The sequence below is a fragment of the Neopsephotus bourkii genome, unplaced genomic scaffold, assembly GCF_033783945.1.
Source record: "Neopsephotus bourkii isolate Nb327-2 ecotype Australia unplaced genomic scaffold, CSIRO-AGI_Nbou_v1 NB_234, whole genome shotgun sequence".
In the NCBI taxonomy this organism is placed as follows: Eukaryota; Metazoa; Chordata; class Aves; order Psittaciformes; family Psittacidae; genus Neopsephotus; species Neopsephotus bourkii.
The window spans coordinates 4302128-4363075 of NW_026900744.1; the positions used below are offsets into that span (position 1 = coordinate 4302128).

The 60948-nt window shown below is 42.8% G+C and overlaps 2 protein-coding genes across 2 annotated transcripts; one reads left to right on the plus strand and one right to left on the minus strand.

Annotated features, from left to right (window-relative positions):
* Nucleotides 1-26938: 26938 nt before the first annotated feature.
* Nucleotides 26939-40060, minus strand: CMPK1 (cytidine/uridine monophosphate kinase 1). Its single transcript, XM_061344877.1, has 6 exons — nucleotides 39793-40060; nucleotides 31461-31607; nucleotides 30424-30576; nucleotides 28856-28932; nucleotides 28679-28775; nucleotides 26939-28246 (listed from the first exon to the last, which is right to left on the minus strand). Exons 1-6 carry the CDS (start codon nucleotides 39865-39867, stop codon nucleotides 28205-28207), a joined length of 591 nt encoding a protein of 196 aa, XP_061200861.1. The 5' UTR covers nucleotides 39868-40060; the 3' UTR covers nucleotides 26939-28204.
* An 814-nt stretch (nucleotides 40061-40874) lies between these two features.
* On the plus strand, nucleotides 40875-60474 carry STIL (STIL centriolar assembly protein). The gene is made up of 16 exons (XM_061344878.1): nucleotides 40875-40938; nucleotides 41983-42090; nucleotides 43562-43677; nucleotides 43788-43972; nucleotides 44936-45183; nucleotides 45987-46070; nucleotides 46195-46281; nucleotides 47914-48061; nucleotides 49244-49353; nucleotides 50153-50267; nucleotides 51047-52102; nucleotides 53500-53665; nucleotides 54422-54647; nucleotides 56423-56615; nucleotides 57244-57497; nucleotides 59216-60474. The coding sequence occupies exons 1-16, from the start codon at nucleotides 40907-40909 to the stop codon at nucleotides 60033-60035; spliced, it is 3948 nt and encodes a 1315-aa protein (XP_061200862.1). The 5' UTR covers nucleotides 40875-40906; the 3' UTR covers nucleotides 60036-60474.
* The last annotated feature ends 474 nt before the right edge of the window (nucleotides 60475-60948 follow it).

A 60948-nucleotide genomic window follows, 5' to 3' on the forward strand; every position in this document is an offset into this window, starting at 1 on the left:
GCTATTCAAGATGTGGCCTTTGGTGAATTGTTTCTGGATGAGAAACAGTTAATGCCAGTCACCAGCATATTTGGGACAGATCTATGACCTAAGGAGATTGGTTCATGCAAAATCAGCACTCATTCCTCCCGGCCCTCCAAGCAGTGGACTCTGGTCTCTCTCCTGAGGCTCCAAGACCCTCTCATGTATCTTTCTGTTGGCTTTTTGCCTTGGTGCCAGCAGTCCCAGGGCCGTCCTGTCCTGCCCTGCTTATGGTCCTCACCCAGGAACTATGACACAGGTCACTGACAGAGATGGCTTTAGACTCGAAACCTGGCTTGGATCCTTGGTACCCAACTGGATAAGTGCAAACCAGGACACTGACCTCCCTTATCAGCTGAGCATGGAAGAGAGCTCAGCTTGCACTACATCTTGGACTCAAGGGAGGCCCATGAGCATGGACTGGAGACCACATGATGTCAACCTCAAACACCCTTCTTTAAAAACATCCAATACAGTATATTCTTAGGGAAAGGTCAGAAATTATTTTGCCCATTTCCAAATGGGGATAGCAGGTAGAGCATAAGGGACTCATCTGGAGTACAGCAGCAAGCCAGTGCCATAATCAGGACCACAGTCTGAATACTCTCTGATGGAACCAAGAATTTCATTCATGTTGACTTTGCAGGTGTATCTAATCAGCATCTCTGAAAGCTTTTCCCCATACATCTTGTTGGTTTAGTTCCACTGTATATATTGTATGCATTTAGTTTTGGTTGTGTTAAATACAGTTTTTACCATGACTCTATAGGGTGGAGCTAATGGCTTAACTAGACACATAAGTTTCCTCTAAACCTTCAGAACTTAGCTATTGAACAGCAATGGGTGAGTAACAGACTGTGATGGAGTTTCTTGGAAGAAAAACCTGTGGTAAAAGAGCACAAGACCCTTCTTTTTCCATTGCAGGCAGAACATCAGTATTTGTCTCACCTTCTCATCCACCTGCTCTGTCTGATGGACTTGAAAGGAGAGGGCTCAGTAGCAAGAAGGCCATCTGTAAAGCATGGCATGTTTGCTGACACCCAAGATGCCAAGGAAGGGAGGGATTTGTCTCCCAGGGATGACCAAGAGGATGTTTTGCTCTTGCAGAAGAAACACTGAATGATCTTCAGCAGAGCTTCATGATGGGAGCCAGGCTGGGAGGGTGGTGGTGTCACCCAGTGCTATGGGAAGAAAACCTCTTCAAAATGGCATTAAATTCTTCACTAGAAAGCATCAGTTGAAGATCTTCAGGACATAAGAGTGGCAGGCCTGATACAGATTTTGCTTCCTGAAGAAGTCGGAAAGCAACACTGAGCATCAAGCACTTCCTTCCATTTTCTTGGTGAGTTTACTGCATCACATACTACTCTTTAGAAGATGCTCAGATGATTGAATATTACCCATTTTCTTTCCACCAGACTTGGAGTGCACAGGATTTACACAAATGTTCCTGCCTTGTATCTCTCTTAGTAGGCATAGCATATCTTCAAAGACCCAAAAAGATCAAAAACGGGCAGTTTGCTCCCCACCACACAGGAAACCTGTAGCAAGCCTGGGAGAGGGACTAAGAAGAAAAAACTCAGGATCTGGTCATCATTTTTCCAGCATTAATTGTCTGGGCAAGGTTTGTAAGAGCAATTTAGGAACCCAGCTCCCATCCAAACCAATGAGAACTGGCATTTGCATCCTGCCATAAAGTTTTAAGAAAACAAAAGACAACAGCAACAAAAGGCAATCCTAAGATGCACAAACATGTTCAGGCAGAGTGGAAGCCAAAAGAACTGCCTCGAGTCCCAGGTGAAGGGCACATCAGCACAGAGATACAAGATACGTACTTAACCACAGGGCTGAAGGGGTTAAGAGGAGCCCCAGTGAGCAGCCAGCAGCATCCCAAGCACCCACCAGAGAGTCAGCAGCTTCCACCACTGAATTATCTGGTTGTAAACAAGTCCTAAGGAAAAAGGGGGCAGATGCAGCCTCCAGCACCAACAAAATCCCAGCGGATAAAAGATGAGCAAGGGAGGGTGGAAGGCCTTTTCAACAGCCAGGTGTCTGTGCTGTAAACGTCCCGTGGGACCGGGGTTGGCCTCCTTCCCAGGGCTGCCAACCCTTGTGTTTTCATCACAGGTTTCTCAGGATGGGAGGAATTTATTCCCATTGAATTGTTTTGTTTTTCCTTACACCACAGCTGAGGAGTCCCGGTTGCAAAGGACAATGTTAAAACCATTCACATCCCCAGAGGGCAAAGAAACATCCAGCACTGCTGATCGTGATGAAAGCAGGTAGATGGGGGAAAAGGCTTTTTCTTTCTAAGCCAGCCTCAAGAATTTGGCTGGCCTAAGCCCCAAGCCCAAAGTACTTCGGGTCCTCCATCTTCAGCTGCCAGGAACACATCCCAGTGCTCAGCAGACCCCACAGAGAGGATGTCAGCACCAGAAGGGCAACAGTCATTGGTCTCCGGAGTTAGGAAGTCACTTCTCCACCAAAGCCAAGACCAACTGAGAATGTCCCTGGAGAGCAAATCACAGCACACACCCTCTGTCAGCAGGAGCCATTGCCAACTGCTCTGATGGAGCCACCAGGCAAGAGTGAGGCTTGGGATAACTGTATTAAAATTCATTAACCTAATTACTGCTTGTGTAGCCGGGTGGGTGGAGAGGGACTTCAGCAAGCAGAATAAGCATCACAATAGCAGGCGGTACCCCTGCACAGCCAGTGCCAGGACTTGTGAGGAGGCTCCGTCTCTTCCTTCACCATTCCCCATACGTACTCTCAGATTGCAAACTTGGCAACCCCACACTCAGCAAGCACCACGTTCTGCAGACAGAGACTTGATGCCCCAGAGGGCTTCACAAGCCTTGTTCAGGCTGATGTTTGTGAAGAACACCCCCATTCTGGGCAAAACCAATGGCAATGGTTACCTCAGGCTAAGTCTGCCATGGGATGCTCTACACAGGATGTAGAACAGAGCCCTGCATGCTACATATGCCATGGGGATAGAAGTAGAGCAGCTCCGTGCAACCTGGTATCCTTGCCCACCTTCAGAGCACTGCTGCACAAATGTCCCTGCAAAGGAGGAGCTGATGGCAATTTCCCCCCTCTCACAGCTGCCTTCTCAGGATGTCCCATCAGGGGTGGTCATCACAGCCAGGGTGATTCCCATGAGCTTGATGAGAGCAGGCTATGTCCCATATATCCCATACCCAGACTGTGTCTGGATCTCATCTGATCCAGACCAAATGTCCTCCAGATCCCCCACAGAGCAACCAAAATCCCAAACAGAAAGGCAGGACATGCTCGAAACCAGTTTAACCATATGCAGCAAGGCTGGAACAGGCTAGTTTCACCTTTCTGAATGGGGTGTGGGAGATTGTGGGTGGATTTAACAGTTCTCAGCAGTGCTTAGATCTGGATGGGAGCAGAATCAGATCAGTGCTGAGAACATCCCAACACCCTTCTTCCCAGGATGAGACACAACCAGAACACAAAGTCATCATTCCCCTCATGTATCTGGGGAGCTCCCACACACACCATTAGAGGACCAGGACAGAAAAGATTCCTGAGATGTAGGAAACCAACAGAGGATCATTTTTCAGATGGGACATCTTTGCTCAACTACATATAAGAAGCACATCACCAGCCTTAATAACAGGCTGATAGCTGCTGACCGTTGTTCAGCAGAGTTACTTGGAGAAGAAGAGTCAAGAAACACAAGAGGAAAGGTTGGATTTACACCATCTTGCTGGAGCCTCCCCACATTGAAAACAGAGACAACATTCATCACCTGCCTCAGCGGTGTATTGCAAGGGTTAACTCATTAAGCTGTCCATCCAAAATGTCACACAGAGCATGAAGAGCATCCGTGCCTGATGTCAGCACCATTTACTGAATCACACCCAAACTCTTGGACCTGGACTGTGGAAAGCAACATTAAAAACACAACGAGGTACCACTGCCAGCCTATACCACCAGCAGCAGACCAGCGAGCAGCAGTCACATCATCACTGGCCTGGGCTTCACGTGTCACTGATTGACTCAAGTTTTAATTATGCCCCAATATCTCCACATTTCCCCAAACACAAAGCATTCAGCCAGGCAGTTCCTGCCAGCCAAAATTTCATATAAAGAGCAGCTAGTGACTAAGGCAGCCCAACCTTCAAGTCAGATGTTAACAGCTTTGGACAAGTGTGGGATTTTTACACCCCTATCTGCAGGGAAATCTGATGTTTAGTGCCCTGACTGTGAGCAGGTCACTCTTAAAGCCCTGAACATCCCAGCAAAAGAGAAAAAAATAGAAAAAAAAAGAGGGAAAAAAAAAAAAAAAAAGGGGGGGGGAAGCGCCGGAGGGGAATTGTACTGGCTCTAATCCCTTCTGCCATTCTGCATATTCATGGAACATTGTCATAACACATCAGCGGGACAAAAGGTCTGTCGGCACCTCCTCCTCATTCCTTTGATAAACCACGAGACAAATGCTGAGTAAACACTTGGAATCCATTCACAGCACTATTCTCATCGGGATGAGAAAGGGCTCCTCTTTCTTGCAGGCCCAGAGCTGCTCAGCCTAATAAAGTACGGCCCACGGCCCGTGAAAAGAGAGGCCTATGGATGATGAAAACATGGATTATCTCATTTCACCCTCCTTGTATCAGACCCTGCTCACATTCTGAGTGCACTTGGTCTGACACGCAATTACACACACAAAAACATAATAATAATAAAATAACATAAAAAAAAGGCAGCCAGGGAAGGGGGTGTTTAGTGAACGGGGGGGACTGTCCATGAAATTTCACAGATGAACTTTCCCTAGTGGGAAAGTAATTTGTTCCTACCCCAGCCATCACCCGGAGTTCTCTCCTCTATATCAGCATTGCCCTGAATATTGTAGTTGGTGGGAGAAGAAAGAACACTTAAACTTTGCAGATCACTTTAATGGCCCCACTCAAGCTGGTGCTGAGCCCCTGAGAAGTTGATGGGATGTTACTGGGCACCCCATAAACGCTCACAGGCTATGCTGTTGCCTCAGATCTCTGTTGCTTGGTTGGCAGTGGGCGTAGGCAAAGCCCCATGCTTCTCGCACAGCTCTAAATCAAGAGACCTGAGTTCAGACAAGCACTTGAAGGAGGGGTAACTTCTGTACCATTGGAGGGATGCAAGCATCTCCATGGTTTGGTATCTCCAGGCAAAAAGCATGATGCAAAATGAGCAGGTCATGGCATGACATCTCCTGTACTGGAGCTCCAGTATGGAGGTTCATCTGGAGATGAAACTGTTCAGTCCCTTCAGTTAGGCTCAAAGCTCTTTAAGACTTTATTGAAACCCCACAGAAAGGCAGAGACACCAGGGAGACATTGTCAGATAATTAATAATCCCAAAAAAAAACAAACATAAAGGGTTTCCTTACCATTAGGCGTTCAGTGACTTGACCAAGATTACACACAATATTGATCCCCAGTCTCCCTCACAAGTGCTTTCCAACATTTATCACAGCCTCCTCCATTGCCCAACTTTATGGAGCTAAAAATGCCTGCAATAAACCCAAAAAAAAAGCTTTAATAACCCCAAACAGGGCAAGGAACGGGTTCTTTTGAAAACAATCATCTGAAAGAACTATTTTTCCATTTAAATATAATCCTGTATTTGGAAGAATATGAGTGGTTTTCAAAGTGAAAATTAATTTCAGAGATAGTACATGGGGAATGAGCACACTTAATGCAATTGTGCCCATAATAGAAAACAAGACACAGTTATGAACTGCTGTCAAATGATTAAGAAACAATAAATAGGCTGCTCATTAACCAGGGTCTCTGCTCTTTTTAAACTAATAGCTCATAAACCTGTCCATTAACTGAGGGATGAGTATTGGTTGCAAACAGCCTATTCAATGCTTTTGTCTCTGAAGCATCCTTAAGTTCACCCTTAAGTTTCAAACAAGATGGCAAGCACCCTGAGCAGTTGCTGCTCAGCCTGGCACATTGCTCCCGAACTTTGCTACTCAAATACTTGCATTTTACAAGGTGTTTGTTACAAAACCTCCCAGAGGACTTGGCACAGCCTCATAGCAGCTCCAGGCACTCGCTGGGCTGGAGTAAAACCCACATGAGCCCCCAGCCAAGCAAGCGATGCCGGCTGTTTGTTTCCTTCAAGCGGGTGACTCCCTTTCCCTAAGCAACCAAGATGCAAAAGCAAGTGTGAAACTTGCAGGGCTTCCAAGAGGCTGTTTGTTTTGCTGCCTGAAAGCAGTTTTCAGGCTAAACTGTATTTGCACGTGTAATGGACACATTTCTCTGCGCTGGGATGGGTGACAAGCAGGCTGCTGCCTGCCTCCTACAAACACCTACATCCGACTGCAACATAGCACAGCACTTCATTAAAATATTAGACTAATGGAGTGATTTCCTTCCTTAGATGATGCTTTTATTTCCCAGTTGCTGCATTATAAAAAAATTAATTAAAAAGAAGTATCAGCAACGTTGTTGGACCCGCACCCTCTGAGGTTACTTAAAGCACATAACTCCCATTCAAGTCCAAATGAGCTCAACTGCCTTTGGGATATGAGCCTTAGAGAGCTCAGCACCCAATATTTCTCAGAGACACAAGTCTCCGTGTAGTTTACATGCTTGCCCAGCAGCAGTTCCTGCCTGCTGGGCTTTAGGGCTCTAAAGTTCAACCCTGTGGGATAAACATTGGTTTGGGGCATGCAGAGATGGACATCAATCTCCCACTGGTACGAGATGCCCTTGGCTCCCTTCTCTATCAGTCAGGATCCAGATCAGTTTTGACGCAGAGCAGGAACAACCCTCAGCCTGTTCTGGCCACATTTCTGGGGATTCTCCTATACTTTGCACCAGGAACCATGGCTCTTGTGTCATTCCCCAGGGTCAGGATGAAGACAGTTACACTTCAAACAAATCACCTGGTCTTTAAGCCCAAGCTGAAGCTATTCTAAGGATGCTCAGTGCTCTGCAGGGTAGGAGGCTTCATACAACACATTCCAGCCTGCTGTTCTCCATGGTTGCCTCTGATGCCCTTGAGAGCTGCTGGGTCCTGGGGAAGGGTCAGAATTTGACTCTGAAGATTAATGGGGAGTTTTTCCTATCGACTCCTGCAGAAGCAGCTTTGTACCTGTTACATCCTGTCAGCAGCACTCAGGTTGGAGCATCCAGCCTGAAATTGACAACGTTCTCTCAAAACCCGATAAGTAATTGGTGGATCTGCTAATAGGGCTTGTCAAAATCAATTGGGGTTAAACACCTTTAGCTACAATAACAGTCATCTGACTCCAGGCTCCAGAATCTGCCGGGCTCAGAGGAACCCCGGGGGGGGGGGTTATTCCTGGCTTCCCATTGCTTTGAGACAGATAAAAGAGCAGACGATGCAGAGCTGGGTAATCCATTCAGCCCATCCCAGCCATGCACTGAAGTGACAGCTCCCAGAGTTTCTGCAGAGCTGGCTCCTCCTGGGAATTGTGTGCAGAGGGGCCAATTTGCTCAACAAAACCTGGGCAACCAGAGTTTTCTTAAATTCAATTGCCTGAAGGAGAAGGCAAATAGTGTTTAAGCGGAGGAAAGTGCATTAAAACCACATCTTTGATACAATGGCTGATGCACCCCACGCTGCCAACGCCTGAAATGATAATATTTTGTTTCTTAAACAAATAGCTCAGCAGCAGGATCCCACCCTCCCCTGGCATAGGGAGGTTTCACGCTGCAGCAACCACATTTCCAGCCCTCCAGGCTAAACTGCTTTAATGCTTCCCCTCTTTGCTGGGCTCGTTACTGAAGGTGAATCAGCTCAGGAGGGACCCACAGTGGTGCTCATGCTATGTGGATGATCCACGCGTCCAGAGGGCATTTTCAGCTTAGGTTTCCCCACCAGCTCCCAGGAGGGAGGTGTAGCAGCATCATTTAGCATGGGCATCTTTCCCAGCTTGCTAACAAAGGGCTTTTCCTGCCCTTGGGAACTTCTAGAGACTTGGCAGATCTTGATGCAGGGGAAGGCAAAGCAGTGGGTTAGGGAAAAAATAGAAATTCAGGATTTGGGGCACTTGTGTAACCCAATGAGCATTTTGCTGCTTCTGCAGTTATGGGATGCAGCACCACCTCCTCCTCCTCCCCGGGAGTTTCCATCCATACCTTTCTCCCTCCTTCATTTGGGCAGTGCCTGTAACCATAGTGGCATTGGAGACCTCAGGAGAGGGTTTTGGGTGTCCCAGGAGAGGCTCCTTGGGGACCTGAGACCCTGAGCCAGACAAAGCCATGCAGGGGAAGGGAGCCCCAAGCAGGATGCCCACCAGCATGTGACTGCTTGTTGCCCCTTTACAGAGCAGCAGCTAACTTCATCCTTCAGCACAACATGTGATACTTGAATGAAGTCAATCCTATAGTGAGGGATTTCAAATTGTCCCACCAGGTCTCACAATTCCAGTGGAAGTGTGAGGCAATCAAAGAAAAGCACCTTGCCACTGCCTCCATAAACTGCAGAGAAAGCTGCTTCCAGGCTTTCTCCCATGGATATTTCAGTTTCTCTTGCTCCTGTGAGGACCCTAACAGGGTTATCTCTCCCACATTGATCAGAGCATTTTAACACCTCGCCTTGGCTGGGGCCCTAAAGCCCAGTGTCAAGGTGAAAGTGAACAATACAGAGCAAACAATTACCCCAACACTTCCAAACAAGCACATGTGAGAGGTGAGGGAGGATGGCAGCAAAACCTGAGCAGAAAAGGAAATGAAGGGTGTGATTCCAGGGAATACCAGCATGGAAAAAGGGAAGGAATTAGCTAAAGAAAACCTTTCCTTCAGCACCAGGGAAGGGCTTCCATCTGTGAGGGATGGCACAGCATGGACATACATGTTGTTACTAAGAATCAGCTCCAGATTTCCACCAAGCCACCCACTTCCTCTCTTCCGTGAGCCCAGCCCCATCCAGCAGAGACCAGACATCCACATGTAGGATCCCAGCACATCATTTTTCAGGAGTGAAGATGGTCCCAGGGTGGGAAAAGAGGCGTTTTGGAAAGGGAGGGATTGGTAACAATTCAACACAAAAAGCAGCTGAGGAAAATCCTTGGGAAGACCAGCAGCAAAGGTGCATGCCTGATGCTAGAGAACAGCAATACTTGGTCCTCCTTGGGGATGGGATACAGCCAGGACCACCCATGCAGTCATACACACATTGAGAGCCGTTATCTGGCAGCCCCAAAAGAGGGTAAAAATAGTAGTAACCCCAAGGTTTACTACTGCATCCAGAATTATCTCCTCTGGAGCCCAGAGAAGCTGCAGGAGAGATTCACTACCTGCCTAGAGCATGTGCACGCTGGTGTAAATCAGAGGTTGTAGATGAAACGGTTCTGCTGAAATGACTTCATTTCCTGGGAGACATCAGAAAGGAACAGGCTTCAGAAAGCACCCTTTGGAAGCTCCTGGCTGTGTGGACAGGGGTAGAGCACTGGCTGCTGGGTGCCCTTCTTTGCCCATCCTCACTGTGCAGGAGGAGGGCAGCTCAGGCGCTTGGTCCTCTTGTTCTGAACCCACACAAGGGAAGAGGAAGAGCTGCTATTCCCTAGCCCTCTCCTGAGTCACTGCAGCAGGGGAAGCACAACCCCTGCATGGGAATGAAGGGCTTGATGGGTATCAGAGAAAGGGGACACCAGCCACACCGCTGTCTGGGGCAGATCTGAGCTCATCTGTGTCTCATTTTATAAGTGATTCCATCCCATCCAACACACTCCTCCTGGTGCCAGCAGCAAGAACCCTCTGTAAGGACACCAACCTGCCCCTTCAGCCAGGCTCTATTCTTACCCAACCCCCCAAAACATTACATGTGAAAGGAAACTCAGAGCAAGTTGAAGGACTTTGCACAGCTCCACTCGAAGGAGACTCCAGTTTCTAAAGGAAGTCTAAACCAACTGTCATCGGCCAAGGGGCTCATTGTCCCTTGGAGCAGTGCCTGGTGCCACATAGAAGGTATTCAGCCTAAATTAACTCTCCCCCTAATACCTGAGCAAACATTTTCAGCTTGAGACTTAATATCCCTGGACATGTCTGCTGTCTCCCAGGTGAATCCCCAGATAAACAAGGTCAGCTCAGCTCTAATGCGGCTGTAAAAAGCTGTCAGTCAGCCCAGGAGGTCTTGGTTGCAAGGTCAAACCAGTTCTGAAGGTTGCTGGGGCCAAACCTGGCCTGTCACTCATTTTAAGTGCAGGAAGGTTTATTTTCTCATTATAATGTCAGGTATCCCAAATTTAGGATTAGCTGTCGGCCGCCACAACATTGTTCTTTCAAGACCAGGTAAAACAAACACGTGCACACACACATCCCTGACCCTGAATAAATCTGTGCACTGAGTTTGCCTGCAGCTGGGAGGTGAAAAGAAACCTGCCCTTCAAGTAAAGAGAAAAGGGATGTTCCCACACACTGTGTGACAGCTTCTGGCACAAAAGAACTCCCAAAAGCAGAGAGCAACATCCCTCTGTTAAAATATGCACTTGAATTGCGATATCTCCACCAGAATAATCCACTGCTGAAAAGCCTCTTTGTCCACCCTCCATCTCAAGGGGGACATGTGGAAGCTGTCCTGGGCTAGCTGTGAACAAAACAGGTTTGCAAAAGATGGATCCTTGGTTCCACATGTGAAACGAATGCATCATCTTCCCCAAATCCCACCAGCTATTTAAGCATGGGGACTTGTTTGCCTCTCTGCTTCCTTCCTCCCATCTGCACATCACCTGTGACCAGATGATACTTTGGGAGCAAGGACCAAACCAAACAACCCTACAGAGTCCAGTCCAGCCTTGGCTTGGTCCTTCTATTGCCCTTGCAATAACAGCAGCACATCGCAGGGATAACATTCACAGTCTGGGCAATGAAAGGGAATGTACAGATGTTGTCCTCAAGAAAAAGGCCTCTATGGTGCTTCTCTAACCACAACAGTTTAAGGGTGGATGTAGTCTGTTTGGGGTGGATACTGTGGAAATGAGTACACAGGGAGAGATATATTAAAGGGCCTCTTAGAGCAGTTAATCCCTTTTTGAAATGCACCAACTTCCACCGTAAAACTCACTTGAGCTTTTGTCCTCCCACCAGCTCCTATGTTAACTGGCCCCCACGCTTCACTTTGGCTGCTAAAAGTGAAGCGTGTGTGAGCCTAAAAGTAGCGTAAGTCGATCCATGGCCAGTTTATTCCTTTTGTGGGAACCAACATCTTCCCTAAGCAGTGCTCTTCCTCCTTTCCTTTGGAGTTCAGCCACAGCACTGCTCCTGCCTGGGCTTGGATGTGGTGTTTCTGCTGGTGCAGGGGGCTGACTGGCCAGGGACTGGCCAGGGCAGCCCAAGGCATGTTCCAGGGAGCCTGCCTGCAACTGAAGAGGAAGGGAACTTTTCAGCCTGTGTCTGAGGAGAGAAGGATGGGGAGCAGGGACCTGCCCCAGCCCCTCCGAAGGATAAAGAAAAGGCAAACAAGCTCCTTGGAGGAGGAATTATCAGACTGTGCACAAAGAGGCGAGCCTGAAGAGACTTGTGCCAGGAATGCCTGGAGTGAGACAGGCTGACGACTGACAGCAGCACCCTCCCTCTGCGGCAGGTGTTGCGGTGAGCTTGTGGCAAAGAGCAGGAGAGGCACATTCATCTCAGCCCCTGCTGCCTCCATACACCAGTGGAAGCTTGGTGTCCCAGTCCTCAGATTGTGTTGTCATTTCCAGCTCCCTATGGAGGCTAAAGGACCATGTGGAGTTTGTTGTGATACCTCAAAGGGACATACCATCCTCCACCCCACTGCTAAGCAGATACAGCAGAGGTGCCTAAAACCCCACCAAGAACCCAGTCAGCATCTCCAGGGCAGTAGAGAGGACAGGTAACGATTGCCTCTTTGGGGTAAGCATCTTCACTCTCCAAGGCTGTCAAAAGGCCCTGCACTGTATCTCTATGTTTTGCTAGTTCGCAGCTATTTCAGAGCATACATGACTGAGGAAAGCATCTCGGCCACCAGGATGGTTTATGGGGTGAGATCGTATGAATGGATGAATATTCATGTATAACTATATAAAGCCTTGGCTCTCAAGGCAAAACTAGGTTAAGAAATTGACAGCCTTGCTATGCTACGTGCTACAGTTCACTGCCACACCTCCAGCAGGGACTAGATTTTAACCCAGACCACTTGGTTATCCAGCTAACTGCTCAGCCCTATAAAACAGTTATACCTGCATAGCATAAGGGATGGGGTAACTGTAGCATAGCTGGAAGAGCAGGTTGGCCAGGAAAAGCTCATTTTCAGCCCAGATCTGTGACTTCACCAAAATTCAGTTGACACCATCAGCTGCCCATCCTGCAGCAAAGTTCTAAATTGGTATCTCATGTTGAAAGAAACCTCCACAAAGCAAGTAGACTGTAGAATGTTAAGGATGCTCACCAGCTACCACCTGCAGGGGTACAGCATTTCCTCTGGAAACTTCTCCTCCATCATGACCATCACGAAGACATCCCACAGCCAGTTGACAATATCCAAAAATGATCATTTTGTTCTTTCAACTTTGAAGGCATGGTCACAATTTGAAAACAAAGAAACAAGACACTGTGCTGAAACATCCCCAATATTTCAAGTTCAACTTTGTTTCAAGTTCTACTTCGTTTCAACATCCTTAGAACAGCACTTTTTCAACAATTAAACCATGAGTGTTTTTCAGATCCACTCAGGACCTTATCTAGATACAAAATTTCCTGATCTCAAAGCCAAAGAGAATATAAGCATTTCTTTCTCCTGCCCCTATGAGACAATACTGTCGCAACATTCATTGCTGCTTCCAACCCAGGCTATCATACATTCAGACATTAGGCTTTCCTCACATTGCAACACAGGCTAAAGTATCTGCTTCTCAGTTTCATCCCATTACATCATACTCTCAATATCCTAAAAGAAACCCACAAGCCCAACAAGTAAACCAAAACCCCAGCCACTTCACAAAAAATCCACTTCTTGATGGGGGCTGTGAGAAACTCTCCCAAGACTGCCCCAAAGAGGTGTCATGAGCTGCTGCCACCAGAACTTGCACTGCTGGAGATAGCTGCAGCCACTGGAAGAGGGGAATGACCCCCCAGAATAGCCTCTCTTTAGCCTAACTCATCATCACTTCATCATCAGAGCCCTTACTCAGCCCTAAAGCAGCTTACGTGTAGGTGCTGCTCCATCTTCTCCCCTCTCCACTCTTCATGAGTTTCGGCTGAATCAATATCCACTCTCCAACAAAGGCACTGGAGCTAGTCCTGGTATATTACAGTGATAGAGAAACTTTGGCCAAACACCAGTTCCCTTCTTTTTCTCAATAGCTGTCATTCCCCCTTCTGGAGCATAGCTTGATTGATGTTTTCACCACTACCAACAAACACAACACACTACGCAGCACACATGCTCTTACAGTTTACAAAACATGTTCCTCCCCTCTCCTTCTGCCTTGCCTGCTCAAATTCAGAGATGACCAACAACTATTAAACACGTCAATGTAAATGTTAGTAGATTGCTTCTAATAGGAAACAAAAATGTTTTGAGCAAAGCTAATTGCCGGGAAATAAGGTCGTTCCAATATTTCAGCGGGGGGTTATAAATCTCTTGGTTCCTGCCTCCTTCCAGCGCTAAGGTTTTACAGATGTTGCTTGTCAGAATGAAAATGATTTCAGATGCTTGTTTCCACTTTATGTTTAAAAAAAAAAGGCATAAATGCAAGCAGTAAATTGCTGGGTGAGGTTTCTGTCTACAAGAAGACACAAATTTCAACAAAAAAATACATAGAAATCTGCATCGGGGCTCCTAAAATCTTGTAAGGGTACAAAATACTTAACACACCAACAACTGACAAATGTGAACGTGTAATTTGAGTTGGCTTGCTGCACTGACTGCCAAAATGCTTGTTCCAGTCCTCCGCTTCTTTTTACCCTTCTCCATCACCAAATGTTCAGTGTACGTGGAGGGATCCTCTAGCAACACAATCAGGATGAGGAGGAGAAGGGGCTGGAGCAGGTGTGGGGGAGAGAGGTGTTCTCTGCAAAAGCTAGGCTTCAACCCAGATCCTAATGTTAAAAGGACAGGGAGAGGGAAGAAATCCTGTAGTAAGTAGGAGAAGATGGTTAGGGAAGAGACCTGGTGGCTGCCTCTGAGTTGGCTGGACAGAGAAATTCATTCACCCATTGCATGGGAAGTACCCCTCAGCAAAAGGACTGGCCCAGCTCCTTTCCCCTTACACAGAATGGCTGTTAAGCTCCTGGGACTGGGATGAAGGTCCCCTCCTAGCCCTGTGCTAACACCCCACGGTACATGCTGTACATGGACACACAGCGTGCTCTTGTTGGAAACCATTCTTAGTGTACAAAAAACTTGTTCAGAAAAATGTGAGCAATGCCTACCAAAATAAAACACCCAACTGCACAGCTCTGTCCCTGGGGAAGCAGAGGAAGCATGGAGAGGACCAAAGGCAGACTGTTGCAGAGCAGGGGTTAGTCCCTGCAGGAAGGTGCCCATCAAGTTTCTCATCATTGTATCGATTGGGATAACATATGCATTAAACAGGACAATTACACTACGGCTCCTACTTAGCATCACCACAAGCTCTGTCACCTTCCCAGCCTAGCTGGTGTCCACACTGTCAGCAGTGTCTGCACCCAGGCACCAGTCACAAACAAGGACTGGAGCAGGCTTCAGATGCCCATATCCAGAATCACCACCACAGAAGCCAAGGTAGCTCAAATCGTGATGAGGACACGTACACATGAGGACAACAATTTGCTCAGCTTTAACTCAATGAGCTGGTTTAACACTCACAGATGTCTCTATCACACACTGCAGCCTGTTAACGTGACCATTTTTTTCCAGCATAGCATAATCCATTCATTCACCTTCAACTTCACTCACCCTTAACACCATCCAAAAGAGGGGAGGGCTCTGCTTCCTTCATACCCACCACCCCCAGAGACCTCATTGAGGCTTAGTGGCATCCTTCCCAAGGCACTAGGCTTGCTCCAAACACGCCTGATACAAGCCAAGGGGCCAGGACCTCTCACAAGAGACATTTGGGCTGCTTTATTTTTCCAGTGCCTCTCCTGCTGAGAAGCCTGGAGCCAGCTCTGAAGATGATGGGTCTGTTCCAGATTTACATTATTTTTCCTTAAGCCCAGAGATCGCCACTGAGCTGTCTCTCATCCTGCTTTTGGCACTTTCTTGCATTTTAAACTGCAATCGTACCCCCTCCACCCTTCCCACTCCCCCCAGAAACCCAAACAAACCCAAAATCAAGCATATCCAGGCAAGGGAGCATCCAGTTCAGCTCCTCTTACATTCCCAGGACAGCAGTACCACTTCAGCCATGGTGGGGTTACGCTTTGGATCAGATTTCCACAAGACCCAAGTGGCACCCCTAAGACCTAAGCCAAGCCAGAAGTAAGCCACTGGGAGAGCAAAGCTTAAGTCCAAAATCTCCCTTATTCAAGTAGAGTGACTTATATCTCCCTCAGAAACCAGACAACCACCACGTATGAAGAAACAGGTAAATACCCATCTTAAATGTCTTGATACTCATGTCCTGATACTCATACCCTGATGGACCCTGGCAAAGAGGGGGCTGTACTCATGCAGACCTTGTGCTGTGCTTCTCATTTCCCAACACATGGACTACTCTGCGAGACCCAAAGGTGGGGACTGTATTTAGGCCACCTGCAGCTGGGACCAACAACTACATTTGGAGCAGATAAAGAATGCTTGGATGCCCCATTTCAGGATGTTAAATCACAGAGGTGAACCTGGCATCCCCCTACATCAGAGTCAGCACCCCTGGAGCCTTGGGCTCAGGAAACCCACCAGGAAGGACAAGCCCCACCGCCTCCACACATGCGACCATGCCAGCTCCTTGCAGGAGAAGTTGCACAGCTTCCAGGTGTGCACCCTGGGGTGCCCATTTCAGGAAGGCTCCTCCACCCCCGCTATAAATACCAGCCCCAATCACACGTTCCCCAGCAGCTCGCTGCGTTCTTCCAGCAGATATGCCAAAACAAGCCAACGTGAGGCTCCGTAATCAGCAGTTTGTTGGTCTCCTGGGGCCATTGAAAGCCCAGATTAGACTTTACAGCTGACTCAAACGCACAAGCAACCAAGCTCTGTCAGGGCCACAAGCAACTGTGAGATGATTTAAGAGATGGGCCCTTGAAGTTGCCAATTATTTATCTAGTTGATGACTCAGACAAGCAGTTTTACTGTCCAAAACCTTGGGGGAAAACATGTGGAACTAATCAGGCTACACTGAAACTGAAGATCAAATTAATACAAAAGAAATTGAACGACGCACACGCCACCAAACCTGGATTTTCCTTCCACATAGGCACCATATCTAATCGAGATGCTTTTTCTTGCTCATTTATTATTCTCTTGCTTTTAAAGGGCAACATGTGGCAGTAGAAGTCATTTCTGCAAGCACGACAAAACAATCTCTTCCCAAGGAAAGGCAATGGCTGTTTATTCAGCAGGTCCTTTCTATTCACGACGTTGCCATCCAAAAATAAGAATGTCATTGAAAATACTAATAAACCAGTGCATTTTTGTGATTGTCCTAGAAATACACCAATTTCAGTGCTAAACCAATGATTACAAACAATGTTTTAAGCTAACAGGTACTGTGAGTGTGTTGCCTGTTAATGTAAACTAAAGAGGGAAACAAGGTGCTTTGGTAGTCTAACAGTGGCTGTGAGATTTGGGGTCCTTTTTCTTTCAAGCCCCAGGACTCTTGGGAAAGTCACTTCAGCTCAGTTCATCGGGAGCTGGATGCCTAACTCCCAGAGATGCACATTTTGGGATCTTGTGGGATTTGGGACCACCACATAGCAATGATACCCTTGCCCAGCTAGGATCCGTGTCATATTAATCTCTAGTTTCAAAGGTGCTCCTATGGATAAAACCTGAAACTTCTCTTGAAAACTGAAGATTTTGCTGAAATTTCATTCTTGGAGAGGGAGACTCAAGTACCAACCCCATTAAAAAGATATGCCTAGAAATAGGTCTGAAAATCGTTACACCCAGTGTCGAAAAGGACACAGATAAAGCTGAATCAGCATACCAAGACTCAGCCAAACCAGCACTCAGCCTCACGCCAGCTCTCCTCTGACCCCTTGCATCCCATTCCAGCACCAGCAAAGCACATCCCTTCTCCCACCAGGCATCACCCCTCCTTAGGACCCCAGGGCTTCACTCTAAGCCAGAGGCTCCCGCTTGCCTGCCCATTTCACTGCCTCCTCCTCTACATGCAGCCTCCCAGATAACATCAGGCCAGGGCGATTACATCCTCCCTGGGCCAGCAAACCTGATTTTCTGACTGACCTGCCCAGATCACTTCTCATCAGCCTCATGCATTGGTTGGTGCCAGGGCTCTTCCTTTACACAAGTCACCAGGTATTGTCCTGGAGCCAGACTGTTTCAGCCTCCTTGTGTTCACTGCTGTCATTGCTGGAGCCATCTATTTCATGCACGCTCTAGCGATTCATATCCCCATGGTAGCATCGGGTCACTCTGACACTTCCCCTTCCACCATGCCCTTTCCGTTTGCCTTCTCTTCACCTGACTTAAAGACATTCCCATCAATTAGACCGTGATCTGGGGCCAAAAAGGGAGAAGACTACAGGTTAGCAGGAAAGGTATCTGTTGTGAGAGCCTATTTCATCCCTGGAAGAGGCATTATATCTCATCTGAGATGGAAGTCTCCCCATTGGATCAGTATGATGCTCTTCAACCAGGACTCAGCAGTGAGCATCCCACTGCTGTTCATCCCTGACAGCTGCTGGTGGGTTTGTATTACTTCCAATGGGTATTTCAAGCAGTTTCATGGGTATGTTTTCTGATAGAAAGCATCAAGAGCCCGATTTCTGCCTCATCCAGCTCACAGCCATGTTCTTACCCAGGAGGCAAGGGGAAACCATCAGGGGCTCCTTTGACCCACAGCCATCCTAGATGCCTATTGCTCCTCTTACTCAACAAGAGGCAGCCTCAACAGAAGCTCTATTTGCAGGCCTGCAGACCCTGCTATCTCCCCCACTTCCACCAAAACAAACCTATTGTCAGGAATGCACCTTCACTCAGGTCACAAGGCAGAGGAGACCTGGCAAACACTAAAGAGCAAGTGAAAGCACACCTTAAAACAGAGCAATGGCCTCATGCAGCGCCCCAGAGACTTCTTGTTTTTAGTGAATGAGAGGGACAATTGGCATTCAGGCTGACTTGAAAGACTGAGCAGCACGATGGCAGCTCCCATTTCAGGGGAGAAAGGCAGAGGGAGAGGGGATTTGGAATCAGACTAAACCCTTGCGGCAGGTACCCATCAACACGCACCCCAAGGTCACACGTGGCAGGCAGCTTCTTTAAAATAATAGGACAGCTTGGGGCTTTCTTTACCTCCAGAAAGGCTTTTTCACTCTGCTAATGGTGGCTTCACCCCCAGGGACCTCACGAGATGCTGGTAGCATCACCCCTAAAGCAGCAGGTTTGGGGGAATACCAGTGCCTATGTGCGGAGAGATGGGGTGTGCAAAGCCCAGACAGGGGTTCCATGTCTCCATCACACACACCATTACAGACTTAAAAGAACAAAGGATCAAGCCCAGGATTGCAAGTTTGCTGGGGAACAGAGGGTCTGCAACAGCAGGGTAGGGAGCCAGTAGGACCACAGCAGCAGCTCAGCAGCATGGCAAAGTGTTCTCATTTTTATCATGCCTCTCAGGTGGCAAAAACACCTTTTTGAAGCAAAAAAGCCATAATGACATAACCTGCACGAGACAGAGAGGAGGGCTGCAAGGGCAGGGGACAATATGGGGTCACAGTCTTTCTGTCTCACCTCCATCACCTGCAGAGGAGGGATTGGGGTTTACCTGTAGAGCTCACTTGCTCATTGCTTAGAGCTTGCTTTGACTTACAACCAGACCAAGTACCCCAGCTCCTCAGCATCACACATAGAGATCTGCAGGCTGAACTTGCCCCCAGTCTGATAAACCAGGGCAGCTCCTCCAGCAAGTGAGGCTCACTGACGTGCTACAGGTGTACACAACTCATTTAACCTTCAGCATCTCTCTTTCACCTCTCATCCTTTCCTCATTTCCCAGTTTAAGTCTGCAGTACAGAAACAGCACAGAAGTTTTCCCAGTACTACACAGTGAGTGGAGCTAACAGCACTTCTTTAAGGCTCACAGTATGGGAATTAGAGTGTGTCGGGTAGGATTCTTTATTTTCCTTTAAATAAAGCTCCAAGAGATGATCTAGAAATCTGTCTGCTCTAAGAAGGAAAAGCAACTTCCCACCTCCTTGTGGTTATGGGACAGAAACAAACAGACCAAAGAAAGGGAAATCAGAAGGGGAAAAGTATAAGCTTCAGATAGTTTCTTACCAAACATAAAGCTCTCCGAGCGTCTGGCAGGCTTTCCAGTCACATATATACCAAAACCCCCCTGAGTAACACCAAACTCCTTGGCAGCTTGGAGGCTTTGGGCTATTGCTGATGGTGAAAGGTACCAGCAGCACAGGAAAGACCTGTGCCTGATGGAGACCTCCATCCACGGCATCCCAACACTTTGTACTCAGGTACTCTCAGTAACACCAGATGAAATACAAGAAAATTACTCACCCACACTGCTCAAAAACACCTCCAGCAACTTCCAGTCACCCAGCCCCTCTCAGACAGTCCGAGGAAACAGCCTTGCTTTGCCATAATAACTACACCCCGAACTCTCACCTCTGTTCCTTCCCTGGATCCTAAAGCAGGGGCTGCAGGACCGGTGCTTCCCAACCTGAACTCCCATCAGCAATTCTACACTAACTTACAGGGACCAGCAGAAGCCCAGTTAACAAGTGCTTGTTCTCACCCACCTGGGCTGCGTTCCTTAATTAGACCAATTAGTAATACATGAGGGTTACTCTGTGTTTGTACTAAGGACTGTCACATGTAGGTGTTTGCCAAGGACCTCACCCATTTCTGTGACCTTCAGCATCCCCTTGGCTGTTTGGGGGGGGTCTAATCTCCCCAGATTTATCATTTCCCCCCCAGAGCTCACGTTTGCATGGGACTGTGCAGTTCAGATTGGGGACAGCAGCGTAGATAAGGCAGGAGTTAATGAATGGCTTGTGATGGGAGAATAACAACAAAGCTAATTAAAGCTCTTCATATGCCCCCTGTCATTAGCTACTGTGGTGACCCTCTGCCTCCTCAGAGAGTAGAAATCTACCTGCTCTCCCAAAGGGACTCAAAATCTCCCTTTTCCAGAGTAATCCCCATCACAGTATCGGTTAATGGAAGAGTAATTTTTTCACTAATTTTCCCAATTAAGGTTATCATTTTTTATTATTATTATTCTTATTAAGGTCATTTGTGCTTTATCATTTTAATTAACCGACCTTCTTAACTTTTAAAAACACACGTTATCTGAAGCATAATTATCTACTCTTTTATTCTGCAGCAGAGATGGACATTAGCAGGTTGGACACGACTGCTGAGAGAGAGATGGGACATCCTCCACAGAAGTCCAGACTCCCAAACTGCTTTTGGTTCTTAGGCTCTGCCCACAACTGTGTTAACTTGTGATTTGAGCACTTCTCTATGGGCGCCCTAAAATACTGCACTGATGAATTTCCCTGAAGAAACACCTCCTCTCAATACTTTGGACAACAGAACTTGTTTAACACCCTGACCTAAACACCTAGAGTAACTCTGGGGGTAAATGACTCTCAATTAGTTGAACTGATGTGTGAATACTCCTAAGTCTGTCCTTCCTAAGGCACCTTGTCCTGTTAGCCGCACTGAGTTATAGTCTAGTTGGGTCAAATATGAGTAGCTGCTCTTTGCAAGCAAAGGCTATTTCTCCAACCATGGGACTGGAGGTGGGATGCCAACCCCCTCCTGCTTCTTCCCATTCCCCTACCATTAAGTCATTTTGGGAAACATGGGGCTGTTATTGCTGAAGGATGTCCAGGTAGTATCTGCACAGCTGTGGCTGAAGGAGTAAACTAAGTCCATACTTTTCCATCAGAGTCCTTTGGAAGGAATCATAGGATGAAAGAGCAACTAGGAGATTTTGTCAGAAACCATCAATCGACAGACAAAGCAATATAGGTTTTGACTGTGTAGCTACAGTGGTTTCCCTCTCAAATTCCTGTGAAAGGGAATTGGGTGTTTACCACGCATCTTTTCCCAGCAGCTTTGGTTTTAGTGCTCCTTCTGCCAGCACAGGACAGATCTCACTTCTGAGGCACTGAGATGGAAAGACACCAGGAATGCCTCTCTGCTGTGGTGTCAGGTATGTGAGTCCTTCGGTAATGGAAAGTTTCACCCAGGCCAATCTCAGAAAGCCGCCTAGTTGGTCCAGGATGGGACTGACAAACCCATCATGACTGCAGTGGCACAGAACAGCCACAATAATAAGTCAGTTGGCTCCATCTAGTTGTTCTCGTTAGATGCAATTAAATAAACTGACAAAAAAACACTATGTTGCCAAGGCACCAATACAGCAGATATTAGTGCAAGAAAAAAAAAAAAAGTCCCAAAAAAATCTTTTCCTTTAAGGGGAATTTTATTTTTTAAGTTATACTTTAAAAAAATGCAGACTTTTAAAGTAAAAACGAGGTTTTTCAATGTATGGGAACTAGCGTGCAGCCTATGAATGACATTTCCGAAGTGCATCCTGCTCTCTGCGGGCCTTGCACCCCTCCTTGTGGTAGATTGAAGCAATTGTGTGAGCAAAAGGGCTGGGCTGGGCTTCGGCTTCCAAGAAGAGCCCGTCTAAACGCCCAAGACATGCATTTAGCTCTGGCACCGAGCATCGTCTGTGCCAGGTCGTGAACGTCTGCCGGCTAGAGACATAAACAACTTCACCCTCTCGCTTCAAGTCAACTGTGAGCACGAGTTTCAAACATAATTAAACTGGAGGGTGCAGACGTGTGTGACACATTGGAACCGTTACACTACCCAATCTGAATGTTTGTTTAAAGGTTACTTTTGGATGAAAGCTGGTTAGAGAATAAATAACAGATGCTGGAGGCATCCATTATGTATTTTTGCAATTAGCAGAAAATCCTGGTACTTTTCTTAAAGAACATACATAATTTTGTGGGATGTTTATTGCTGGAAGCAATCTGCTCTCGCTGGCAGGAACAGCATCCATGAGCCCAGGGAAGCTCCACAAGAAGTCACACATGGTAATCCAAATGCAATGCTTGCTTCAGGAACAGCACTTAAAATCCTGAGCTCTCTGTCGCAAGGAAGTGGTCAAATGCACTTTCTTTCCGCAGAAAATTTTAAATTAGAAAGAACATGGTAAAATTATCCCTGTTCCTATTTTCCACAGACATTTTGATTATCCAACAAAAATGTGGCTCCAGATTATACTTTCATTTAGAAAATGCATCCAGGATGCTTCATGCCATTGTTGCCTTCTGTGCCCAAGGGCTTCTCCCATGATCCAGCTACCATCTCCCTTCTTGGGATAGGGAGATGTTACGATACCTTGGGAAATCTTGCCCATGCAAGAGGCATGGCCTGGAAAGGAAAATTGAAGTAAGGAAGCCGATACAGCTCCCAGAGAGCATCTCCCTCACAGAAGTTCATGCATGTGGAATATGAGGTGGGGCAGCAGCTTGAGACTGTGCCAGTCCTCCCCCTGAAACAAAGGCGCTAATCATTTCCATCATAGCCAAAAGAAACTGGAGGAGGTATTCAGACAAGGACAGAGGTATGTGGGTTAGAACATAACATGGACCTCAAGGTACTTTTTGACCACATCTGTGGAGTCCAGAGGGTTCTGGTTTAAGGAGAAAACAGTAGTAACATCCCAAACAGCAATCCAAAGAGATAGCTCCATGCTCAGGTTGGAAAGAGGACCAGCCCATGTTACATCATCCAAATACCTTCCTGTACAGATCCTGACAGTCCTTGAAGACCTCCATGACAGATTAAGCTTCACTCCTAAGACTTGATCCAATTGCGAATCTATCCTAAAATCTCTTTCCACACCTTATGGCACTAAAATTCATGCCAAGTACAAAAGTTGTGCAAGATACTATCCCCACGTCCCATCCACGCACCATTACACGTATCGTGTGTGGTATCGCACAGCAATCTTTGCCATTTCTTACACAAAGAAACTGCATTGTGCTAAAAAGCCCTCCAGAATAAAGCAGATAATATCTTTTGGGATGGCGCCTTGTATTTTCCTTGTCTCACTGCAGCAGCTATTACAAGAAACTAACCCAAACCCTCCTATTTCTAAATTTGACAGAAAAAGCACAACTCAAACTGGTATTTGGTTTAGGACTGAATGGTTTGCAGTGCTTAAGACGCATTTTAGACAAAAGCAAGCTTTCTGCCAAGCACTTGAGGGAAAAGAGAAGATTTCTGCTTCGCTGTTTGAATGTAGTTATAAACCAGGGTGACAAAATAGCCTGGCATTGCTGCCTGCAGAGAAATACACTGTGCATCTTGTCCTTTGCAAGCACAGCCCTATTTGTCTTCATCCCACCCTGTTTACCTTCTTACCGCTTTATCCTAAAGACAAGTTCCTGTCTACACATTCCCTGGAATTCAAGGTGGCAGAGTCAGTGCGGGGAGACAGGCAACTTCCAGGCAAGGGAATGCTTTCGCATGAATTTCTATACAGCATAATCATGAAACAGCAAGACTAAATGCAAGCATTGCTGCTGTGAGGAACAGATACGTATCTAAAGCTGAAGCTTGACTAGTGAAGCAGAATTGACTGAGCTTCTTTAAGCATCTTTCCTCCCGTCCTCAATCATCTCACTTGCATCCATTGAAGCATAACAGGTCAGTGGTAGTCTAACATCCAGTGCTTAAGGAGTTTGTTCATGCAACTGCTGCTAAGCACTGTGCTGAAGCAAGACAGACACAGCTGATCTCACTCAGGGGAGAAAGAGCAGAGGAACTACATTGAGACTTTCAGGGGGGACGGAGGGGAAGGAAAGAAAAAGCACAACGTGCATTACATCAGTTTCATAACAAATTATGTACTAAAATCATTGGCAGAAATAGGTTCTGATTGCCTGTTGAAGGTATTTAAAGATTTTGTTTCTTTTGCAAGACACAGACTGTTACAAGCACCCCCTTCCCCATCCCAGGGTACCTGGCAACTCAGAAAGGTAAGGAAAAGACATTAAAAGGCAGAAAGCAAAGAGGATAGAGCATCAGCTGAGCAGAAGACTCAATAAAGGCACATATTGTTACCAACAGAAATACTCTACAGACCACAGGCTGAAACCCACCATCTTAAACTAAGCAATCAATGAAAAATAGCTGAGAGCTGCAAGATTAAATTCCTCTATACCTCCATATCTCTACTGGAAGATTTATGAGGGTCTGCAGATCAAAAGAGTGTAAGAACTGTTGCTATATGAAACCAATGTTCTTAGTATTTTTGTTGCTGTCTCCTTTGTTACCTGATCAGGTGAATCCTCTTTGTGGTGTCTTGCAGTTTTCATTATTAGCTATTAACCCCATGCTCTTTGGGCTGTGACAAGCACCCAGCGCAGTCTCCAAGTCTTCCTGTGTTGTGCCTTGAAGAAATAACCTGATTGAGCCAAGGGGCCAAGTGCTAGACTCTGAGCAGGCGGCCAGCTGGGTAGTCACACACTAGCTTTCAGAGACATCTGTATCGCAGCAGGGACCAAACTGGTACTGAACTTCAAACTAAGAAGAAAAGTAATCCCCTAAGCTGCAACTTCCCTAAAAGCTGGCAGCTAAGAACTGCCAACCAGTAATGACAGTTGGCAGCTCCAGTCTGAGGCTTTTTCCATTTAACTTGCCCATTCTCCCCAGTTCGGCCAGGGCAGCAGCACACAGATGTCTCCATTGTTGTAAGACACAGCATTTTCCACAAGACCTTGGAACTCCCTTGTGAACCATCTCTCCTTATTAAGGAGCAATATTCCTAGTGGGAATTATCTTGCATGGAGGCAGTCCTCAAGCGCATGCTTATGGTCTTCTCCGCCTGTCCCTATTCCATCAAATTGGCACCTTTGGGGCAGGGATTTTCCATTCAAGTTTCCCACTTGCAGGAGCGGGAAGTTTGCTTTAGGGCCAGCTCCCAGAGCCTTGACCCTGTCAGTCAGTCCCTGAGGAGACACTGCAACCTCAGGGTGAGGTTTCAGCAGAACACTTTGGTTTATGTAGTTTTAGCAGCAGAAAGATACCTCCTACTGCCCTGCTTTTCCCACCCCTTTCAAGTCCAGCTGGACAAATCCTTCCAGGATAACCTTTCAAGTTCAACGTGTTGTTTAGTAGAAACCTACAGGTGAATAAACAACCCATTTAGTGACAAACTTTAACACAAAATGTGAAGGCTTATTTTAAAATAAGCCTGGCAACCTCTCAGTTTCCCTTATAAAGAACATTATGCTGTGCTAATCTCCTTCAAGGGCACAGTCTCGAGTACAGCACGTAGGCATGTGCTGCAAAGCAGCAGAATGGCATTCAGGAAATCAGCTGGTGATTGAGCAAGGAAGCATGAGAAATCAAGATCCAAAAAACATCTCCAACAGCAGCTGTGCAATAGGTTTGTGTTTCCTAGCCTGCTTCAAGACCCCTTTCTTTTCTAGATGTGCCAAATGAATTATCACTATACATCTATACGATTAATTTGATAAACCTATATAATCAAGAAAAGATACCAATTCCTCAGGCATTTGCTTGATCTTATCCCGTGCCTAACAGGGTCTTCAGTTTTGATACTGAAAACTGAACTTTTACAAACCTACCTGTGCATATGCGGCCATGAAATGTAACTAACACTAATAAATACCCATTTTACATACATATCTATATGAAAAATATCCCTGGTGACAGGTAACTGTAAGCCAAGCACTTATCTGAAGCCACAGAACAAAGTTTATTGGATCTCCTCAAATTCTTTGTACAGTTTTGTTGCTAAACAGACACAACACGTTGGCATATTGCCTTTAATCTTTATTTCAATCGGAAGACCAACTTGAAAGAATTGGTAACACATTTAATGGCATTTTTCAATAAATAAAATGACAAAAAAAATCTAGTCTTTGCACAGACACATTACAATCCACTCCAAATATTGCCAAAACCATTGGGTTTTTCCTAAAAACTTGCTCCAAAGGGTTTTTTTCTCCCCTTTGTTTCAGCACTTAAATAAACAGAAAAGTATATGATGAGAGAAAACAGATACTCTATTCTGAACAGAACTTGTAAAAGCCAGTAACTTGGAAACAAAAGATAATTAAATCTCTCTTATTAGATTAAAGAATCCTGTTTGAAGTCTTTTGGGGAAAACCCTGATTCTAACTTTCGTATCACAACATGCAGTTTTGCTGGATCCTACCCTGTATCAGCATACTTATATGGTAGGAACTAAATTCCATGATTTCTTGGGTTTTTTTAAGGGGAAATTCACAAAGCGAAAGCTTTATCCTCCCACACTCACAAAAGTAGTCATGGTCCATATATTCTGCAGTAGTAAACAGTTATTTGTGCTCAGTCCATTGTTTGAACCCCTACCAGACTGGGAAGGATGCCGCAGTTTACCCTTTGTTTCTGTACCCATCTCTTCCCCAGTCCAGCAGCCCCAAGACCCTCACCAAGATGAGAATTCATGCAAATGCAAATCTGCCTGCACAGATCAGATTGCAGGATGAAGACCACCATGTCTGATTCTAATTAGAAGCTAGACTTAATTTAAAGCTTTTCCTAAACACAGAGAAAGTCATTGGTAAGGAAAAGCTGAACCCCAAGTTCTCCAAATTGTGATTCCCTGTAATTTACAACATCCATTAGTGTATCACAAACCAACTACAGTGTCAGTTAATGTAAAAAGATCCACTCTATCACTAGAATTAGTTAAAACACTCATCTTCAGTGAAAGCTTAGGGCATGCAAGGAATGCACGGCTGGGCCCCCGCAGGCCTATGCATACTATACAGGGGAGAGAAAAGGTTACTTTAAACAAAAGGCAGAATTACATCACATCTGTGCAAACATTTAAACCAGTTTGTTTCAACTACTTATCTGCTTATCCCAACTATACCTACTGACCATACTTGGCTAATTCAAGAGAACACGATGAAGCAGGACCCAATTTATTTAAGGGAAAGGAACGTTTTCTGCAGGTATCTTCCCTCCCACTGACCCCATCATAAGTGCAATAATTTATAATCTTTCCAAATGAACAGCTACTAAAATTATACAATTTTAGGGTGGAAAAAAATCACTAGTTTAACCATAAAAATATTTCCCCAGGTAACAAACCTTAAAGCATTCAGTAACACAGTATTTCAATAATAATACAGAAAATCCCTTCCATCTGTTACAAAAGAAAGAACTGTTAGAAGATTCTGCTTATTGTACACTATTTAAGAGTTTTGCTGCCTTCTGAGGACCATGTTGTAATTAAGAATGTAACTGTAATTTAAAATGAGTACAGAAATACTGACCTGGCTTAGAAACTATAGTCTTAACTTTCTGCTAATGAAGACAAAGTAAAGCCCAGGGCCATGTCATCAATGTACTCAGGAACAAAAGACAGTTTACATCCAGAGTCATAAGAAAGCACCACTTTCCATAAAGTACTTGGTATGTCTTTTGCTGAACAGCGTAGTAAGTAATTTTGTGAGAACTGCTAAGACAGATTCCCATACTAACTGTAGCTTGACTTACAGAATTCAGGTTTGGGTATAACAGGGAACTTTGTGATGAAATTATACTCTGAAAAAAATACCTGCTAAATTTGGTCCAAGCATCCCAAAACCAAACAAGGGCACAGTTCTCTCATTACTTAATGCTGCTGTTTGGTTGATCCTTAAAATAAATAAATAGGTGTATGGCAATAAGGAATAAGGGCTGCCCATGATAGGCACAGAACTGTGACAATAAATAGTCTCTTCAGAGAGATGTTTTGACTGTGGTTTTACTGTGCGAGTAACTGAACTTGTACTAATGGAGAACCCTGAAATTTATATACTATAGCCACAAGAAATGATTTCCTGTTTAAAAAACATTTGTAATGAACTGCTTTTCCAATCATCAGTAGATCCGTGGAAAACCATTAAAAAGAAAAGAATCTTTTAAAACGATTACAAAGAGTGGACTGCAGTAGCAGCTATTCAAGCAAGATTCAAGCACAAGTTGAAATGAACTTTCAAGCTGGGAATTAGCCTTCTTTGTCGAAAATTTGTACAACTTTTTCAAAAACCTAAAAAGAGAAGGAAGAATATTAATTTTCTCACGTGCCAGTTAAACAGTTACTTCAAGTTAAACCAGTGCACACAATAATTGGGAGTACTTTTAAAAATACATAGGTTTGTCTTAGAACATTCACAGTAATTCTTTAATAGTGAAATTAGCATCAGTTCTGAGAAACTGAGATTGAAGAGTAATACTACTTCAGAAAAGCAAAAGCTCATGGAAGGGAAAAAGATAAGACATTGTCAAACACAAAGTGTGTTTAGTCCAGGTCATGTTCAAGCAGAACTAATTGATCTCTTAAAGTTATTCACATTTTAATCAGTTCTTCAAGAGTCAAAATGAGAGTTCCACAACCTCCCTCAGTAACACCCATCAGAAGAATGCCAAAAATACACACCCTGCCACTGTCACCCCCATGCTTTCTGGCTTTTGTACTTACTTCATCAACAGATTTAGAGGCATCCACTTTTCTGACTTTTCCCATTCTCTCATACAAATCTATTATAGGCTTCGTAGACTGCAGATATGTATGAATTCTAGGAGAAAGCACAGGGGAAAAAAGCATTACACAGTAAAACATAAACAGAAGGGAATGGAAAAGTTCTGAAGATAGTACCTCTTTTCCAGACTCTCCCGATTATCATCACTCCTACCACTGCTCTTGCCTCTTTCAAGACAGCGGCCAATACATATCTATAAAAGACATCAAAAGGATTATCACAACCAGGAACACAAGGTGCAATCTTGAAAGCAGGAGTAAAACAAATCCTGAAAAATCCAAATAGGCCTGACACACAAAATACTGCCCAGATCTGGTGGACGTAACCACAATTCACATGGAATGTTAGATTCTTACAGAGAAAAAAGGAAGGCTTTACACTTTATCATTATTAAAATGGGGACTCTTAAGATAGGACTGAGATCAGTGGAAGTAAAAACAACATCAAACTCAGTGGTTTGACTGGGTCTCCAGTTTGAGACATTTGAAGACGAAAATCACCTGACTTTCAAGAACGTGTTCAGGCTTTCTGAAAAGCAGAATGTCATATTAGACTACTAATACATGCCTGCACTGAAAGTCACTGTATATTCCCTCAACATTTTCATAAGGCTATATACTAAATTACTATGAGTTAAAACGTTACTTGACACTGCTACAATGAAGACTTCAAAATCAAAGTAAAAATCGAAGAATTAACCAGAGTTAAAAGCTGCTCAATGAACGTTTTGAAGTTCTGAAACCTAAAGTTAAGTAAGGAACGCTGACACATGTACACTTCATGAATACACTTATCCTACTCATGCATGACGACAATCGTTAAAAATTAAGTGTTTCCTATAAAGTACACCCACAGTAAAAAACATTCAGAAGATCACATAAGCATTGTTATTGTTAGATCTAGTAAAAAAGTTAGAACCCCCAAATTAATATTCCACCAAGTGAAAAAAGTCATTTAATCTTACTTAAGATTTTAAATAGAAAAAAAATAACCTTTGACTTGTTGAGATTAAAAAAGAACTGCAATTAAGAAAAAAAAAGTAACAAAATTTCTCAGGAAACTGAGGAAAAGGGTAAAAGGAAGAAAGCTTAAGGTACTGGAATCCGCATATGAGTTTTTATGTCTCAAAGGCACTGACATGTTAAAAAGACATCATATCATGGCACTTGTTAAATGAATATAATGTATCACTGTCAAAATGTCCTTGTAATCTAATGACTTGCTGAATAATATGTTGATTAGTGGCTATCCTATAGCACAACTCACAACTGAAAATGAAGTCAGCTCCTACCAGCACACTGGAATTAAAGCAGGCCTTGCTAGCAAGTTAATTTTGGACTAACCAGTTACTAAGAATAAACAGTGTAATGCTTTCTGAAAATTAACCAAGTAATTTTGTACAATGTATTTAAAGATTTTATACATTTTCCTTAAGAATGCAACTGGCTGAAGAACTTCAATATAATTTACTAGCACATGATTATACCAGGCGCAATGAGCTGCCATTTCAAAACCATAGTTTTTCATCTGCAAAAACAAGTTGCCAACATATCCTCAAAACTCATATACCAAGTTTCCCTTCCACTCTTACACTTGTCCATTCACTACCTGACATCTTTCTTGCTCTTGAATGATTCCAACAATATAGCAAGAAAGGAAGTTAAAGAATAACACACTTCATTACCTCATTGTCACAATCAAAAAAGAGAACAAAAGAAACATCTGCCTTTCCATCCATAGTCTTATTCCAGCCTTGAAGATTATCTTCATTCCTGGGAAATCCATCAATTAAGAACTTGTTCTTCTGGGAATTGGTAGCCATTGTTTGATCCATGGCCTGATAAAAGAGAATCCAATTAATGATCTCCTGCACATACAACCATTAATCTAATTATTAAATTACCCCCAAAATGTTGGCATGGTGAATTGAGCTGCATTTATTTTAGGATTATTGAAGAATTACAAAATGTATTTTTGTTTCACCTTCAATACATGATAATTAATCCACCCACACACCAGTATTGCTTTCTTTCAAACTCAATTCACTGTTTGATAAAGCTCAATCTTGTAACACTCAGCCTCAGTTTTAAAGGCAATTTTCTACAAGACACTGGAAAGTACTGTTACACAGTAAGATGCCAAAACACCCTTGACCTAGACTTAATTTTAATAGGAAAACTAAGATAAATATAGTGCCATGAGCAACAGAAGCCTTTTTTGTCTTCAAGAAGATACTCTGGTTGTTTTCTTGGGCTGTAATAGGAATAAAGCTGGAGTTTTTCCTGACACAGGAATACTACAGGTGCTCTCCCTCCATCTGGCCACCACTTTTGATAAAACTTACAGAAATGTAGTGCCTTTAAGGCCTCCGCTCTCAAGTCAAATACAACTGAGCTGACCAAGAGGTGTACAAGCTAGTTAAGGGAAATGAAAAAATGCAGAGTCTCACTGATTTCCCTAGAGCTAATAAAATAATAAAATAAAATTAAAATTACCCATTCTCACAGATCCCCAGGTATCAGAAGCCAACACCTACTGCCCTCCAACCAGTCAGAAAGAAACATGAGCAATTGCCAAGAAAAGCCCAGTACATGATGTGCACCTATGTGTCTGCCATTTCATATTACTCACACACAGGAAACACAATTCTTCTAGAACGCAGCCACTGCTTTGTTGCTTAGTCTGCATGAGTGAATCAGTAGGAAATAGCTCTTTCCTTACCCTCTTGATTAAGCTGATTGTTATTTCCACCGGTACAATTTCCCCCTCCTTAATGTAGTTCTCAATGAGTTCTCCATACTGTGAGCCTGGCCTTTTTCGTTCATCTCGAAGGAGGTCACCAGCAGAAAGGTGCGTATAGCCGTATTTCTGAAATGTGCAAAACAAAGAGACAGAGACTCCTTTGAATGAGTACACGTGCAAAGTTAACATCAGTTGTCAGTGCCAGCCATGTTTATCTGTGCATTACAACAGAAAAAACCCACAGGGAATAACATTCTGCTGGTGACAGATCTACTCCATCCTTAATGTGCAACCTAATACAGCATCCTCTGCATTCACAACAAGCACATCACTAGAGAGATTATTGGGGAAAATGCTCAGTGGGGCTTTGGTCAGGCATCTGTGGACTGTTTTCAAAGGTAATTTTGTCACATTTGGAAATGAGACTCTGAAATGTTACATTGTTCAATTAAACATTTAACAATAACCAAATTGGATATAAGGTATACCCTGTCCAAACAGTTTAGCTACTTAAAAAAGGTGGTTACCAGTGACTGCGTCAAGTCTTGATTTACAAAGTGAAAAAGTTGAGATAGTGCTTTTACTTACTACGTTTATGCAATAGGTTTATAATTTTATCTAACTGCCTACTTGCATAAAGTACATGAGGTGATTCCAGGTCCTTTGGGCCTCAAGGAATGTTTCAAGCACAGTAATAGTCAGAATCCTGTGGTAAATAACCACACTGGTGCCACCCTAGGTCACACCAGGTACAGTAAAGAGAAAGAGCAGAGAAATCAGGTCCAAATCCATTTGGTACCAGTATGCAGGAAAACAGAAAACATCATTACTCTTTTATTTCACCTCAAACTCCATCTAGAGAAATGTTGCTAAGGCAAAATATCAATGAAAAGCATTTATTGCACTTGAATTTCTCAGGCATTTATCATCATAAATAGGCACCTTGTGAGAAATAAATTGCTATAAAGGAAATTTCAGAGCACAAATCAATCATTTTCTCAGCTCATTTAACACCCCTAGAAAACTAACCAAGTATACCATGCTTCTTGAACCAAATTTAGTCCATAACAACAAGCAATAAAGACATCTTCTTGGTGACTACCTAAGCTAGCTATACATCCAAACCAGAGTGCATCTATACATACTCATCCTAAAGTTCTAATACAAAACAAAGGGAGCTGCAAAAAGCTTCAAGGTTATCAGCCTGGCTGCAGCAACATCCAAAGCAAATTTCAAAAAGGTGCCTGAGCAGCAGAGCAATGTGACTACACACTGTTTAAGGATGCGAACTTGGGATTTAAGAACTTGGCTACTGGGCTAAGTACAACAGAAATATTACACAACCCACTAAGTGATGTTAAAAACATTTCAGTTGCTTTCCAATTTCACCCACAAAAGCGTGGAAAAGTCAGTTCTGCCACAGTCATAATTTCAGAAGGGATATAATTACCTAAATCTCCAAAACTCTACACAGCTGGCAAAAAAAAAGAGGAAGCAAGATTTTGCTCTAAATAACTGTGAAGAAAAAGCTCCACAGACATCCTCTGTAAGCTCACTGTACTCCTGCTTTAAAGTACATTTCATTTGGATATGCCTATTTAATTGCAAATCTAAATATTAACTATCTACTACAGAAGCCATAAACCAGAATAAATCTTCCTTATAAGCAAAAAACCTTACTCTGCTGAACACTAAATTAACATGTAGTCCTTGCTAAAGTTAAGGAAGGATGGTATTTTTAACATCAGGTTTCTACAAAGGAGAAAACAGGAGGAAAATATAATCCCTTCGGTTTTAGAGGATTACCAAACCATTTAACTTTCCTTGGCATTTCCCTTTCATGCATGAAAACAAAATTGAGTTAGACAAGTTTTGGAATTCTCTGTGTTTTACAACATCAAACTCAAATAGTTCTCAACGGCTGAACAGGAAAGTAAAAGATAGAAGTGTTTTAAAGTGCTGTTGTATAAATAGACTTGTTTTAGATAATAGTAAATTGTATTCTTGAGTAACTTTCAGACTGGATTAACCAGGCAGTAAGAAAAACAAACCTCTCCTTCAGGGGCAAAACATCTATTTGTTAACTGTACTGAGTCAAGAGCCAAAGAAAACATGTTGGTTTAAACAATACAAACAAGCAGAGAGAAAGGCTTGGCTGCTGCTTCATACACAGAAGGCTTCAGAGATGCGGTGCTCTCGCTACTCTTGCCAGTTTCAACCAGTGCATACAGGATACAAAGTTTTCTTTCATCTTAGGTGAGATAAACCCTCAGCAAGCATCCTGAATTGGAGAAAATCACCACATTCCCCAAGAGCTTGCTAAAGAGACTGTGATGCAACTGCACAAAAACCAAGGCAAAACACTCCTGCATCTTGCCAAGGTTTGCATTGTGCCAGCATGACTCCCCAGCACTGCCAGGAACATCTTGATGCAATCCCCAGAACGTGACTTGTTGCAATTGTTGCCTAATTCTTCTCCTCAGCAATCAGAAAGGGAGCAGGATTGTGGCTGCCAAACAATGAAAAAGCAGTTTCTCCAGGTCTTGAAGGAAGCATATACGGCAGATTCATAATGTCCGACTGAAAGGAAGACTTGAAACAGAAATTAGGTTAAATAAAATTTCTAAATACTTGAATGCCAAGCACCTAAAATCTGGACAGATTTTTAGATTACAGAGAAGAAAAAAGAATATACAGAATTAACTGTTCTAAAACTTATTTCAGAGATAATGTTTTCTGCTATGCTAGTGGACTGGCATGCTGTTCTATAAGAAAAAGATTAAATCAGTAACTTGCTATTACACAGTTCTCATTATTTTTAAAACTATTTTCATATTTGGAGAACCATAATCAAAGTACAAATACAAAAATTAACTGTGAATGAAGAAAATAAAAATCAGATGTCTTCAGCACCACTGTAGACATCTTTCTTTTTTGCTTTCCAAAAGAAAACCCCCACAGTGATGTGGGACAGGCAAGCTCATGTTTCCATCAATCCCACCATGGAGGTGTCACTCATAACAGCACTTTGCAGTACTGTGTAAGCAGAGCAAGATACCGCTTGCTTGTTTCACAGTGGCCTGATAAATCAGTGCCATTCTGCAGGACATACTGGGACATGCAAACTATGTGCTCCACATCTCCAAATTACAACCAGAGACTGCAGCCTTCCCGGAATGCCCTTTGCTCCCCTGTTCTAGAGCCACTTATAGCTTTCTTCTGTCAGCCAGGATTTGCAACTTCCACTCTGCAGACAGAACATGCTTTGTTTTCAGTAAATACAACAAACGGATGAATACAACTGAAAACACATGAGTCATATCTGTGTCACACTTGAATAAGGCAGAATCTGCCCTAGCAATCTTCTCAAGGCAGTAAAATCAGTGGTGTGCAGCAGCTGCTGCAGGGACTCCTTACACATCCAGCTTTTGAGGGGCACAAGGTTTATTTCTGATTCAGCCCTGTGTGGTCCAGCAACACATCTCTCCACTAAACACACAGCTTGAGACTTCCTTAAGTGAGCAGAAGCCAAGAAAAAGCAAGAGAAACACAAATTACTGCTTTGACCTTGATTCCTATCTTGGCTTATCACTGTTACTCTCAAACTGAAAGTTATAGGGCTTAAAATATAAACACATCAAATACAAACTTTTATTGCCCTAGTTCTGACCTGTCATATCTTGGCAACCTTAATAAACAACCAAAATCTGCTACATACATGCATCCTTCAAGAACTAGTTAAAATAAAAATAGAACCATGTAAAGCTTGCAGCCTTTTCTTTTTTTCTTTTTCAACCTAAAAAGCTTTTGTCTGTCCTATAGCAATTAGCCCACAGAATTAAAACTCTGGGATATAAACTATAATGGAGAAATAGACCTTTTGTCTACTTATTCCAATAAAAAAAAAGAAAAAGATATTTTATTAGCTTGAAATATGTTCTTGCCTCTGGGGGAGGAAAACCAAACAAAAAGCCACATTAACAAAACAAAACACACAAAGAAGATCCCACTGACTGTGCCCCCAGGGAAGAGGGGGCAAACAGAGCACCCCAGTGCTCCAGGAACACCGAGCTCAATAAAAGGCACCCAGTATGCTTGGGAAAGTCCAAAATTCAATGCCCAGTGTTCTGCAAAATGGAAGCATACAGGGCTAAAACTTCAGGGGGCAGATTTAAATGATCACTCACCATGCTTTTAAAGACGCTCCAATGTTCAGAAATACAAACGTATTCCAAAAAACAACTATAGGAACTTAAGGCCAAGTAGAATATTAATACTTGGCACTCCTGAAAGATTTCAGAAGTTGAGTTTAAAGAAAACAGTTTTAAAACCATTTTTATTTCAGAAGGAAGCTAAAGCTGCTTCTCTCAGTGGACTTCGAGACGACAATTAACACATGACAGCAAAATGTAAATCCACTGCTACTTTCAGCAGTGTTTCTGATACAATGAGTTCTTCTTTGCATTGTTTCCTTTACCCTAGGAAATCTCCTTATCCTATATCCCAAAGCAACTTAACAGCTTATTCCATTTGGATTTTAACTTATACTCTTATAAAAGGAGAAGGCTCAGTGTCCCACCTTGTGGAATTAATTTGAGATTTAACCACAAACATACAGGATAGGGCTGTGGTAGAGGTGGATTTATTTTAGGTGCACAGAGAGGATGTCTTGCATATCCCAAGCATTGACAGATCACCTTGCCAAAACAAACCAACCAACAAACTAAAAGTATAACTTGCATCTTGCTTGGAATAAAGACAACTTATTTAGTTATTATTCCTCCCACCAACCAAAGAGCTTTGCATTTGAGGCAATGGTTGTAAGGATTTAAAATTTAAGTACATGAAAGCATATTGTGTGCATATTTGAAGAATGCATTTTTCTCCTTGACTTTACCATAACCATATTATAAGCAAAGCTCAGAAGTCAGCAATAAAGCACACTCATTTTGTCCTACACACACATAATAATCTCACATTCACAGAACATACAATGTGGAAAGCATGAAGGTTATTGCAAGAACCTGCTCCAATATTCTGTCTCACTCAACAGCTACACAACAGTCCTAGATGTTAGCAAGCTCCACCTAACAGAGCTGTGGAGTTAACCTGCAGAGCTAGAAGGGAAAGGATAAAAACTTACAAGTGACTTCTGCTTCATCCCATTCTATATAGGAGGAACTGGCCCAGAGCAGCAGTTCTGCTGCATTTGCATTTCAGTGACAATTCTGTGAGTTTGTAGGACATACATGAGTCTTTCCCCTGTATCAGAGAAACCCAGCCTAGTTCAGCTGTCTCCTCTAACCTTATCTGCAAAGATAAAGTAACCTAACCGCTTACCTGCTGTTCCCTTTCATATACTGTGTCAATACCCATTTCCGCTGGTTACTGCATTTTCTTCCCTCAAATAATTTCTCCAATTTGGTCCAAATTTGACATGAATACATGCCTTCTCTGGAATAAGGGACTCCAGCACACACATAATGAGGAGTTATGATTTAGCCTAGCACTTAAATACATATTTCACCTAGAACATGTGATTCCTTTACTGGGAATGTAAAGCATAGTCAGCAAAAGAGTTACAACACTTCTTTGAGGAATCATTCCCAGGTAGTATATAATACCTCCTCTACTGTACAAAACACAACTACCCTTGGTTTGTTAATCAAATAATTTAATGCTAAAATCATACAAGATCTCACCTCAGCAAAGTGAGACTTCTCTCACATGTGATGTGCTCTGTCCCAAATCTCTAGTATGAATAGCAACTGAGAAGTATTTATAGCTCATACTGACTTTCTGTTCAGGACAAACTTCAGATTTACAGCAAGATACTGGGTCAGATTCATTCCAAATGTAAACTAATATTATTCAGACCATTTACAACAAGGATGAATGAGGCTTATTATTGGCCAGCTACAGCCCCTTTCCTCTGTGGCAAGCTGCCAACAGGGTTTAAAATCCAAACAAAAATACACCTTCAACCCAAACGCAGCAATGACTGCATATAGGCTATTCGACTGCCTGCATCAGGGCTCTCTGGAGGGCTGCTGGGAGCCAGGCCAAGGATGCGTGCTTAAAAAAGGTGCTGCTCTGCAGTACCTCTGCTGCATTTCATCCTATTTTCCTGTTCATGTCCCCCTTTTCTAAAGTTTTCCAGCAGGCTTCAGCCCAACTCTCCCTTCAACTACCTCAGACCTTCTCTCCCTCGAAGTTTTGCCAGAGATTCCTGTAGAAGTGTCCAAGTGAGCAGAAAGGCCATTCACTGCACTCAGCAGGTTCAAGTGCTTTCTGCTGTCAGCCCACTGACTTCAATAAACTTCTTCCTATGCAGTTAAACGGATTAGCAGAATTAAAGCAAATTTGTATTTATTAGTATTTGGACTTACCTTTCTAGGCTTAGAAAAGAAAATAAAAACAGTACTAGCAAAGTTAGCATTCTTCTTTCACTTTTAGCTGCAAATACAATTTCAGTAGCAATGACTTATTTGAACTCCGCCTAATAAAGTGGTCTTCATCCAATTATGACTATCAAGCCAAAGGCATTTATACTTCTACACACAGGCCAGCAGCCACACAAGGTACTTCAGCCCTAAGGCTGCATTAACAGTTTGGTGAAAGCCATTAATGACAGCCTACAAGATTCCCCTACAGTTTAAACTCATTTGTTTGCTATGTGCCAGGGGCAGAATCTGACCTTACCAAAAAGGCTTTATGAGCACTATGAACCTTTCATTCCACAATTTAATTTAATGAATAAGCCAGTTTGAATGAGAGTCTATAATCTGAGGTTAAAATCCTTCAGGACCAAAGTCATAACGGCATTTTTCAGTCTGGACCAAATCCGCATAACTTAGTTATACAATACCAAGGGCTGGGATATAATGGCAGCGTGGATAAACTGTAACAGCACTGCCAGGACACCACCAGAATAGACAACACACATAAAGTGCCTGCACCAGGAGCTCTAAGGTTCCCCTCCCCAGTAGTTAGATTCAGGAACGTGGGCACTGCTACAGTTCTTAGTCTTTTCTTTCAGACCAGGTATGGATAAACTTCAATTCTACACGGCCCTCAGCAAGAAAAATATATACAGCTGCTCAGAAAAGGAAGGGGGAAAAAAAAGAAAAGCTGTTTCAAATCCAACAGGCACACATGCACACATGTTTGGAAGCATTCAGCCTTAACTACTTCCGTAATTATCCACCTAAGTACAGTGCAATTATCCCTGTGTTTTGTGGCTTTTAAAAGGACTGTACTACACCACATAACAGTCACCGTTCTCTCTTAGATATTTGTTCTCTTTCAAAGGGGTGTAAAAATGTATTTGGAAAGCCGAAAATGTGAAAAATATAGCAGTCTTCACAAGCTGTACCATAAGGATTAGGCTTTTGGAAAGAGAGAACAACATTAATCATCTGTGTGTCAGGACATCCTCTGATCTCTACCATATTCTACCATAGAACAAAATTTTAGTTCTATTTGTAACATTTTACTTTCACATCTCACAGAGATGGCGTCAGGTCAGAAAGCCAACACCCTGCAACGTCTACTGTACGTTTATGGGACAGGCTTCAGAAGACATGGACCTTGATCCTGCACATATGAAGTCAATATATTCCCAAGTACTGTAAGCCACCTTCAATCCCAGGCCACAAAACAAGCAGCCTGAGGCATGTGGGTGGCAGCTCCGCAGTCACCTACGTGGCCATGCAGATGTGTACAGAGCCACCCAGTTGGGCTGGGCTGCATGACAGGCTAGACAACGTGTCACCACCCAGGAAAGCAGGAACTTCTTGAGGGCTGCATTCCTGATCCATCCACAAGGCCCAGTGTGTGACCGATGCTCCCAACCAAAACACTGCCAGTAACTCTAAGCGGGTGTCCCCGGGGGGATGCCAGGAAAGGTAGACCCACCGGTGGAGTGGGATCCCTGGGGCCGAGGGAAGGCAGAAGACAGAAAAAGGCCGACAGGGGCTGGAATGGAATGGAGCGCATAGAGAGGGTGCTGCCTCCGCTGCTTCATCAATTAAAGGGGGGGATGCAGATCATCCATGCGCCCTCCAAGGGCCGGATCAGGATTAGACAAGAGCCCGGGCCGCAAGGGTGACGCGGGGCTCGCCGCCGGACACGCTCCCCCCAGCGACCACCCCAAGCAGAAGCGCGGACCCCCAAGGGGACCTACAACCCCCAGCGTGCCCCGCGGCCGCGCCCGCACAGCCTCCCGCTGCCGAGCCCCGCGGCACGCTGGGACGCGTAGTCTCCTATCCCCCCACATCCCTAACCCCGGCGGCGGGTGCGCTGTCCTTACCTCCACGATGCGAGCGCACTGCGTCCCCTTGCCCGCCCCGGGCCCGCCGAGGACGAAGACAACGACGGGCTTCATGAGGAGAAGGAGGCGGCGGCGGAGCAGCAGCAGGACAGCGGTGGCGGGGAGGCGGCCGGGGGGCGGCCGTGAAGGGGGCGGCGAGCGGCGGGCACCGTGGCCAGGACTGAGACCGGGAGAAGGACCGAGCCAGAGCCGCTGCAACACACCCGCTGCTGAGCTGTCCCCGCCGATGGGAAAGTGCTTCCGGGTCCCCGGCGGGGCGGGGCCGGCACGTGCGCACGGGGCCCGCGGCGGTGGCGGCTCTTCCGTCCGGTACGCACCGAGGCTGCCCCGTGAGGGAGCTGCCGCATCCCGGATCGGCCACCGGGCCCCTACGGCAGCCACAGGCGCGTGTCCGGGTGCAGGCCCCGACTAAGCCAGGGGCGCTGTTGGGCAGCTCACGGCCCGGGACACCGGCTGGGAAAGGCTAAAGCCGGAGCGAGGCTCCACCCGGAGCGGGCACCGGGTCGGTTGTACCGGTTTACTCCGGAACCTCTGTCAATCTACAAGCCCGATCAGCCGGCGGCGGCCCGCGCTGCCATGGCAACCGCACTGCGCCTGCGCGCTCCCCGCCCTCCCGCTGACCGTTTTTTTTGACCGCCGGCGTTTTAAAATCCCCCCTTGCTCGCGCGCTGGTTGTTTCCCCCCGAGCGTACGCTCTGATTGGTCAAACTGAGCTGTTTCCCTCCCACGCCGTGCGTCGATTGGGTGGGAGCAGGCAGTAGGGGGCGGGAGCGCAGCCGGTTGTGTTCTCTGATTGGCTGGCGGGCGTTGGCGGCGGGGAACGAAGGGTCGGTCGTAGTGTCTGAAGGCGCCGGAGTCGGGCGGGACGGGTGGTGCCCCGGCGGGAGCCTGGGCGGTTCTCGGAGCCTCCCTGTAGGGACTGCGGCGGTAGCGCGGTCTTGAGGTCGGGGTGTCACTGCTCACTCCCCCTTTCTGTCGGGGAACGCTGGCGCGACCCCTCTGGTGCTCGGCTGAGGCGGGGGCTGTTGTGGGCAGGCCCTTCGCCCCGCGGCAGGAACAGGAGGAGTAGGGGGCAGAGGTGCGGCCGTTCTGCATGGACCCTGTTCTTCCCAGCCTGGATCTGAGGTACCCGGTCTGGGAGGGAGGGTGCGCTGTACCCTTCTTGATGAGGGGGATAGGTGGTGCCCGTTATGGCACACGTTGGGTCCGGTGCCGCCTCGCGAGTGGTTATAAGGAGCTCTGGGGGCGTGTTTCTGATACGTGCTAGCCGAAAACTAGTGAAAATAGCGGGTCTTTAAAATGTTTGCCCTTTTAACATGTTAAATGGCACTTGTTTGGAAGGGTGTTGGCTTTTAATGGGAATCAATTAACGGTTACATGAGAGGCAGGCGAGTTGCTTAGAGCACCGCCTTAAAAAACAAAGAGTTCTTTCCTGGCAACTTGAGGAAATGTAAAGAGAGCACCTTAGCACAGCCTGACGCTTCAGTTAACTACGACGGAAGTTCTTGCGTATTTAAAAGTGTTGAGATATTTGCTGAATGTTGTAGACCATCAAATATTTTGTATTTTGTATAATATAGTTCAGGCAACTCTTAAAAATGTGATCTCACTTGTGTAGATTGGTTTATGTGGCTACATATGAATTTCTTCAGGCCTTTTTGAAGTGTTTTTTCCAATTTTTGCACTATATTACTTGAGTTAAGGCTTTTTGTCAGAAATCTTCAAAGCTGAAGTGGAGTGAATGCTGACTTGAAAAAGTGACTAAAACAGGGCTTTTGGAAGCTGGTGTTATATCAAGATTTTCTGTGTGCCATTGGAGTTTAATGACTGATAAGCTTTTCCTTTCATACACTATATCCAGAGCAGCAGCTTCTTGAGCTTTATCTGCAAATTTGTATTTTGGCCTGCACATCTTCCAAGATCCCATGAAGGAACTGTCAGGTGGAAAACAAAAGATTTGTGTTGATTTTGTAGTTCATATGCTTGACATCTTCATAAGATAAAGTTTCTACTTCATTGGCCTGGTCTGGAAACAAAGAGTACCAACAGCTTATTCATGCTATTTGTTGTTTTACTTAGTGTTATTCCTTTGTTCCTTCTTATAAGTGGTGTTTGAAACTGCTAAGCTTATTCTGTTTTCATTGTTTATCTCTGTGATTTTCTTCCCAGATTTGTGCCCGAAAGGATGGTCCCTTTCAGTTTCCCTCTGTCAAAGTGTGCACTTTGGGACCCAGGCCCTATTGGTGATGTCATTGGCTCACATATTACCTATTACAGGTATGAATACCTTTTTTTAAGCAGCTAAAGGTTAAAATCAATCAAGAATTACATAATTCAGAGCCTCGTTTATCTTTTGAGCCTAGTGTGTGACAAGAGACAAAGGAAAAAGAAAAAACTGGTTTATGAATTATAAATATATAGGGATTTTAATTGGAAAGATTTGAGAGTTTCTTTCTATGCTGTAATACGGTCAAATGGGTTTGAGGGCCCTCATCCTAAAGTAAGTTACAATTTCTGTTCGTTTCCTTCTCATATGGAAAGGTGTAAAGGTAACTGTATATTTGTCATTTTCTTTAACACATTTTTGCTTGTCTCTAAATATTTACAGAGAAACAAATATATCTGACAAACTGGATACAGATTGGGTGCTTCAAGTAAAACTTACAACTGAGCATTTTGCTTGATTCAGGAATCTTGTTTAGAATGCCAAAAGTTCTGATGTTTGGGAATTTCTAGGGCAGGATGTTCCAAATTTGACTTGCAAAACAAATGGAGGGCAAAAATTGATCCTTATTATTTAAATGTGTAATTTTATACAGGTGTTACAAAAATCTTACTGTAAGAGCAAGTATATGCATATATGTGTATATAAGGGTGGACAACCCTTGCAGGTCAGAGGGGCCTCCACTTGTACTTGCCACATAATATTCTTTGAGTTAATATTAAAACCTTGAAGTTTTAACCAAGTTTAAAATAAATTATGGAGGCATTTCATTTTAGTTCATCTTGATCGGGTATGGTATGAGCCATCATCACAGTATTCGTATAAACCAGTAGCTTCACTTTCAAGTCTGACCTCTTTCCAAGTCAAAGTCAGATAAGCGATCTCATGCTAAAGTGATGTTGATGTATTTACTGTCCCAGATTCAGAACTTGAGCCCAGTCTGCAACTGCTATAAGCATCCACACTAAATGTTGTGCTAAAATGAGAGAACACCATGTCAAAATCAATTAAGCCTTTTGGCCAATTCTAGTCATTAAATAATTCACTTGTATTTGTCTATAGTTCTTGTGACTATGTGGGCCAGCAGAAGAAAAAGCTTTTCCCTCTCCTTGTTACTCATTCTCCATAGAAAAAAAAAAAGAAGTTCTTCCCTCTCTTTGCTATTTATTCTCCATAGAAAATATTGTTTCTGCTCTGTTATTGGTTTGCTGGACCAGTCAAGCCAAAATATTGTTGAGATGGTCTTACAGAGCATCCTGCGGAGCTACTCTAGTTAAAATATGGCTTTCTTGAAGGTGAATGGTTGGGGTGATGCACAGAGCAGAAGCTAAAATTCCACTGACATTTTATACAACGTTGTTAATTCTAACCTTTTTGTTGTTTAGGGCTTTGGTATGTTTCTGTATGCTTTCTTTTTAAAGGACAAAAAAACCCACATGGAAGCTATTGCAATATAATAAATACTTCTTCAAACAAGCATGAAATATGTTTTGGATCTTAAGTTTGCTTATTGTCTCTTTTTAGAAACCCAAAGTTATCTATGATGGAGAAAACCTTGCGACTTGCCTATCGCCATGCTAAGCAGAATGAAAAGAGATTATTTTCTTGTTTTTTGCTTGGGACTCTTGCAGTAGATGAAGGTAACTTTAAACGTCAGGTAGACAGACAATATCAGTTGGTTAAATAAGTTGTTATCAAGGAGCCCAAGTTGCTTTTGTACTCTAATTTTATGTATTTATTTATTTTAAAGATGGGGAAGGCATAACGGTAACAATAGACCGCTTTGATCCTGGTCGAGAAGTTGCTGGTGGATCGGGCAAAATTCCAACTGCGTCTCTTCCTGGAGACTTTTTGATTCCATGTACAGTTAATGCCTGGGGACCTTCTTCAGATGTTATAGTGCATGGTGCTGAAGATATCAGCTTGGCTTTGCAGGTAGGCACCTCTTGGCAACTTCTGGGTCTCAGACGACTGGACGATGCACAGGACTTGATTTCCCATTGCCATCAATTTCAAACACAGCAGAGGTGTGGCTGAAGCAAGATGATGTAGTTGGCTATGTGAAATGACCTGCATGAGAGTCACTGAAAAGTGTATCAGAAACTATTAAAATCAGTTACTCTTCACGGGTTTTTAAGGATCACAGAGTCTTTAATCTTGGGCTAAAATCTTGTTTGCTGACAAAGTTTTTCAGCTGGTCTGACCACCAAAACCAGCAAGAGAACAGTGACTGCAACTTATTTAAACAAGAAAAAACAGGTTTTTTTTCTTTCAAATCTATCATGAATGAATTCCAGTATTCACACTACTGTAGATAAGCTATTGCTAGGCAAGTGACTTGCAAGAGAGCATATAAAGTCTATGTAGGTTAGTACTTATAACTGAAATGTGTGCTTGACATTTCTGTGCTCTGCTGTAGACATCTAATTTAGCAAATACACCTTGAATCCCTGTAAATGTGTGCCTGTAGTGGTGGTTGTGTGTATTTTACAATACAAATAATGCTTACTTCACATCTAAACTTCCTCATGCTGATACATCCAAATGTTAAAATAGAAATTTCTTTAATGTAAGAAAACTTAGATCACTGAGCCTTCTAGTTACCTACTATTTTGTTAACTTTCATACGATGTAAGTAACCCCAGGTTTTTTAATATACCATAAAATGATGCTAAGACATGCATAGCTTAATTTCAGGTATATTTTACATCATTGATTATATTCGTTATAGCCATGAGTTTTGGAAACCTGGGTTAATGACTTTTTATACAGTGCCTACTGCTGTAGTAGTAGCTATGGTGAATGATTTGAGTTCCTGGTATAATACAACTTGAATCATGGTAGTGATATGAAGACAGTGTAGTGTATTTACCTTTTTTCTGTTTTCCCCATTTTTAGGGTCTGCAGCACAGTCTGTGCAGTAAAGAATCACTGGACCTTTCTAAACTGCTCACTGTGAGAGCTCATATTATTTTCACAGAAAACCTGGATAATCTACATTTTAATTTTTACTGGGCTTCAATTACTGCAGCAAATATCTTGGAATACACCCCTGTGAAGTCTGTCCCAATCATTCCCACAGCCCTAGCAAGAAATCTGAACAGTCCAATGAATATTGCACAAGTTCAAGGAACATGTAAATGTGGGTGAGTAAATGGTGGTGATAAAGCTATCAAAGTTGCCTGGCAGTTTATTGCATTTCCTAAAGTAGGTAGGTAGGCAGGATCTCAGCCAGTGCTTTGCTTTTTGTGAAATAACTGGCATAAGAATAACATAAATTCTTGGACTTGGAAAAAATTTGGAAGATTATAAACGAGAAACATGAAATGGGGTGGGGTGAAAATAGTAACTGATTCAGTAGGGGTGCTTGCTTTTGACTTCAGTAGAAGCATCCTGTTGCTGGGGCATAGGTGTATGCCTCTAGTTAACACAATAAATACAAACAATACCCAGCTTCTTAAATAATACCAATGCTAGCCTTAGGATGAAAATCAGATGAATGTGAAACGTCTTTTTCTGTTGCTCATGCTCTTAAGATGTATTGGGGAATCATCCTTCTGACTGATAGCTAATTTAGTAGGGTGAAGTTAAGATAGACCAGGGAAATAATTTAAAGCAACTGAATGTTATTTTATTAGGAAAGAGACTTTGTGAATGCCTCTCTGAAAGTTCCTCTTCAAATTTAACATGAGTTGCACTCCTGGATTTGTATGAATACTATAATACTAAGTAAATTTTGTCCTTGATAATTCTTTAATACACAGGACATTGATGGAAAGCTGAGGAGTTGCTTTAAGTGTGAAGGAAGGATGGGTTTGATTATTTTTCTCTCCCCCTCCCAACTTTTTTCTTAGTGTTTTCTAAACATGTATTTGTCTTTTCAGGATTTTTTTCTGAAATACTGCCTTCCATAATACTAAACAAAACCCAAACTTCTGCTTTCTTTCAGCTATCTTACTATGGACCAGACACGAAAATTGCTTTTGCTGCTTGAGTCTGATCCCAAGGCTTATGCTCTGCCATTAGTTGGAGTGTAAGTGTTTGCCTCTGTTTTTACAGATTGATCTACATATTGATTTGAGATGTACTTGAGGGACTATGTAGTGGAAACTTGCTAATGAAATTATCTCTAATTGGATATTTCTTCTTGCTTCTAGTTGGCTTAGTGGAGTTACCCATATCTGTAGTCCTCAAGTCTGGGCCTGTTGCTTGCGGTATTTATTCAGTTCTTCAATTCAGGAAAGGCAAGTCACTTTTATCTATAAATCAAGGAAGCTGTTGGCTGCCTAGAAATGCATTCCACAGAAATGCATGGCAACATGGGCTCCTTTCAAAGATATTTAAGGGAATTCTGTGTTTTATATGTTATATGGGAGGTAAGGCGGTTTTCTTTGTACTTCCTGGTTTTGACTTCTGCCTTGCAAACTTTTTATGACTGAAGTGTTAGAAAGCTGGGCTGATATCTTAAACACAGAACATTAATATCATTAAAGTCTCTGCCTTTTACTTTAATGAAAAGCAGCAAGCAGGAAACAACAGTTTAAACAGTGATGTGTTTCAGGTTTTAACTTTTCTTATGGGTTTTCTCCTTGACATAAGCTTACTCTCTGGTTGTATCTGACTAACACATTGAAGCGTATTGATTTGCAGCTAATGCAGGAAGTCAAGACAGCTAAATAGTGTGCTTTTTTTTTTTCCTTTTCCATTCTGATTATATTTTGTTTTATTTTCGTTGTGATGTTGGTAGATAATCATTCCTTGTCCACTACATCTTTTCACTTGCAATATTTGTCAAGTTCTACTCACACTGAAGCTGGGAGGGAGTGCAGATATTTATAGTTTAAAACTGCTCTTCAGGCAAATGAAACTTTTAAATATGTTGTATGCATAAATATTTCTTCTGCTTCACAACATTTGCTTTTAAATTCTGAAATAAAACTACATTTGCTGAACAGATGTGTCTGTAATTACAGAAATTACTTTCTCCCCTTAACAATTTAAATATGCCCAAATACAGATAAGAGCCCAATTAGATTATTAGATGCTTGACTCTCATTAACTTTCACTGATTCCATCTTGGAAGTGGATTAGGCAGAGTTGATGAACCATGCAAACAGAATTAACCTCTGCAGACTAACTGCTTAATCTGTGCATCGTTTGTTTTTAACTCTTGAAGTTGTAAGTATCATTTTGAAGTTGTGTGTGAATGCATTTTTCAAATATCTTGTTTGTCCTGCTTTCTCCATCGTTTATCTTATTTAAAAAGAAAAACAATCAACCCTGCTCTATAAATAAGTGTATTGCATGTGCTATAAAAAGAAAAGTTATTCTGAAATTAGTACTGCCTCTTCATGGAAATGCACATTACTTTCATTATCCTTGATCTTTCGTGTTACATGTTGACTGTTGTTATTGCAATCAACCTGTAAGAAAAAAAAATTTCTTTAAAAAAAAAGTAAACAAAATTCCAGATCCATTTTGTTTTTAATATTTAAGGATAGCTGAAACACTTTAAGGGTCTATATAATACATCTCCAATTGAATTATTAAAAAAACCCGCAATACCATTTTTATAGATGCTTTCTTCTATGCTATGATTAAAGTTTTCCAGGAATTCATTTAAAGTACTAAGTGATCCTAGAGGTTTGAGCTAGAAAGTAGATTAATTATTCATACTTCCCTACTTTGCTTTGATACTTGCATGTGGCATCACTCGTGAATTCATCTGCTTTATTTATAGCTCAGTACCACTCAAAGTGCAGTGACTCACCAGTTTGTGAAACGGTGTGATAGTTTGCTCAGTATATTGAGAAACTAAGGGCCTTCTTCCTGTTTCTTAAGGTTTTTTTAAGAAGTGGGCTTTTTTTCTATTTTAGGGTTTTTTCAGAATCTGGGAGTTTTCTTATTGTGCTTTATTCGTTGACACACAAGGAACCAGAGTTTTATGAATGCATCCCATGCAGTGGACAAACTGAACTAGGGTTTCAGATCTTAACTTGCAATGAAACAGTGCACCTCTTCAAAGTAAGTGGTTTGGTTTCCTACTACATTGTGGTATTTTCAAATCTGACTTTTAGTTTAAGTACTTAAAGCAAGGGTCACTACAATGTAACTCAAATGGAGCTGCAGTGTTTGAAAATGACATAGCTCTATAAAGCTACCTTTTTACAGTGATTACTGTAAATTCAGTTTATGTCTCAAATGGAGAGATGACCTCCAAAAGTCAGCAACTGCTCACTTTTCTCATAGCAATCAAAAATCTGTCTTTTAAAATGTCCTGTGCTGTCTTGGACTCAATGCTCCTTCTTCTAGTGCCCTTTTGGCTTTATGAGCAGAGATTCTGATTTCCCATAGCATTTGTTAATCTGGTGTGCTGTGTATGTGCTGGACACATCCAACAACTGTGGTGGGTGATGCCCATCAGTGCATTCTGGGGAGCAGAGCTAGGTGCTGGTGCTTGTGCTTTGCTTGAAGTCGAATGCAAAAGGGAATTCAGTGCTTACTACTCTGTGTATCTCTTGTGCTATGGTAAGAAAGCAGGAAAAATTTCATCATTGTGCAAAGTAACTCTTTGAAAGAGTTTGATGCAGGATCTGAGATACAAGTAACCAGGTTTGAGGAAATTCAACGAAATCTCAGTTCCTTACATGTTTTCTTAGGCTTGTACAGAACTTGAAGCTGATGTGTAATCTGCTCAATAAATGCACCTACACGCTGGCAGAGAAGCAACTAGTATAACATGTGTCCTGTATGTTTACTTTTCTCTTTGCAATTAAATGTCCATGTTCAAGGCTGCCTTCCACCTTTTCCCTAGGTACAGCTTAGCTTCCTGAAGATGACAGGCCTCTTAACAGAGGCTCACTTTTGTTGTCTCTAGCTGTGGTGCATGAAACAGTGTAAGGAACAGTTGCTGTTTCCTATAGTGGTGAAAGCTTGTGGAAGAGTACCTAGGCAGTTACCACAAGGAAGCATCTGTTCATGGCTATAATTAGGCCAACTACTTTAGAGCAGGGGGAGCAGTGTTAAACAGGAAGGGAAGTTGCCTGCCTCCTTGTAGTGGTGAAAGAATTGAGAATTGAAAGTCAAGGACAAGCAGCAAGTAATCAGATACAAGCATCCTTAAAACTGTTTCTTTAGGAGTAGTACTTCAGTGGCTAAAGGTTGAAAGTTTTCATGCTTCACACATACAAAAATATTTCATTCCAGAATGTCGAACCTTCAGACAAAAGCCCTATCCAGTTTGAATTGAGTGCAGAAAACCAAAATGCAGAAACTGAGTTCTTCCGCAGAGTTTGCAAGAAACTTCCTCTCAGAAGGTAAATCTTTTGGATGTCACATATATGCAAAAATATTTATTGGATGAGGTTTTTTTGACCTGTGCCAAGTGTCAGTTTAGCTGTGAATAATGATCTCGCATTAAAATCTATGTATGTGCTTTTGTTTATTCCTAGAGTTAGTATTCCTCAAGTAAGATGGTCAAGCTGACTATATTCCAAAAGAAACTATTAGTAGTTCTACTCTTGATACTGGTGGTTTTAACTTCTACAGTGGATGTTTCTAAAAAGGCTTCTGTACTGATGTAGCTTAGTTTACTGTATTAAGTCTTCTGAGAGATCTCTCCTTTTGAGGCAAATCTCCAAATTTAAGTTGGTAAAAATTAGTTTTTCCTTCCCACTTTTCAGAGCTGGAGACCTGGATAGGTTGAAACTTAGGTTTTTTTAAGAACCTGACTTATCCAGCGATTTTTTATCTATGACTGTAAGATGGCCTTTATAATCCTTTAAACAATGTTACAATCTTTACTGTAGCAGTCCTGATCTTTCTAACATAAATCAGTGCTTTGCTCCTAGGATGTGACTTAGAGGGTATGTATGTCTGAGGGTGAGGGGAGGGTGGGTTAGTTTCTTTTTGTCCAAAAGCAGCATTTGTATTATCATTTTTAGAGCTGTTTGCTCCCTCCCTAGCTAACCAGGAAGGAGATGCATAGCAGCTACTACTTAAAGAAATGGTGCTGATACTGTGCTGTAGATGGCACAGTGAAAAACGTGAAGATTCATGTTACTGCTGCCAGATTTGACAAGCAAACATTTTTAGTTTGATTCATGTTGGTTGTAGTCCTTCCCAAGGCTGTTCACCCAGCAAGTTGTCAGCAAGTGATCATGACTCTGGTGTAGAAGATGAGGATTTATCACCCAGACCAATTCCAAGTCCTCACCCAGTGAGTCAACAGGTAACTAAGTAAATAATTGTTATCATCTCGATGTGACACTTAGAGCAGAAACACTCATTGTAAGGGGACAGGAAACAGAGTTGAAGAAATGGACCAAGAGTCCCAACTGCTGCTCTCCAGAACAGCCTTTTTTCCAGAATTACAGACACTTCAATTCCTGTATATGCTGGGATTTGGGAACAGAGAGAAGTAGGTTCTACTCTGGGAATCTTGCTACCATTAAATGGAAGAGTTGTGGTATCTGAGGTAAAGATAGAGGCAGCAAAGTCTTTCTTGCATACTTCTGGGTAAATGAAGTAAAGATCTGCTGGTCTGTCCTCTTTTACTGCAGCATATACAAATGCAATGAAATAGCAGCCCTCAAACAGCATAGGTCTAGAAGGATGTGAGAGGTGCAACAGTACGTTTTACAATAAACAACTATCTGTTGAATATAAAAACAGTAAGAGAGAACATGTAGTCTGCTTCTTGAAGGGGAAGGAGCCATACTCCGAAATGCCCCTCAGGATGACCTGGAGCATTCGTTTAATAGACATGGTTATTATGCCATATGACAGTAATTTTGTCTAAGAATGATCCTAGAGATCTTGCTGCTTTTTCTGTATCTGGATTTTCCAATCTTAAGAAAAGTATTCAATGTGTAGCTGATTTGGAGCTGGTAGTGGTCATATATTGATTTTTAAATTGAAACATTTTCTTCTAAGAAATTTTGCATCTGAAAAGATGAAAGACAGTATTTTAAAATGACCTTAAACTTGCTTGTATAATTGTCCCTTCAGGTTACCAGGATCTTTCCTTCAGTTCCTGAACTGTCACTTGTTTTGGATGGGAGTTTCACAGAATCAGGACAGTCATCTAAGCCTATGGGGACTTCAAATGCTAAAAGTCAACCCACAGCACTACATCAGCCTATTAAAAAGAAATGGTGCTTGGAATCTGCATATTACCCCACCCAGCACTCTGAAGACAAGCAAAACTTTTCTGCTAATATGGGAGATCCCTCTTTAAGGCAACTACCAAACCATTTAAATCAGAAAATTCCAATCTCAAGGCCTTCCAGAGGAAAGCAAGCTCCTCTACAGCAACCCTTTCACCCTAAGAAAGCTTGCCCTCCATCAAGAAAAAGTTCAGGATCATCTTCTCCTTCAACCCCTTGTAGTGGGCCTTCCCCAGATACATCTGCACATCACCCCAGAAAGCCATCAGAGAGGCTTGTGTTAAATCCCAACGGAGTATCCCAGCAGGGAGAGCCTCCAATTAGAACATCAATATCCAATTCTAAGCAGCTTCCTGCTGCTACGCAGCCAGTCCTCTGCAACTCTGTGTTTTCACCACAGATCTGCAGAAGACCACCAGACCTGCAGGTGTCAGCTCAAGTGCCACCTTGCTGTCCAGCTGGTGCATGTGCCTGTCAATGTCCTGCTTCCCTTCAGTATCACCCGATAAACTCATGGCAAGGAATTGGTAAAATGAGCCCCCAACATGGAGCAGAAATCCAATCCGAGATGGCTCAGCAGAATCCGTGTACAGTGCTGCATCAAAACATCATTTGTCCAAATGTTTGCTGCAATCCAGGATATACCACAAGCAGCCCTATAAGCATGAGATGTCATGGGAGAACGGGAAGCTGTTCTCTCGACAATAGCTTATCGCCTGGAATAAGACTGCCTTCAAGTGCAAGCCCCTCTAGTCCACAGTTTTGTGCAGCCCACTTACCGTGCCTGCACATGCCTGCTTCTAAAGCAGGATCAGATAATGGAATGATGGGATTATCTCCAGATGCATACCGAGTTCTTACAGAACAAGATAGACAACTCAAATTACTTCAAGCTCAGGTTTGTGGAAACAGCAGCTTTCTCCTCTGCCCTCTTAGTGATTATGCTTTGATAATTCCCCTGCCAAAGGAATTAAATTAACTGTTGTCTCTCCCTGTTGGAACAAGAGAACCTGTCATACCAGCTGCAGTTTGGGGATAGAAGGGGGTCTTGATTAGCTCTGCTAATTGGTGTGGTTAAATGAAAACTATTAGACTCTTGCCCGATTAAATTTTACATTTGTTTTTATCCTATTTCCATAAGAGAAAGGTTTCCCTTTTAACAGACTCTTTTATAATGCAAACTGATATGCCCTGTGTATAAATACTTTTCTGTATATATACTTTTATATATATATATATATATACACACATACACTTATCTATGTAAAAAAAAAAATCACTGCATACGTTATAGCCTTTGGAATTACTGCAAGGATACAGATGAAGCATAGGATGTTCTTGTGTGTTGCTTTGCTCACCTTCAAGCCTGTAACTTCCTGAGCAGTTGAGCCTATTGCTTTGAAAACTTCAGTTCTCTGTTTGCAGCAGACTGGCAGGATTCATCAGGTGTTTGTTGCTGCGCTGGAAAATTGGGTTTTGGGCTTCTTGCTCAATTCTAGTTTGATACCAGGTGAAGTTTCTTCTAAATACTGGTCTCTTGAGAGCTATGCTGCTGGCCCTGTACTTTACAGGGTCTGATTTGGGGCTGAAGAGCTAGAATTGAAATTGATGATGAATTGGTATGAATGATAGGAATAGGGAAGTTGCTTACAAAACATATTTTTCCTGCTTAAACTAGAAAATTACAACTGAAATAGGCTTTAGATATAACTGCTGTGTGTTAAATCAAGCTCTCAAATCATGGGTTATGAACAAGAGAGGGAAACCTCTCCTTATTGCATAAATACAGCCTTTACTGTTATATTTCTCCATGGAGCTGTGAACTAATCTGAGAACAGGGTGGATGCAAATACTTGAGTGAAGACTGCCTGGGCAAACTTAATTTTATCATTTAAGTGCTTATTTTTGTAATTAGTACAGAGTTGGTTTAGCATGATGTAGGGGCAGTTGGCATATAAATGCTTGGCTGTTAAGTAGGTAATAGGCTTTGTATATGAATGAAAGGACAGAGAATATTTCCGACAAATGCAGTGCAAATGGGTTTTACTCAAGTTGTCTTGGTGTAGTTCTGCCAGCTTGCTTAGAACCTCTTCTTTGCTAGGGCTGCCAGCATCAAAATTATGTTTTGATTTACGCTGCATGCACTGCTGAGAACTGGAAGGTTATCAGGCTTCTGTGGCAATGCAGCATGGATTTGAGTCCAGATCTTGGAGGAGCTCAATTTAGTAATTCATTTCTGCCTGTTATACTTTATATTTTGTTGTACAAATTGTAACATGCTGATAACTGTTACAGATCCAACGCTTACTGGAAGCTCAGGCTCATCAGGGTTGTTCCTCAGATCCAGCTGCAACTGGCCATGCTCTGCAGCCTGAGAAGCAAGGGGATGTTGTTTCTATGGAAACACCATCCTCATCCGGCCCACACATGAGGAGAAGTGTGAGCGTGGCTGTGAGCACAGGTAATGCTTTAGTCTGTAAAAATAGGCTAGTATCACTTTTTCTGGATGTTTGAGTTACATTTGGGTATAGAGAGAATGTTTTTCAGGAATGCTGAATGTACACAAGCATCCACCAGGTACAAGAACCAGTTCAGTTCTCTAGGTGTTATTTGCAAGTTTAGGCTGAAGTTATATTTTTTTGTCTGGGCTCTGCAATAGCAGTGATTACCATCACTGGAAGAAGTATTTTCCCAATAGCTCTAGTGTTCTACTTTAAATTTTGACATATTGAAAGAAAAAAATCCATGTCTTTTTGAATTAATAAATTGCTTTGGTAAGTAATAGCTTCTCTCCCATCTGGTGTTTTGTTAAATATATTATTGAAGTTTTTTGTAGGTCATTTACATGCACAGAGACTGTATTTGCTTTAATTTTAGCAAGTTATGCAGCTGTGTCTGTGAAGTTACATATTAATGTTTTGGTTCCTGTTAAATCCATGGAAATATTGTGGTTAGTCTGGAGAAAATTTTCAAACTGGCTGAAAGTCAATGCATTAACATGCTTTAATACAACTGTTTATTTTCATCAAGGATGCCTTGGAAGAAACTAGGACTTGAATGATGTTTTGGCAACTCTTAGCTGTTCTAAACCCTAAATCGCTTTTACACTGGTGAAAAATCCTGAATGTGAGGAAAATGATTCCTTTAGCTTTACAAGGGCAAAGGGTCTTAGAAGACGGTAATGAGTTTCCTTCAAATAGGTAATTTTCTTTTCTAGGTGCTAGCTTATTTTGGAATACAGCCTCAGAAAAACAAGACGACTCCACACCACAAGGGAAAAAAGAGGATGAAGAGATTTCTAAGGAAGACATAAGCATTTCAATTAATGCTGAACAAGATGCAAGTAACACAAGTATTGCTTCTTCCTTAAAGGTGGTTGACATGCCCAGCTTTGTAGACAGTATTCACCTTGTGGAAGAAGGAACTAATCAGAACACTCTCCAGTAAGTAACCTGAAATACCTTGTGTTCACATAATAAGCTGAACTGCCTTTCACAAGTCACTACTTTCATAAGTATTTTTTCCAGGAATTATACAGTCACCTGATTTTGGCTGTTGTGTTCTTTCCCTTCTTTGTTTTCTAATTATGCTCTGAATTGTAGAGCTCACCCAAATAACAGCTGCCTTTAGAGTATGCATTTATCAGTCATGCAGGTTTAGCTAGCCTACCTATCAGCAGCAGCTGATGGCAAAAGCCTTTAACTTGGAAAAGCATGTACAGTGCTGGCAGCATTCCCTTTCTTACCTTAAATCCCATGGAGTGGGGGGGAAGGGGATGCTGCTGTAGTCAGTTGTTTTCCTACAGTGGCTTTTCCCTGTCAGTATTCAGAACCCTTTCAGTTCTGAGGGGCTTAGGATGAGGGATTTATGATTACGCCCTGAATTTCTCTGTATTTTACACCTAATTACTTAGTGTGTGGTGAATGCAGGTGCCAACTTCACTACTGTTAATTTAATTATTTGTAAACTTAGATTCTTCATAGTGCAGTGCCTAATCTCAGACTAATTTGGGAAGTGATTTTAAACATATTTTTAATTATTTATATGGATGATATTTTTACAAAGGGAATAGCTCAACAATTAGGACTTCTCATCATCCAATAGTCTCTAAGTATGAAAAGCCAAAGGAGGGGAAATACCCTTCCAGTTTAAATTAGGTTTCTAAAATAATCATGTTGGAAAAGAGGCTGGTAATTAAGCTATAACTTGAATATTCATAGTCCTTGATTAAAGCATTATCTGCAAACATATACTGCTACCGTAAATGTTACTGATTCAAATCAGTCTTTTGAACATTGTACTAGAGAGAGATGCCATTGTAAGGTTCTCTTCAACTTGTATTCATAAACCTGTAAAATAGCTGTGGAAGTATCTTATAGTAAGAACATAGATCATCACCCAGATTTCTTTGAGGAGGAGGGGAACGGTTTTGGGAACGATGAATAATTGCTAGTGTAACAGTAACTGATAACCTACATTGACTATCTAGTACGTCACGTGATTTAAATCTTATCGCTTTCAACACAGGCAATTGATCAGTTGAGTTCTGAAATTCCCTTATCTTACACTTGTCTCCTGAGGAGAAACAGGAAGGGGGAGGAGGGCTGCTTAAAGATCTTCTTCAGGATGATAGTACTATTGATATGTCTGGTCTCAAATGGCTTTTGCAATGTACACACCAGCTATCTGAAGAGGATGTAGAGCATCACATTGTAACTCAGTCTACAATATTTATCCTTTTTATCTGGAAATTTCAGGTTAGATTATGGTTCCTCTTTCAAATCTGCTATGGAGAAATATTTCAACTAGGTGTCTGTTCTCAGTTCATGATACTCAGTGTGCACTGTGTATGTGGGTACTTGTAGCAGTGTCTTTGAGAAGTTTTTAAGGTGTTTTTAAACTGCCACAGTAATCTTGTTATCAGATACCTTGGTAAAAAAAAGGTTTCAGAATATGTGGAAGATACTTATTGCTAAAGGCTTTTAAGTGTCCATAAAAATGCTGAAACCATAAGACAAACTCTAGACTTGTTAATAACTTCAGTTTCATCTGCTCTAAGGTTTAGTTGTGGAGCAAAGCCTCAAGCAGCAGACAAACCAAGAAACGTTAGGATCTGTTTCCAGTACTCAGTTTTTCTCCTCTTCATGAAAAGATAAGGCACACGTAGTGCTTCTTCTGTTTCAGTGAAATAGTTCGACGTCTCTGTGTTCTCTTTCAGAAATGGAAATGTTTCCCAAGCACTTGTTCGGAGTTCATCCTTGGAAGGAAGTATTAGCGTGTGTTTAGAGAAAGAACCAACAGAGGGAGCCAGCAACCACGTGGTGGTAACAAGTGAGCAGAGCTCGGAGCCACCCGCCTCGTTGCTGCCTCGGAATCCATCAGAGGAGCAGAAGCTTTACCAGGACTTATTGGTAATTCATGTACATGTTGTGTAATTCATGTACATGTAGTGTAATTCATGATAGTGTGCACTGAGTGAAACAGTCGAAACAGCACATGAATGGAAATTGCATGTGGTGGTGGTGTTCACATTTTACATTTATGGAAATTTAACATTTATGGAAAAGTTCCAAGTTTGTGGTTGTTCTTTTTTTTAAGGTTTGAATGGTTATTCTGTACATCATTCTTCCATGCATACATGGAATACTGAGTAATAAGTCTGTAGTTCAAAGACAATGTCAGTTGTTAACTTCCCAAATTAGTGCCCTTTAAAAATAGCACAGCTTTTTATCTTCAAGTCCATTAAAGGGCTTTAATTTTAAATATCAGTACATGATATTCAGAATGAATATGTATTCAGAGCACACTGTTAGAGAAAGCTTGAAATGTAAGATATTGTAGTGTTTGCCTACACTGCTGTGAGTTTATGTGATTGCATCTGAACTGAACCTAAATTTGGCTTCTTTGTCAAAGTAAGGTGTTAGTCCATCTAATTATGTTTTAAGTGACACAAGAATACACCAGGATTTTGGGTTTTAACAGCTGCATGTCATGATGGTTTTGCCCATGTGGTTTCTCTCCTGCTCCCTTTTCCTGTAGGGCCAAGTAAACCACCTCCTGAAGTCCTCAGAAGAGCAAAATCACTTGCCTGTAAAATCTGGCTTCATTAATAATGATGGCCCTAAGTATCAGGATATTGATGCTACAACAGAAATGGCTTCAGAGACTGACAGGGAAGCGGTGGACAAAGAGAGTGTGATCAGTGCCACGCTGAAACAGCTGAAGAGTCTTGGAGTGACAATTGACTCGCCTGGCAAATTGAAGAAAAACACCCACAAAGTGGAGAATGCCAGGTAAAATACTGGTTGTTCTGAGCAGGAATTTGTGGATGCAACCAAAAATGAAGATTGGCTGAAGGAGTAACAAGAAGGGGCTGTGTTTACTGCCACTGGGGATTTGTTTGGCAACTTGATCCACATTTCCTGCAAAGATGAAACACTGGCTCATGCTATGGGTATTTTGGATAAGGTTAAGAGCTCTGCTTGCAAAACTCAGATTATTTAAATATAACACAAGTAGCTGTAGCTGTTAGAGTATCTGATGATTCTTAAAGTATTGCACATGCAGTAGCACACAGTTCCCTAGAATAATACCAAAGCTGCTTGAGAAATTTCAGTCCTTCAGGCTATGTCAAAATATTCCAGAGGAACACTGGACCTGGGAGGCTGAACGTTAAGCAGCTGTATATTTTGTCACTGCTACTTAACCTTTGTCTTGTACTTCACCAGTATAAGTGAAATCATTATCATGGCTTTGAAGTATATATCAAAACTGGTTCTATCCTAATTGTTTGTTATTACAAGTGAGATAGCCTTGATGAAATAGAAGACGGAGCAGAAGTAATTTCTGAAGGGCATGTTTGAGACGCAGGAATTTACTTATGTAGCTGCTTAGGCATGGGCTGGCTACAGTTTCTAAGCTCTTTTATCTCCTTTTCACTTGAATGTCATCAGTTATTTTTCTGGAATTTCTGGGCTACCTTCCTGGCTGGAGAGTCTGTCAGTGTTCTTTTAATGTCAATAGGATGCTAATAAGTGAACCTATAAGAACTGGAATTCTTGGGATTTTCTCTTCCAGGCTGGGTAGCGGGGTGGGATTCTTCCTTCTGCCATTCACATGACTGATAAGCACTTCTGAGAAAAGTTCTACAGCTCAGCAGAGAAGGAAGCAACAGTGAACTCCATAGCATAAGGAGTGGTTGTTCATCTGATCCCGTTTATTCTCCCAAAGCAAACTTCGTGATCTGTGCTCAGTGAAATAGGAACTCTTAACAGTCAACATGAGGAGTTTGTGTTTATGAAGTAGTATGAGACGCATGCACTAAATGCACTGGTTTATAACCACTACTAGTGTACCAGAGCTTATTCTTTCAGTCTTTACACCAGTTTCTTGTATACCTTATGTGTTAACAAGCACAGAATGAATGAACATATCTTTACTGAAGAATGCCTTCAAAGCCTAGAACCTTGCAGTTTTCTGGAAATAGATAGTATGTCAGTTCCCATAAAAATCCTTGAATTGGCATGAATTGGGAAAGAGGAAGTGTTCTTGGTCTCTGCCATTGGGTTTGTATCTTCTATCTGTAGATTTTAAGTTAGATGGCATCTTCTAGAGTCTGAGGATCAGAGACGTATAACATCATGTTCACTCGTGAGAATAGGCCAAGAGCTTACAAACCCACTTTAAAAACAAAGTCAGTTCTGAAACCCACTAGAGCTAGGTTCTTCCTCATGAGAGGATTGTGCTTAGTATTGGAAGGGAATATCAGCAGTATTAGAAGGGAATATCAGCAATTCTCTAACATGGTGTTTGGATACTGCCAGTGCAAGTAGCTGGAGAGCTGCTGTTTAGTATATGCAGAACATGTGATCTGGACACTGAGTAATCAAGCTGTGGTGATCAGAAGGAAGGGAGTAATTGATTCAGCAAGCAAATAGAAATTATCAGATGATATTGTGAAATGCAGGTTTTTCCTGTTATGCTAAACTAATTTTGTGATGTTTTCTTTCAGCATTTTAGCCTGCATAAATCCTGAAGCAGTGGTTCCTGGACTAAACTATATGTCGTTTGCCAATGTCAGCATGTGTGGCTTAACTCCTAATGTTGTTGACCTGAGCATGGAAGCAAATGCTATAGCACTCAAGTATCTCAGTGAGAATCAGTTATCTCGACTATCCCTCAGTCGCTCAGGCCAAAACCCTCCTGTAGATCTCTCTTTCCAGGACATCTTGCATACAAATATGGACAAGAGCATGGTGGGTCTTAGCTTAATTTCACCAAACAATATGTCTTTTGCAACCAAGAAGTACATGAAGCGATATGGGCTGATACAGGGCAACGACAGCAGTGAAGACGAAGAGGAACTGCAGGTTCGAGATGGCAATTCTGGCACTGTCAAAAGTGAAAGCACACTGGACAAAAACTGTGTGTTGGAAGGTTTCACACACCAGACTGAATTACCCAGAAGAATTGATGGAAAGCTTCCAGTTCATCTAAAAAGTCACAGCAGAGAGCTGAGTGCCAGTGCTTCTCCAGCATTAAACAGCCCTGTATTAAAAAATATTACAAATGAAATGTTTCCTCCTAGAACAGATCAAGCAGATGAGAACTCAGTTCAGATTTTAAAGGATTTAAAATCAAAACCTAAATTGTTACCTGGGAGGGTTGAATTCACTGAACAACCTGGCAGGAAGGAAGAAGGAGATGCTCAGGTCTTCCCCGGAAATCTGCATAGTCCACTCCTTGAAACATTAAACCAGTCAAACAGCATGAATTCTGTTGGCACCATTCTTGATGTGAAACAACTCAGGCAATTGCCCAAGTTGTTCTGAACGTCCCCCGAGGTGGTTTCAACTCTGGATTTCTCCCTAAAAGACTGCAGGAAACCGAGGATTAAGTTATCTTTGAAGAGGTCACTCTGTGGTAGCAGTATCAGACTTGCAGAACAGTGTTTTCAGCCCAGGCTGGGGACAGTCACCTCTGAGTGCCTGGCTGAGGAGGTGCTGATCAGCACTGCAGTATGTGTGCACTTTTGTTTACAGTTTGGTGTGATTTTTAAGGTATCTAAAAGGCAAATCAACCTGAGCCCAAGATATTCTCTTAACCTGCTTTTAACAATGCTTATTTAAATGTTCTTCCGTTGACTCTTTTAAAACACTGACTTTTACACGTTTGTGCCACGTGAGCCATCGCCATTGTGCGAGGCAGAGCAGGGCTACCTGAGCTAAAGCACTAACTTCTAGGAATGAGCTGAAATGGTTGGATTACTGGGGGGGAGGGGGGAAGAGGTTAACTGTGGCTTTACTTTGCAGAAAATTACCTTGAATGCGGCCAACATGGCACATGTAACTCCCTGTATCATGAAACCTTGGAAGGGAATTGGAAAACAGAGCACTTTTAAAACCTTTCTGTGATTTGTTTTTGTTTTTTTTCTTGAATGAATGTGTGTTTTCTATTTATTTAAGAAGTACATATTGCTCATAAAAGTCAAAGGTTCCATTAAACAGAACAAAAAAATCATCACTTGTCTGATGTAGCCTTTATTTAAGACATGCGTCTTCCCAGCCGTTGTTTAGAACAACTAACTGCAAGTGTGAGGATGCCTCTTGCTACTCAACCCTTCAAGAGTCCCAATATCTGGGGCTGGGGTAAGCAAAAACTAACAGGTTTACGTTGTTCTGTATGAACATAGTAGAAGCTCATTGAGTGTGGCAGTCTATTGACAAAACAGCCCTTTTCCATCAG

Bases quoted from the DNA above. Each gene is read 5' to 3' on its own strand.
- STIL (XM_061344878.1), top strand. From the start codon at position 40,907: ATGGACCCTGTTCTTCCCAGCCTGGATCTGAG. The intron at 43,973-44,935 runs GTAGGCACCTCT...CCCCATTTTTAG, and splicing joins ATATCAGCTTGGCTTTGCAG to GGTCTGCAGCACAGTCTGTG. The intron at 50,268-51,046 runs GTAACTAAGTAA...TTGTCCCTTCAG, and splicing joins CTCACCCAGTGAGTCAACAG to GTTACCAGGATCTTTCCTTC.
- CMPK1 (XM_061344877.1), bottom strand. From the start codon at position 39,867: ATGAAGCCCGTCGTTGTCTTCGTCCTCGGCGGGCCCGGGGCGGGCAAG. The intron at 28,933-30,423 runs GTAATGAAGTGT...TGTCTTTTATAG, and splicing joins TTTTTGATTGTGACAATGAG to ATATGTATTGGCCGCTGTCT. The intron at 28,247-28,678 runs GTAAGTACAAAA...TTCTCTTTTTAG, and splicing joins CCTCTAAATCTGTTGATGAA to GTTTTTGAAAAAGTTGTACA.